This window comes from Metopolophium dirhodum, chromosome 7 (assembly GCF_019925205.1).
Source record: "Metopolophium dirhodum isolate CAU chromosome 7, ASM1992520v1, whole genome shotgun sequence".
Classification (NCBI taxonomy): Eukaryota; Metazoa; Arthropoda; class Insecta; order Hemiptera; family Aphididae; genus Metopolophium; species Metopolophium dirhodum.
Window position 1 is genome coordinate 34298884 of NC_083566.1, and position 72089 is coordinate 34370972.

Below are 72089 nucleotides of genomic sequence, written 5' to 3' on the forward strand. Positions count from 1 at the left end.
AAAAATTACGGAAATCGGACCAATCTACGAGATGTGAGAGTTTTCCCTGTAAAGTGTGTTTTTATCGATATAATACACCCTATCAACCCCCCTAAATAGGTATCGGGCAGTAGATTAGTGGAAAAGTATTATAAATGAGGTGGCAAGTAAAATATAAAATTAATTTTCAAATTGTATAGAATTGCGGAAAATTTGAAAAACTGGCACCACTTAATTAACGATGTAAAAGGGAGGCACTTCGTATAATATTTTGGGATGCAACTATAGCATGCGCCGGTATTGGCGGTATTGTATTATTGACAGTTTATGACAAGGAATATTTGGAGATATGGCTAAATATTAAAAAATCAGTGAAAAATTATATGGCTTTTTATAATAATATGAGATGTTTCAAAGCAAACTTTGAAAAAGTAGAAACGAAAACTTACACTTGACTTTTATGTAAAAAAACATGTTACAAATATGTTGCAAACAAAAATATCAAATTTATTTAATACGTAGCTAATAAATAAGAATATTATAATGATGAAAAATGAAAATACACTTTACTTTTTGATAATATAAATAATTCAAGTTAACATTTTGTGAAATAAAATGCTTTATGATAATTTCTTTTTAAAAACATTGTTTGACTGATGGCTTCTATGACCTACAGTTTCATGATTAATGATTATAAAATTTCGTACAAACAAATACACATTTCAATTATTTTCCAGAACATTTAGTCTCCACACCACCCTCTTTTTGATAAACAATAGTAGATACTAGATACCTACAATTGAGTATTGACTAGCATGTGTCAATAAATATTTTATAATTCAATATAAAATAAACGTCTTACGTACCTTCTTTATAAAGTTATGTTTGACGATAAAACTTGCATTTCAAAGTATATGGGTTTTACAATTGGAAATGTCTTATTCGACGGCCGGTGTGGTACCTACTAAAATGAAAATATTTTACTTGACATTAAGTTCATAGCACCTTTTTAAATGTATGTAATTATTAATTTCGCTAATAATCACCTAAACTTTTTGTACACTTGAAATTTACGATATTGAATAATTTCCTAAATTAATGGTCAAAAAATTAAAATATTAATAACTGTTTGTGGTATACGAAGTCTTACATAGAAACTCTATAAAACAAATTACCTATATATACGAAATAGTTAGAAAGAACAAAACGTAATAATTATCGTATAAATTATGCAAAATTATTTCGGTATTTTTTTGTGGATATTGGTAATTTCTTCAAGGTAAATATTGAGTTCTAATACACTTTACAGTCAAAATAACTATAATAATATGCAAGTACAAGGAACGAACCAAAAAAACAGAAGAAAATGTATATATCTATGACCTATACGTATAGTAAGTTTAGCCTAATGACGAAGAGTAAATATTATATTCTATATGAATTGTGTTTAAATTATATAAATGTATAATAAATATTGCATGTATGTACCTATATTATATTACACAATACACGTACAAATAAATTAAAATAATTTAATAAAATTAATATATTCATAGTAATTATTAATTAATAAATACTCATTGATGCTTTCTTGGATTTGTTTATTGCTAATATTTATTTTCGGTGATATCCTCGATAGTTATTAATCAACACGGCACTGAACAGGACTGAAGTCCCAACAGATTTATGTTGTGAACTTAAACAAATCAATTTTACCACCCAACCCATATGGAGTATGGACATTGGACCATACCAATATTGAATTATTTGAATATAAACATTTTTAATAGTACATATTATATGATACTATAATACCTACATACTATTTTTTTTCCGGGTCCTGTTAACAAAATGGGTTAAGTGCTTACCTACTGTATAATTTTTTATAAATATAAATTTATTTTTTGTTTTTTAAAATGAATTTACCTGCGGGCGCTTATGTCCTCCTTCCAAATTTTATTTTCATTAATTAAAATTTTGTTGATATTTTTATATAGATTTTTTAAACATTGGCAACCTGTTACCTGATGCCTTCTGAATTTTTCTTAAATTGGATTTCTACTTCTTGAAATGCGTTGGTCTATGGGTGCCCATCATGTCCCCCAGAACATTTTTTTTTATTTATTTAACTCTAGTTGATTAATTTGTATAAGCTGTTGAAACATTGACCACCAGGTGGCCTCTGAATGTACCTACCTACGATTTCACGGATTTAATTGGATCTAAGCAATCTGGATTTTTTATGACCTTTTTTGAATTGTGTGCAACCACTTTCTGTCGCAAACAGAGTATACTTGCAATGAGCTAAAATGTAGTTTTGGACAATATTGGACATTTTGGTTATTTACCTATTTTGCCTGTAGGTACAAACGCCGGGCAACACATTTAGATTATGTAAAAAAGTTAATACAATCAATAATATTACATTATTATAATAATAATATATATAATAGTATATATCCACTAGCTGCATTACCTGTCATTTATCGTTGAATAATAACGATGACTAATTTTTTAGCTCACAGTTTTAAATTAATTATTTAATTATCTGTTTTTACTTTTAACTGCTACCTCTAACCAATAATCTCTGATCATATTTCTATTACCTTTGCATTTAATTGTATTTAGTCTTTTTGGATTGTAATTCAAAATTTACTGCAGTCTCCAGCTTGAAAAACATTATAATTTTGTTTGCTTCATAAAATTAATTTATCTATGATAGCCTGTGCACCTCTGTACATTAAATTTTTTGCATCGTTAAAAAATGTCAATAATTTTTATATATTTATAATACATTGGAGAAATGGGAATACATGACTTGTGATCATATTTTTTCGTTTATTTTGATGTATACAATAATATTTGGTTTGTACAAATTAACTGCAGTCACTAGCTCCTATTTAAATTATTTTTTTTTTGTTTCTTAAAATAATTTTACCTGCAGGCCCCCATGTTCCCCTTTCATTTTTTTTTTTATAAATTTAAGTAGTTGATTTTGTAAAGTTTGACATTAAAGCTCTTTTAGGGAGATCTCTCTATAGTTAATTTAAATTTGAGTATCATAGAATGAGTTAACTAAATTTTAAACGAATCTGCAGATGTTATTGTTTTGAGATTCATAAAAATAATATGCGATGATTCTCATTACAATTTACAATCATTATTCATTATCAATAGTTTTTTTCTGAAATATATGAAGTACCGATGTACATTTTTATAGCAAGTTATGAGTATTTTAAAATTGTAAATTATTTGTGCATTTTAAAATACTCATAACTTGCTTTAAATTAAAATATTAAATTATAATATATATTATATAGGATTAATATATTATGTACTTATTATATCTAATTAAAATACATATATATTTTATATACAAAATACCTATTTCCGTTATGAACTTAGGACACTGTCATTAATCATTCTACATCATTAAATAGCTTTGCGTGAGGAACTGTTTACATAATATACATAGATGAACCTATATTATTAAAAATATATGGTATAATATCGAATATTACAGCCTGTTTATATTTCTATTGTAGGTTTATAGGTCAGATAAGATAGGTTGCCTATAATCAATGATATTTAAATTTTGTAATTTATAATTTATACATTTTAGTTTATTGTAAATTTTTTGCATTAGCATTGTTCTGTTTCATTATTATTCAATATTTTTATAGCAAAGATGGCTACAATAAGAAAAAATGTTGCTTCAATATTTATTAAACTTGATTGCATAATATCTACTAATAAATAACACCTTATGTGATGATTTTAGATTCTAAGTGGAGCAAAAGAATGTAGGTATTGATTTTACAACGATGTGTGTTTTTCTTCTGTCCGTCAGCAACATTTTGGCTAGGTATTAAAAATTATCCGATTTTCAAGATCAGCATCTTTTCTGATAGAAAAGTAAATCTAAGATTCTAAATATTGATTTTATTTTTGGTTTAGCTCAAAAGTTAATAACCGTAAACCCTTTTTCACTGAATATTCATATCAGCATTTCCCATAAATGGTAACATTTTTGAAATATTTTGACTCTTTTTGATCGAGTTATAGCCTTGAGAAATTTTTCAAATTCTGTGAATTTATTTTAAACTATTCTCGATAAAATCTTTTTCACTTAGTAAAACAGCTTCAAAATTTAATGCTAGGTTCCTTATAAATTTTATTAATGGAAGTTCAAAAATATTAGAGATACATAGGCTCAATAATTTTTTATATGCATTTAAAGTTTAAATTTTAACAGAATTCATCAAAATTTTGAAAATTTTCAAACTATTTTTCAGTCAGAAATTCATAAAAGTTTTTCATAGCTAACATTAGAAATTTTAATAGAATGTTTCGAACAAGTTTAACTACTTTTGCCAAAAAGAAAAAGTTCATCAGATAGTTACACTAATTACATTCATGATATATTTTCGATTTTTATTAATTTTTTTTAATTTTTAAATTTGATTATTTATACAAGTATGTTGATACAACGTCTTCGCTCGGAATCATTTTATCCATCATAACGACATGCTCGAAAACTACTGTACAGCAGAGCGGTACCCACTTGACCGCCTATTTTAAACATAAATTAGTACTTTTAGTTTTTTACACATTATGGATATTTTTTCGTATGAATAGTATAAACTATATCAATGTCAGCTGTAACTCCTTTCAATGATTTTATAACTTTAACTAATGAATGATAAGTAAATTATGACCATTGACAATAATCTAACGAAGAAATTTTTTTTTTATAAATATTACTAATTAATAACTAATATCTAATGTTGCCAAATAAAGATAATCAAATTATTGCTATAATAAAATAGGTTACAAATTTAAACAAAATTATGCTAAATAATCTAATAAATATTATAGTACTGTATGATGTCTTAGGTAATGTTTGATTATTTATTGTTGCAGCCATATCTTCTTAAACATGCAGCTTTCATTTATTCTAAAATTAATATTTTTTATTCGTTGTTTTCAGTATAAAGATTAAAGACGACAATATTGAAGATTGTAGTTATTACCTGAAATTAGATAAATATCAGGTTTTTAATGTATCCAATTGGATATAAATCAGTTACGTCAATAAATGATTGCATTTTAATGATGTTGGTCGGTGAAGCCTTCATTATCAATTTATTGACATTATTGATCTTCGTCGTTAATAATAATAATGTTTTAAATTTTAAATCCTTATTTTTCCAATCACAAGAGTATATTTCAAAGTTGACAGATTCTTTCTCTATTCAAACATATAATTTTTATTAATTAATATCAATAAACGAACTAAAAATGGTAAGAAATATAAATATTTTACTTTAATGATTAGAATGTCAATTAAATAACAATACAAAGTCAACTCAACTGCCAAAAATCAAAATGCCGAAAAAAGATTAAATATGCTAAACCTAATTGTTTTACATTTTATAGCTATACTGTTAATTTTATATAAAATATTATTAACATTATTTTTTATTGTAATTTAAATACCTATTTGAGTTTTTTAAGGTAAATTTCAATCCCAACAAAAACACTCAGACAAACTCCATGTAAAAAAAATTCTAAGCTTAAAATAAAAAAGACTCTAAAAGTTGTGATATAATTTTAAGTTTATGAACTACAGCTGATATAATTTTTGTTAAAATAGTCTGCTAAATAATTGAACTAAGCTTGGTGACTTTGGTGAAACACTTAATTAGTAATTGACTATTTATTTCAATGATAGTATACTATATTATAATGTACTCATTATTTTTAAATTTTTACTTCAGTCGCCAAGCTAAGTTAAATTATATTTAGCAGACCATTTAAACGTAAAATATATCTATAGCTCAAAGACTAATAATAATATCGCAACTTTTAGAGCCTTTTTTTTTGTACACGAACTTTGGCGGTGTGTTTTTGTTGGGATATCACTAATTGTTATTGATTTCAGCCTTAATCAGCCTTAACCAACATACTATTGGTTTTCAATGATATTTTTTAAATTATTTTATGAAATAAGTATCAGCTATATATTATTATATATTGATTTAATATTTATACAACAAATGTGATATAGGTACTTAACTAACAGATACATAGGTAGGTAAATCATTGTAATATAAAATATTTTCATTAAAAGTGTTTATTTTGTGACTATAAATAAACAATGATTTTTATTTTTAACAAATCAAAACAATTTTAAAAAGTGGATGTCGCTATGCTGTACAGTAGGTTAGAAGTGGGTCACTGTAATGGATGGTGTTAAATTTGAATTCAATGATATAATATCATTGTATAAGAAAAACGATTCTGAGCGAAAACGGTCAGTCAGCCTATGATTTTACCAAGTATATTTGATGATATTATTGTGAATAAAGTAATTTATATATAACCTATTTACTCGGAGCCTTGTTTTAAATTTTCAATCTTTAGCTATAAAAGTTAAACATTTTATACATTTTTAACCACAAAATAATTAATAAATTATAAATTTGATAAATGTTGTCAACATTTGAACTTTAAATGCTTATAAAAAAAAATTGTGCCTATGTATTTTTAATATTTTTCAACTGCTATTAGAACGATATATCAGGAGCCTTATATTAAATTTTCACGCTTTTTTACCCAACAAATAAAAATGTATTGATATTTATAGAAAAAAAAACTAAAAAAATTGAAAACTGACAATGTCCGTAAACAGCTCAAAAAAGAGTCAAAATATTTCCAAAATTGTATGGTGTATAGAAAATGCTAATATAAACATTCAGTGAAATTTTCAAGTATCTACAGTCATTCGTTTTTTAATTACAATAAAATAAGAAAATTGTTACATGAGAAATCGAGTAAATATCAAATGTTGTAAAAATATAAATTTCAGACGCTCATAAAAATTTAATTTAAGTTTCTTCTAGACATTTTTTTTTTGATAAAGGTAGACAAACTTATGAGTAATCTTATATTACATTTTCAAATCTTAGATTTAAAAAGAAATATTTTTATGAATTCTCAACTCAAAATGATTTGCTATTTTTCGTGATTTTTCCGTATTTTGTCAAAATTTGAACTTTAAATGCTTATAATTAAAAACTGTGACTAAGGATTTTTAATTTTTTTCATCTGCCTTTGAAACAATAACCTAGGAGCCTTCTATTAAATTTTCAAGCTTTTTTAATCAACAGATAAAATTTTATTAAATGCTTTTGAAAACAACTGGGAAATTTTTACTTTTGACCCCCCAAAGTACCAACTAGATTCACTTTCCTATCAGAAAAGTTACTATTGAAGAAAATCCAAGCACTTTTACTGTCCTAAAAGGTGATGACAGACACAAAAATAAAAAAAAAATATAAAAATAAATAAAAAATAAAATAAAAAAAAAAACACACATCATTGTAGAATCAATACATTCATCGGTTCGCTCAGAATCTAAAATATGACAGAATTCTTGATTACGATAAATTTTAAAAACAATCGGCTTTGGATAACTGTGGTTTCTTATGAAGGTATAATTTTACAATTTATAGAACAAAACATGATTTTCTAATCAATTTTTCCATTACTATAACGTATATGTCTATTTACCCCCCTCCCTCCCCTCTACAATTTTAATGCATAAACGAAGTTATTATAGACTTCGCGAAAAAATTTACATACTTATATGAATTACTATTACTGAATTAGACCCGAGAGAGTTTACTTTTGCCCCAACACTTAGTTGACTATATCTATGATTGTTATAGTGCATAATGACCAGATCAACATGCCGTACATGTTTTTGCCCAAAATCGACCTTTTGGTTTTCGCCCAAATAAACATTATTCATAGTTAACAAAAAAAATATTTTGTGCACTCGTTACTATTCCTTTAGTAGTTTATAATGACATAATCTTAAAATCTTTGTTGAACAAATATGTTTAATACAGCGCCATAACAAATTGAGCATTTGAGCCAGTTGTAATATTTTCCGAACCAAAATTATACTGTAGGTCTTCAAAGCAATAATTTTTTCCCCTCTTTTACTTTATAAAAACACCACGGCCATTTTAAGTTTTTAGTAAAATCTATTTAAATAAATTGTAGTTTGATTATACTTGACTTACTTGTCTTGTATATTATATCAGCACGATCGAACGACTGTATGGTACGTAATTTTATCTCGAATCGTATCCGTATTCCGTACTTTCAGCTGAATTATCGATTATAACTTATCTGGTTTATCGGCAAGATTACGATGTATAGTTTAATTTAAAATCTGGAATTTCCTCCTTTAACTGGAATACATTTTGTTGTTTTAGATTCTGAGCGAAGCGATGAATGTATTGATTTTACAATGATGTGTGTTTTTTTTTTTATTTTTTTATTATTTTTATTTTTATTTTTGTGTCTGTCATCACCTTTTAGGACAGTAAAAGTGCTTGAATTTTCTTCAATAGTAAGTTTTCTGATAGGAAAGTGAATCTAGTTGGTACTTTGGGGGGTCAAAAGTAAAAATTTCCCAGTTGTTTTCAAAAGCGACGTGAAAAACAAAAGAAAAATTAAGGAAAAACCGGAATTTTTACGCAAAATATGTTTTTGAGAAAATCGTTTTTGGTTTTTGGTGTAACTCTAAAACAAATGACCGTAGGGACATGAAATGTTGACTGAATGTTTATAATTGCATTTCCTATACACAATAACATTTTCCAAATATTTTGACTTATTTTGAGCTGTTTACGGACATTGTCAATTTCCATTTTTTTGTAAAAAAAATTGCTTTTGTGAAAAAGCTTGAAAATTTAATAGAAGGCTCCTAGGTTATTGTTTCAAAGGCAGATGAAAAAAATTAAAAATCCTTAGTCACAGTTTTTAATTATAAGCATTTAAAGTTCAAATTTTGACAAAATACGGAAAAATCACGAAAAATCGCAAATCATTTTGAGTTGAGAATTCATAAAAATATTTCTTTTTAAATCTAAGATTTGAAAATGTAATATAAGATTACTCATAAGTTTGTCTACCTTTATCAAAAAAAAAATGTCTAGAAGAAACTTAAATTAAATTTTTATGAGCGTCTGAAATTTATATTTTTACAACATTTGATATTTACTCGATTTCTCATGTAACAATTTTCTTATTTTATTGTAATTAAAAAACGAATGACTGTAGATACTTGAAAATTTCACTGAATGTTTATATTAGCATTTTCTATACACCATACAATTTTGGAAATATTTTGACTCTTTTTTGAGCTGTTTACGGACATTGTCAGTTTTCAATTTTTTTAGTTTTTTTTTCTATAAATATCAATACATTTTTATTTGTTGGGTAAAAAAGCGTGAAAATTTAATATAAGGCTCCTGATATATCGTTCTAATAGCAGTTGAAAAATATTAAAAATACATAGGCACAATTTTTTTTTATAAGCATTTAAAGTTCAAATGTTGACAACATTTATCAAATTTATAATTTATTAATTATTTTGTGGTTAAAAATGTATAAAATGTTTAACTTTTATGGCTAAAGATTGAAAATTTAAAACAAGGCTCCACCTAAATAGGTTATATATAAATTACTTTATTCACAATAATATCATCAAATATACTTGGTAAAATCATAGGCTGACTGACCGTTTTCGCTCAGAATCGTTTTTCTTATACAATGATATTATATCATTGAATTCAAATTTAACACCTTCCATTACAGTGACCCACTTGTAACCTACTGTACAGCAGAGCGACATCCACTTATCCACCTTTTTTTAAATATTATTGTTATTGTCAATTCATGGCCATTAAGCCATGGTACAATTTTTTTTGTATGTTATCTAAATTGAATAAGGTGAATACGGCTATAAGATAGTACTATTTTGTACTATCATTAATGCTATAATATCTTTAATCGTTGTGGTGAACGATCATTATATTTATCCACAGCTGACTTCTATACTAAGCTGTAGTATAGAAATGTGTGCACTTAGCAATTAGCATGGCCATTTGGTAATCAGTATGTATATTAGAGAAACACCATAATGCTGGTTTCGGCTTCCCGACATTTTTATGTTTGGTCAACGTGTTATCATATATGAGTGATACAAGTTCAGTTGTATGTTATCAATATTTGCGCGACCGATCGAGGGGGGGGGGGGGTAAAAACCGGAAATTACTTTTCAGGAAAATTAATATGAGAATGATATTTTTTAAGAACCATATTGTCATGAACATTATTCAACAAAACTTTTGTTTAACGTAATTATTTTTTAAAGAATGTTTTTTTTTTTTGGAACAATATACCTAACCATTGAATATTTTTATCAGGGAATTACTTCCTTGAAAACCATTTATAAAGGATTAGTATATTAATATAATATAGCACGATTAATATAATTATACGACACAGAATCGTACGAATCGGGACAATATTTTTAAGTACGGTGGTTTATACCACGATTAATACCGGTGATCCAGCAGGGTGCACTCTGCAGTCTGCAGTGACCTCTAAATAGTAAATACACGTGTTAAATCCATAGATATATAATATTAATATTACAATATATTCTCGGTTAAAATATCGTACCGTTCGTACATTATCTTAAATCGTGTTTGTAAATAAGACTGGATATACAGAGTACCTACTACCTACAGTGAAATCTATAAAAATATAACGAACGACATACTACTCATACTACACAGTACACACTCTGTAGTCTGTAGTCTGTTTAACATTAATTATTCCTACTAATATACTCAAATATTATTAAATTCAGGTTCAGAATGAACCGCTCGGTCGACCAAAACTCGTCGCATCCGCGCATCCCCACCGCCAGACGCCCCCCCCCCCCCCCCCCCCACCCAACTTCGAGCGTTAGTATCGGCCGCCACGAAACTGCAGCTGTGTATAGTGTATATCGATGTATACCTACTACTACAACTATGGTATCGGTATGAATGCAACTGCCAGGCGCCAGCCAGCAGCTGTGCTGTGTGTAGTCGTATTGTAGTGTATTCTCGCACGTTCCCACCGTGCGTCGCCGCGTTCTGTGTGAGACAGCTGCCACTGTGTTCATTCGTGCAACCGCGTGTACGTTCGGTTTTGCGATTACCGTTTTGTTTACAATCCACGTTGTATACTATATTTCGTTCAGTTTTTATAATATTCCATTGCAAATTTTTAATATTATTCGTGAATATGTCTTGTAATTGTTCGATTATCATGAAACAACTACAAAAACAAGCTGCTGTAGACTCTAGCCAGTCTAGCCGCTCCAGGTCTCCAATAAAAAAAAATCCAAAGGGAAAGGTCAGTAAAAAATTAATTTTGTAATTTATTTAATAATACCATCGAATATACATATTATATTGTATAGAGAAACAATTTGGATTTTCATTTTATTTCGTCATTGAGACCATATACTTTGGATAGAGCTACTGCTATATAAACGCGTACTACGTGTTGAAGACATCATAAAGACGAGTCGCAAGGTGACTGATCTCTGCACATGCGTGTGGCGTCGCATATTTATCATATATATGACTAAACTAGCGGTGATATAAATTGCGCGTGATCCTTGGATCATATACAATGGATGGAGGCATGGAGCTACTTTAATCATTTGCTGTGTCCAACATAACCCCCCACTTATTAGTTATTTTATAGTGATTGTTGGCGAAACGCATGCGTAATAACTCGTTGTTCCTTGAAATTAAATGGGTGGTGGGGATGGAATGTAAAGCGGCATATGCGCAACGCATGCTCAATAACTCGTTGTTCCTTGACATTTTTCCAAAATGTGTATTTTAGGGTGCTTTATTAGAATGTAAAAAAAAAAGCCCGGACAAACTTCGTTTTGAAATTATTGTTGAAAAAATTCATTTTTTTCGTAATGCACATATTTTTTTTTAAAAATACTTAGAATTGAATATTTTTAAAAAATTTTAATATGCTGTATTTATAATAAAACATTGTTTCAATTTCAGCGAGTTGATTCTGGTAAAAGACTATTAATAATTAATGCGTACAAATCAAAATTGGAAGCAGATCCAGAAAAGTCGATAAGAACACTCCGGCAAGAGATATCTAAAGAATTAGGCATTGGAGCAACTACAATTTCCAAAACAATCATGGTATACAACCGTTCGAAAATTGTGATATCTCCAAATAGAACACGGGTTAAGGTATCCGCCCGCATTAAATTTGATGAGTTCCAAAGAAATGTGGTTCGTAGGCACGTGCACAGTTTTTGGTTTAAACGTGAAATCCCGACTGTAGACAAAATATATCAAGTGGTTTCTAACGATGAGTCTTTACCACCGATCTCACGAACCAGCCTTTTTCGTATTTTAAAAGATATGGGTTTTAAGTACAATAAACGAAGTGGAAATGGCGCACTGACGGAAAAAACTGAAATTGTTTTGTGGCGTAGACGGTTTCTTGAAGATTTAAAAAAATACCGTGAAGAGGGTCGACATATTTACTACTTGGATGAAACCTCTGTAAATTCTGGTGAATGCACAGTAAAATCACCACAGGACGAATTTTTACCAGGTCAAACAACCGGAGTTGTAAATTCGTCGGGAAAAGATAAACACCTTATAGTCCTCAATATAGGTTCGGAAGACGGCTTTGTACCAGAAGCATTATTATGTTTTGAGTCGAAAAAAAATGCAAGGAATTCTCACGATGAAATTAATGGTGAAACATTTAACGAATGGATAGAGAGTATATTGCCTCGATTAAAAGAGAAATGTGTGATAATTATGGACAATGCCTCATACCATTCAATAAAGATTGATAAAGCACCTACGTCGAAAACCGAGAAGGCTAATATTATTAAGTGGTTGAAAGATAAGAATGAAATCATAGACAGACCTATGGTTATTCCACAACTCCTTGAAATAGTGAAAAGGGTAAAGCATGATAAATATGTAGTTGACGAATTAGCAAAACAATATGATTCTATTATACTAAGACTGCCGCCATATCATTGCGAGCTTAATCCAATGGAATTGGCTTGGTCATCGGTTAAAAATTATGTTACAACGAACAATACAACTAATAAATTAACCGATGTCGAACAATTATTAATTGAGGGCGTCGAACGTGTGAAGCCAAACATATGGAAGGATTTTATCAGTCAGACGAAAAAAGAAGAAGACAAATTTTGGAAAATTGACTTCATTGTAGATGACTTATTATCTGCAGAGGTAGAAACTCTAACGACGACAATCGGAGATACATCATCAGACGAATCCAGCATTACTGACTAATTTTTTATTTTATTATTTTGAATACATTTTTAAAAAAAATTATTGTACCTTATATATTTTTAATTTTTTTTTTTATTGTTCGTATATTGTATAATATGAATATTTATACTCTCTATTTGATATATACTTAACCAATAAAAAAACCTAATTTATAATATATTTATTGTTATTCAGTCTCATGTAAGGTTCTACCTACCTACTATTCTCTGTATACACGACGGCGAGTACCGATGATCAAAGACTGCCGCCGATAATTGTCAACCAATGACGGAACGCAAAGCGTCCGCCTGGAGGGTCAGACGGCGAACGACGCCGATGCAGAATACGCCGTGTAAGTGCCCTGGCCTAAGTGCGCGAAAGCGGTTCAATCTTAACCTGAATACAGGATAATAACATTAATATTAATGTATCACACTTGAATGACTGTGTAGGTATATTATGTATATTGCGTGATACTGGTTCCACATACACTTTGCTACAGTATAAAAAAAAACTAGTTTTGAACATGGTTACATGTTTATTATTATTAATTATTATTTATTAATTATTTTTATTATTAATATTGTAAAGATCTCATCTGCTCGATAGAAGTACCTATACTATAGGTACCTAATTAATTTTTAGTAATAATTATAATATTAATTAAATCGCTATATAAATTAATTTTTCAAAATATCGTTAAGAGGACGCTACACCCGCATGTGTTGTCTCCGTATTACAAATGTACAACATAGCAAAAACTGTTTTGCAGCGCGGGAAAGAACCGAGAAGACTACAGTCATAATTAAGAAACGAGATTTGCACCACACAAAAAGGAAAACTTTGGCTGTGCAACGTTGTTTTTATTTTTTTGATATAACTTATATGAAAAAAGTTCTTACTGTTTCAAAAACCATTATTTTTTGTGTTTTTCAAACTTGAAAAACTTTTTTTACATAAATGATATCAAAAAAATAAAAACAACGTTGCACAGCCTAAGCTTTCCTTTTTATGTGGTGAAAATCTCGTTTCTTAGTTATGACTGTAACCTTCTCGGTTCTTTCCCGCGCAAAACAGTTTTTTGCTATTTTGTACATTTGTAGGACGTTAAGAGGACGCTATACCCGCTGCGTTGTCTCCGTCTTACAAATGGGGCGTCACCGTTTTCGGCCAAAACATACTGTTCTTTTTACAATTATAACAACTGAAACTTAATAATTTTTATATTTAATTATATATGATTGTATCCAAAAATGTGATTTGTTGATAAACATTCTGAGTGAAAAAATAATAAAATAAAACAATTGGCAATAAAATGGTTTAACATATTATTAGCTTAAATTCAAATAAACTAACAATACATTTTTGTTTGAAAAATGTTACTATTTTTATTGTATACCTTTACTCTTCAATATAAGTTGAATGTCGTTCATAGTTGGTTATATTTTACTATCATAATTATTATTATATACCTTCTTATTACCTATATGTATTATATAACTATATTATTTTTTATTCGATTAATGTAAGTAATAACATTGATTATAAATACTAATATAATATAATCAATTGTAACAATAATAATATGTTATAACAGTTTATTGCCAATTGTTTTATTTTTTCAGTTTTTTTAGTTGTAGGTAATAATGTTTAAAAAAAAATCACATTTTTGGATACAATCATATTATTTAATTATATATAAAAATTGTTATATTCAGTTGTTATAATTGTAAATTTTAAAGAAAACTGTAAGTTTTGGCCGAAAAGGGGGCCGCCCCACAAATGTACAACATAGCAAAAAACTGTTTTGCGCGGGAAAGAACCTCGGTAGTATTTATAGTAGAATTACCAAAATTCCACAACGCATAGGGAACAACTTTATCTTTGTCGTAGAGTTTTTATTACTTGGATAACATAAATAAAATTAAAGTTATCAGTTTGAGAACATTAGGATTTTTTTTGTTTTTTTCATTAAATTATTAAAAAATATTGGTAAGACGACAGAAAAAGATAAAGTTGTAAATTATAATCAACGATATGTGAAGTTGTCAGAAATGTTTTCCACCGTTATGATGACTAAAATGGAATGTAGATGTTAGCCGGTAGTATAGTAATTCACGATGACTAGCAACCACGGTTTTATTAAGACAACTGTTTATTAGGTGCGTTACCCCAGCACCCGTACTTTCAAAATCATGAATTTCAATCACGCAGTATTATGTACTTTATTTTGTACAATTTTGTACAACCAAAATTAAATTTTGTACAACACTCAAACACCCCCAAAATCCAAATTCATCTTACGGGTGCTGCGGTAACGTTACCCCAGCACCCGGATCAGTTAATTTTCACGAATTTCAACTTTGAACCGTACAGTATTATGTACTTTATTTTGTATAATTTTGTACAACCAAAATTAAATTTCGTACAACACTCAAACCCCCCCAAAATCCAAATTCATCTTACGGGTGCTGCGGTAACGTTACCCCAGCACCCGGATCAGTTAATTTTCACGAATTTCAACTTTGAACCGAACAGTATTATGTACTTTATTTTGTACACTTTGTGCTGTGGTAACTATCTAAGATTAGCCCCCCCCCACAAAAAAAAAAAATACTATTTCATCTAACGGGTGTTATCGAGTATCTTGTATCAATATTGTATCTAAGATACTGCACAACCTTGTAGGTAGAAATAGTTGTTGTTGATTAATTTATAATTCTATAATTATTATAATTTTATCTTACTAGGTAGTAGGTAGATTCTAGAACTTATTTTTTAAACTTTGACTTTTTCTTTTCTCTTGAATATCATTCTCTACTTAAGCACAGAACTGTTTATTTTATATTTTTCCTTTTGTTTATTGCTCTCCAGATAATTATTATCTTCTTAATTTCCGTCTTACCTCTTATGCTATTAACACTATTGTCAATTTTAATCTAGTTCTGTCTTTTAGATTTAATGTATTGATTTTACTATGTTTTTTTTTTTTTGTGTGTCTGTGTACACGAGAACTTGTCGAAATAATGCTTCGATTTTTAACTTCATTAGCTTTTCCGGTTCGAGAGTGAATCTAGTTGGTGCAACGGGGAGCTCATTTTTTTTAAATTCCCAATATTTTTCAAAAGCACCGTGAAAAACCAAAACAAAATTAACGAAAAACGGGATTTTTTACGCAAAATCAAATTGTGAAAAAATCGATTTTAGATATTAGTGTAACTCTAAAACTAATTACCGTAGAAACATGAAATTTTCACAGAATGTTTATACTGGCAGTTTCTATACGTAAATAAAATTTTCAAATGTTTTCAAGTTATTCATAGACATTTGAAATTTTCAATATTTTTTAGTTTTTATTTTATAAATGACGATAAAATTTTATTCGTAGGGTAAAAAAGCTTCAAAATTTGATACAAGACTTCTAATATATTTTTGGAAAAGTAGTTAAAAAATATTAAAAATACATAGTCACAATTTTTTTTTAATAAGCATTGAAAGTTAGAATTTCTATAAAATATCTAAAAATCACAAAAATTTGCAATTTATTTTGAGTTAGAAATTCATAAAAAATTTTCTTTTCAAATCTAAGGTTTGAAAATTCTATACAAGATTCTTCACGAGTTTGTCTACTTTTATAAAAAAAAAATGTCTACCGGAAAGTCAAATTAAATTTTTATGAGCATTTGAATTACAATATTAGATATTCACTCAATTTCTGTTGTACCGATATTCTTATTTTGTTGTTAAATAAAAACGAATAATATTGTAGAAACTTGAAATACGAGTATACACCAAATATTTATTTTATCAATTCCTATACTTGATAAAATTTTCAAAATATTTCAACAATTTTTAAGTTATTTATAGACGTTTGAAATTTTCCGTTTCTTTAGTTTTTTATTCTATAAAGGTCAATAAAATTTTATTCAAAAAACTTGAAAATTTAATATGAGGTTCCCCATAAGATAAAAATATTAAGGCACTTTTTTTTTTTATAGCCATTTAAAGTTCAAATGTTGACAAAATTTTTTTAATTGAAAATTTACAAATTCTTTAGTTAAAAATTTATAAAATGATTAACTTTTATAGCTAAGGATTGAAAATTTGAAACAAGGTTCCACGTAACATAATGAATTTCTTTTATAGGTACCTACATTTAAAAAATAAATAATTTAATTAATATTCTATAAAATATCCAAGACTGAAAGCTCGTCTCCGATCAGAATCGTTTTTCGTATACAATGATGTTATATCATTGAATTCAAATTTAATACCATCCATTACAGTAACTCACTTGTAAACTACTATACAGCAGAGCGACATCCACTTACTTACCCTCTTTTTGATATCAAATTTGTGCTACAATATTTTAAGTAGGTAATAAAGTTATAAAAAAATAAATAATATTCATAAAAAACTTTATATTGTGTATATTAAAAATTCTACATTTTGTTTTTTTCCATGGGGATTTGTAGCTGTTTCTTTAAGGTCATCATACACTTCCCACCGCTCATTGTCTCGCCATACTATTGACTTATAATGTCCAGTGGATACTCTTAGACCAGAGCGATCCCCACTTACAAATACGATTGCACTTCTTAAATAGTATTCTTTGGTTCTTATTACTAATATTTTCGGTATTTCCTCCAAGTCCCATAAAACTGGTTTTGCATAATTTTGTGGAACATTACAGATTTCTGTAATGTCTGCATAACTTGTCGATTCTTCAAGTTCTACAAAATACAAGTTAGTCAATCAATTTTTATTTAAGAATTTTGGTAATATATAATAATTGTAAAGTATGAAAGTAATTTATTTTACCTTTTGGAAGTGACATAAGCTCAATCAATATATGGGATTTTGCATTGAATGTATTTTTCCTTCTTGACGGACATTCAATACAGTCTATTTCTTCAGTTGAAAAGTATTTTTCAATTTCTTCTTGTACATTTATGTAATCATCAAAAGCACATAACGAAATAACTGGGTATTTTTGTACAGTCATATAATTAGGACATAACATATTTTTACAACAATTCACGTTTGTATATGATGGCAATTTGTTGAATAGTTTTTTTGCTGTAGATTTTAATGTTCCCATAACATCAATTAGTTGTATATTACCTACTAGAGTATGCTCTTCATCATTATATGGGTAATGCAGTGCCAATAATTCTATTCGTTCTTTATACAAACTAGTTATTTTTACATTTTTTTTACTTAACATTCTAGTTATAAATTTTGCTGTTCTATCAGATTTTTCATGTTTTACCAAGAATGAAAGATAGTTACTACTGTCTGCAGCTGCATAGGCCAATGATGTTAATATAGAATCAACAGAACAAGTATTTCTCAATATAACTTTTCCTATGTTTTTTATTGTCTGAGGCTTGTTGTTAAAAGTATTTCCATTTTTTAAAAATACAATTTGTTTTTCTGATCCTTTTTTGTTGAGATCGAGGTTCTTAAATCCTGCTTGTGGATTAAGGTAAGATTTTTTAGATCAACTATTTTTAAATGTTGTTGACTTCCCTTTTTTTGCCATTGTTCTTCTGCATTTGTTTCTGTGTTACATTCTACACAGGTCAAACAAATCCGTGTCTCACCATATCCCTCATCACTATCTATAAAAATAAAATGTTGTGAAGTAATAAAACCACTAATAAATGAATTAAATTTAAATATTTGTAATGTGTATACAAATACATTTAATTATGCAAAGGAACCATTCTACAGCTGTACTCTTTTTTAAGAATTTGTAAAACAATTAGAACATGTTTTTGGACCACATAACTAATTTTATTTCATATTTCAGATGTTTAAGTGTACAACTATTTATTAGTTATGAATGTGTTCTATTATTACTCAATATGATAAGTACTTACAAATTACTAAAAACATTGTAAGAATCATAATTTTTTTGGCACTTATTCTGCAAACTATGTCTTATTCTTTGGAAGGTTATAACAAAGTTATCTAGTTTAATAAGAAAATAATTTATCACATTAACAATACAAGGTAAACTATTGATTTATAATGTATTTGATAAGGTTAAAACTCAAATTTGGTCAAATTTAAAACAAAAAAGTCCTTCCTTGTCTGGGAAATATAATATTGTACTCTGAACCTTCGGTGACTATTATTAAATTACCTGACAATTTTTTTTTAGTTTTTTCCAGTAATTCATATTAAACTGAATAAATTGGTAATTTTCAAATTGAATAATTACCTATATTTTTTGACTTATCTACATATTATAATACCTATAGGACTTTTTAAATTATAATCATTAATAATAAAATAATTAGTTATATTAAATTTTATCCAGTAAAGAAGTCATAATTATGATTCGTAAAATAATTGTATGATAAAAAATGTTTATGTATAAACCAGTTTAAATTTAAAATTTTAACTCTTAAATTATCACTTTTGTTGAACATTTTAATGCTATGGAAAAAAAAAACAATAAAAAGTCTGAATGTATCAATACATTACATAATTCAATTAATAGCTACCAAATCAAATAAAACTCCAGGTTAGGTACGCTTTATTTTATATTTTACATTTCTTATTAGTTATTTCTAAGTTATAAATATTGAATAGTTTCTATTATAATTATATGTATACTATATATCATTATTTATATTGTATAAATTGTATATTTTTATTTATTATTTTTTTTTAAACATTATTCTCATCTATTGGATAGGTTTTAATTCAATCACATAATATATTAATTTATTATTTTTATCAATAAAGTTATTTTTGACAATAGGTACCTACTACTATAATAATAATTGTCGTTGATAAATGATTTTCCATGTACTATGGTGGTAAGTAGTTAATAGTTTGTAATATTATTTTATTTAAATGTAATTAAACATTTTTTCAGGTAGGTATATTATAAATATTATATAGGTTTGAAGTGATAGGTACCTATATAGTATATACTATATAGTTGAGATGTTATGTGAAGATAAATATTATTTACTCACTTTACTCTTAGGTGTTTAATTAACAATAATATTATTGATAAAATTTGGGAAAAAATAAATCTAAAATCTAAAATCAAAAATCTAAAATAAACATATTATATTTTTTGGGAATTACAAATTATACCTAATAAAAGGTAATACTATCATAGATACCTACAACGGCTACAACTATATACTAGATATAACTATATATATTTAATTTTATATTGTTATTTTCTACAAGTCATTTATTGACTATTTTTTAATCAATAGAATAAATCTTTTCCTTGTGTACATAAAATTAATATAATTAATTTAATTGTAGTACCTATTATAGGTAATTGATAAGTTTAAAATGTAGAGCCTACACATTTAAAATGGTTGAATAGGTAATTGAATGTACCTATTAAAGCTGTATGTATGTTGAATCATACATTGCATTGTTTATATTATTTAGATACCTATACTAATACAATAATACTTACTATAGCCATCAAAAATAATTTGATCTTTCAAATTGAAAATTTCATCATCAATATTTTTAATTAAATTATTTGGTTTTCTTCCTCTATTATTGTTTGCCATCACTTATTACTTATTAGAGTAATGTACAAACGTTCTAACTTCTACTTATATTTTAATATAAAACAAAATAAATTCAAGTAAATAATTATACCTAATACACGTCACACGACATAAATGTAACTTACTTACACAATGATCACAATTTTGAAAAACAGAAATAGGTACATAAAGACATTTATAACTATTTTTAGATAAACAATATTATATTTTTAACAATAACAATCTCGTTATCGCGACCGCGGCCCGTAGCCGTTATCACACGTCGTTTTTTTTTCAAAACATTTTAATAAAAATCGGTTTTTTTCTCACTTTTTCCAATTTTCTTTGGTTTTTTTACGCTTTTTCGACCCCGTTCTGGTACCGGACGCTCGGGAAGAGGCATACGCTTCCGGTTTTCGTTTGCGTTCAGTTCTCGGTGGTCCGCGTCTCGCCCGATTCGATGGCAAATAGTGCCGCCTCGAGTCGTTTCGTCGCTATTATTTCTCTCTTTTTACCGTCGTTCTCGATCCGTTCCGTCTTTTTAATCGCCGTCTGTGTACTATTCGCTCGGCAGACGTCTTTTCAAAGCCACCGGTATGCGGTTCGTACGCCAATTCGGTCCGTAACCTATGCGTTCGCGTTTACAAAATTACAAACCGAGGTAGCACAAATGTAAACATATTATATACGTATTATAATATATTTTTTTTTATTCATTCAAAATAAATTATATTTACCTATTATAAGTTCAGAGTTTTTTTTCTCCACCTAATATTTTTAAACTCAGGTCAAAGTTGCGGTAACGTTTAAAAGTTTGATATAAAAAGGGTGTATGAGTCGAGTTTGTTCCGCAGCACCCGTAAGATGAATTTGGATTTTGGGGGGGTTTGAGTGTTGTACGAAATTTAATTTTGGTTGTACAAAATTGTACAAAATAAAGTACATAATACTGTACGGTTCAAAGTTGAAATTCGTGAAAATTAACTGATCCGGGTGCTGGGGTAACGTTACCGCAGCACCCGTAAGATGAATTTGGATTTTGGGGGTGTTTGAATGTTGTACAAAATTTAATTTTGGTTGTACAAAATTGTACAAAATAAAGTACATAATACTGCGTGATTGAAATTCATGATTTTGAAAGTACGGGTGCTGGGGTAACGCACCTCTGTTTATTATCTATACTAATCGATCATTTTAACAATACAATAGATAGATAACTCAATACATCAAAAAGGATACCTATTAGTTGATTTGAAAATAATTTGAATGTAAGCAATATATTAGAATTTAGCATTTTATATACATATTTCAGTATAGTATCTAATAAGTGCTCGACAAACTAAATTGTACATAATATATTTTATGTTATATGTATAATATTATTCTATATAAAGTTTTATTACTCAGAAACTACTCGTTCAAATTTTGATTTTGACATCAACATTTTCAAGAAAATTTGATAAATAGCTTACAGTAAAAAAGGGGCGGTTCTCATTAGATAAACAAAAGTTTGTATCGTCACAGAACACTCTTTAAGTGATACAACAATCCCAAGAATTTGAAAATATGGTTTTTTTAAAATTGGCACCTGCCGGCTACATTTCCTCACTGAAAGAAATAATATATACTGAAGCTTGAACTCGGCCGTAAAAACAAGCCGTCGAATTTGGCGTTACCCCCAACATCGAAGGGAAAAACATTTCATTTTTGCATATGAATATACGACGGACGTATAATAATGTTTTATTTTGATTATTTAATTAATTTTTTTACACATTAAACGTATAGTATACTAGTATAGTAGTATCATTATTTCAAGTTATAATAATAACATATATAGAGGTACATAGGTATTTTCAATCAATTACAATTAAAAATTTGGAAGGTACATTACACTAGCACCACAACCTAAACTATTTTCTTCGAATTTGGTTCCATACTTTAGTAACCGATTAGTAACCATTCATAACCAACAATTTGGAATTCGTAACCTAAACCAAGTACCAGGAAAACAGTTTTTCCCAACCGGGTGCTGACGTAACGTTACACCAGCACCCGCAGATTGAAATATCCTACTTAGGAAGTTCAAAACCAAACTAGGTTTTAGTAACTGATAAATTATTTATTTTTATTTTTTACCCTTGGAGAAGATAATGGAGCTCACTGAACATGTTCGTGTGGGGCCCATGTGTTTACAATTTTAAATATAAATTAATTAAATAGTTCATATAAATTAAATAATTACAATTTGCATTTCGCAATACTCATTTATCGAATAGACATAGGTTATAGGTACCTAATGGCTAATTCCTATAACTAGAATATCAATATATTATAGTCTATGTCTCTATATCAAATACCGATCATTAATAAGTAATGCAATAGTCCTATATATTTATTATGAGTATGTCTATATTTTGTTCTTGTAATAGCCAAAGTGTATTTTTTTTTTTTAAGAATCTTAAAAGAGTTGCTTTGTTTAATTTACAATGGTACCTTAATATATTGTAAATTTTCGGATCAATATATGAATAAAATAAAAGAATAAATAATAATTTTATAGTACAATATTGAAGTTGTTTATTTTGTTCCCTGGGTCGCATCCAAAAAATGTAGATTTAGGAGCATCTACTGGTGATACTGCCACCTAGGGCCTAGGCTACCTAACCATGAATATGTATTATCTAAAATGTATTAAATAAATAAGTAAAACATTTATTAAATAAGAATGCGTCATTACCAGGGATAATACAATTTGCGAGAGGTAGGCATAAAAAAATGGTATTTTTGAAAGAAACTCTCCAAAATAACTACACGCCCATCGTATGTAAAAATGAAATGTTTTGCTCTTCGGCGGTGAGGGAAGCGGAATTCGGACGACTCGTTTTTTGTATCATTGGGAGAATGGCGAGCCGCGCTACAGCATATATTATTATCTATCTCGGTAGCCTTCCTTAAACGTTTCTAACGTACGTCAAGTTAGGAAATGACGTGGGAGAATTTCTCAATGACTTAGCCACACATATCTTTACACACGTCGTGAGGTTAGGGGTGATAAGTTAGACCACGGAATATTTTAATACTTTGAAGTTTGAGGACACCCGAGAGATGGCGTGGATTCAGATCGTTTGTCAGTGAATTCGCGATCTGCAGTGTTTCGTCGACGATTCGATTTTACGCGATCGGTTATACGATACCGGAAACATTTTGCTAACTACGCGTGAGTAAATAGGTACGACTTTGCGATATAACGACTTCTTGTGGCAACAACCGTGGTATTTATACAGAAACGTGAGTATAAAAGTGACAATATTGCGTGTCGTATCGGTAGTAATACACCACCCTTCGACCACCAGTATGCGTTATCGAGCATCGTTTTAAATTTATAAAAAAATATCCAAAACATACCCAATACTCATCGACGACATTTAAAATTTTAAATATTAAGTAACAAATTTATTACTTACTATTTCACTACTGGTCTGTGGAACGGTATCGCATAATCTGGGCTGTGGTTCACACATTTCTTCAGTCTGCTAAAAGAAATAAAACATATTAAATACAGAACAATAACAATGCATATAAAATAGTAAATTTGTTTAAAAATTTTAAATATTAAGTAACAATAATTATTACTTACTATTTCGCTACTAGTCTGTGGAACGGTATCGCATAATCTGGGCTGTGGTTCACACATTTCTTCAGTCTGCTAAAAAAATAAATCATATTAAATACAGAACAATAACAATGCATATAAAATAGTACATTTGTTTAAAAATAAAAATACTTACCAATTGCTAATTTTTTTTTGATGATTTCGATGCTGCAAACGGGTTGCTCGGAGCACCAAAGTGTTGTATTTTAACTTTTTTCCCCTTATGCACATCACGCTCGTGTTTTAATTTGTAGTCGTTTTTAAAAACACTACCACAATCGAGACATACAGTTTTAATACGCTTGCGTTTAGATTCCATGTTTAAACAAAAATTGTCGCACAAATAAATTTAAAATATTTAAGTTAAATTGGAATCGAAGCAAATGCAGAACTTTGATAACCACTATTAATAATAATAATAACAATAAAAATATAAAATATTATTATAAATCGTGTCGTCACTCGTCGTGTCTAAATCGAATAAGAACATGTAATGCATACAATTTAAAATTTTAGGGGATATTGGAATTGGTTTAGTTTGAACCTTGAATTGATAAACAGCCGACTGCTTCGGACAGCGGAATGTTGCGTACCGACCGCGATATCGGTATTTTCCATTTCTATTTTTAGACATTAATATTTAATATTAGTGAAAACAATTTAATTACAAGAACACAATAATCTTAGCTCTTCTGGGTACTTAATCTTTAGACTGCCTTAAATAACGTAGCATATTTATTACGAGTAAATCAGTAAACCATATTATGTTGATACTTCATGCTTAATGTGTATTAGTTTTACTTATTAATAATACGGAAGTTTCAATGATCTCTTTACATATTACATTTAGCGAATTCTGAAAATTGCCGACTAGTACTTACAGTTGCCGACATTCGAGGGGTGTCAAACCCCCCCACATCCCCCGTAAAATCGCCACTGCTCATCGTCATACGGTTACGCGTTTCGATTATTATTATTATTATTCTTACCAGTCGTTATGTTTTGTTGTGATTACAACGATTTCATTGGAATTTGAAAAAAAAACGCTCTCGTTTGTTAGTCTCGCGCACAGTTTTAACCGGTCGCGACAGTAAAAATTTCTATTATTTTTTATTTTGTTAATGTGCCAGTATCGTGTCGTCTATAATTTAACAAGTCGTTGTTAAAATTACAGTGTTTTGATTGGCTGAATATTGTGGTAATCTAATTAATATACCATGTTACCAAGCGTTACCAGAATGTTGAAAAATATTCAACTTGTCGTCGAGCGGTAACAGTGGTTCAATTGTTATCAACTACCTTCTGTCAAAATAACCCGCCCTTAAGCCAAGCTCATATTATGATAAGGTTACATGATACGCGGTTACATTGGTTGACCTAATAGATACCATTCTACCGAGAACCAAAAACGTGATACAAAAATACAACATAATATGGACAACACGATACAGTAAATTACGTGTAAACTGTAAAGGCGCCTTTTGCTAATATGGCTTCATGCTCGTGCTTCATTCGATATTCTCGAATTAATAATATTTGTCTTCGTCATCACGGATCTTTCAAAATAATCATTCATTTAACATTTTCCAAGTAGGTACGTACCCGTGATATAATATTATAATACAATAATATATTCTACTGGAGGACGGAGTGGCCGAGCTAATTAAGGCGTCGGTTCGATGCCGGCCGCAGGTGGCATTTTTCTTCGGGCAAGTCACAGTGTCCGGAGAGAAGTGCCGCCATCCCCGGCATGGCAGATACCTACGGGTGTCCGCTAAAAAATCTGCCAAACCAAAACACACGTGCTTAAGCTTACAGTGCCCTCCCCCACAGTAAAAAAAACACCCAATGGCCTAAGTTTCCGCGGGTTAATTAATGAAAAAAAAAATAATAATATATGCGTATAATATTATAATCACATTATAATATTATGTGCCTTAATAACCGAACTATTTAAATTTGAAAAACTATACTGTAGGCGGTTTTCGTATAGTGAAAATAATATTTATTCGAGTGTTTTTGTTGGAATTTATAATATATAGGTACGCAAACGAAGTATTGACTTCTCCGCAGGGTATACGAAAAATGCTGTATGACGGCTACGGCGTCGACGTTTCTTATTCGTAATTTTCGCCACCTTTGCATGCAAAACACCGTGTATCGTGAATTCGAAACCACTACAATGATAACATAATAATGTACTAATGTAAATATATACTATAGACCTGCAAGGGCCGTACATTTTCGGCCCGGTCCGGTCCAAAACATTTTGTGCAAAAAAAAGTCCAGGCTCAGCCCGAAAATACTGTTAAGCTCATAAAAAGCCGGTCTGCAGGTCCAACAACTGTTTCCTTTATGCCGGTCCAAAATACTGTGAAAAAAAAAGCCCGGGCCCTGCCCGACATATTTTATTTTAAGGCTGGTGCATAACATTTTGTTAAAAAAGGCCCAGTCTAGTCTTAAGTTTTTTTGTAGGACTGGTTTAAAAATGTTATAAAAAATTCCACACGACATATTTTAATGATAACAATATAATAACTGGCGTTGATGTATTACATTTACCTGTAGTTTGATGGAAACTAGCTAGATCTAGCACTATGACCCATGCTCTACTATGCATTATGCAGGTTCCATGTGTGTGTATTTTGCAAGTTTCGCAGTATTTTTAACACAACATTTGCAAATAAAATTTGTATTACATAAAGTTAAAAAAAAATTATATACTAAATACTATACATATTTTCTTCTCTCTAGTAAATAATTACATATCAAATACCTATTGGAGAGTTGAATTAATGATAAGTATATATTCCTCAATATTGTTAAAAGTAGAGTAGAACAAATTTCAATTTTAAAAATTTTCTTGGATTTATCCCAGTTAAGATAACTACATGACTATCCTATATTATTATTATAAATAACGAAAAGTACATTACAACCTACTTATTATAGTACCTACTATACTGCGGTAATAGTTATAACTGCAATATACAGCGTGTATATAACTGTACCTTCTAATTTTAGTGAGTATTTAAATAATTTATCTAAACCTGTAGAAAATGATTATGAAATATTGTGTGAACACGTAGGTAGGTATTAAAAAAACGCATTATAATTATTTATTAATTGTGATTTTTAATTTTTATTATTTCACAGTATTAGGTATTATACCTGTAAGCGCGTGGAGTTTCATGTTCCGTATATATTTAAAGCTGAAAACATGACAAGTGGAACAATATAATTACTATTACAGTTCTACGTTTTTCGATTAGTGTAAACTACCTAGTACCTACCTATTCGAATGTTTAAACAAAAAATATATTAAGATTTTTTTTATGTTAATCAATGTTTATTAAAGAAAATGTCAATATAATATAATAAATAAATAACAGATATGATTATGTAAATAGCCCATGATAGGTACGCGTATTTAATATTCTATCGAAATTGCGCATAAGTCTGTCGTTATATTTCGACGATGGATGAGGTGTTTTAATATTTCTAATAAGTAATTAAATACAAATACAAATACATTAAAAATATTTTTAAATACTTACCTATATGTTACTTGTCGACGAGAGCTCTTCAGGACCAAAACTATTTGTTTAATGGTGAGTTTTGATGTATACTTAACCATAACTCATAAGTATTATATGAATCATTTTATGTGATGAATATAACTTTATATAAGTATAAATGTTTTATTATCCAATGGACCGGAGTGGCAAAGTCAACTAACACAATATACTCATAGAATTTATCATAAAACTATATTTTAAATTATTTTAGCACTCATTTAATATTAATACAAAAAAACCTTTCAAATGTAGGTACTATAGGCTATAACAAGTACCTATGGTTATAGTCTTACATAGCGATAGGTTTGTATAATGTTGTCGCCTTGTTAGCCCGCTGCGAACAACGTCGGCTGATTATGTATTATAAGCACCGAATGCCAATGCCGTATAATATCATATTATCATCGACACATTATATTATTATATGGTGCGAGTTTCATCATAATATCGAAACCGCCATTGCCACCACCGTAATAATTAGTTTTAAGATTATTATTACTATTATTATTTTATACATGTATACTTTAAAATATTATGTACTTGCTCTCTGGCCCCGGCCGCAATCTATAATTTCCCTTTCCATTATAATGCTTAATGCATTCTGCATTATGGTATGTTTTTCCTTCCGCCCGACTGTTGCTGCAGTAACGCTCTCTCTCGCCTTCTCTCGCGCTCTCTCGCTCTATCTCTCTCCGTTTTCTTTCTTATGGTTTAGCCGCAGAAACAGGCGCATTCTGGAAAGTGTTTCCGTTATTTATTTTCATCTCGTTTACACTGTTCACGCGTGTCACACTTCCAGGTGCCACCTAAAATTTTTACTGCCAAGTTGTACAGTCTCGTAAAGATGGAGTAGAACGCCGTCTTCTACACCCGTGGCGTGTGGCAGCGCTGGCGGGCCATTTCGTGAGGTAATATAACATTTTAAATTAAATAAAAAAAATATAAAAACATATTTCAAGTCATATCAAATGGCCATTAAGTGCGTCCCGAGTCCGTTTTATAGAAATATTATATAAGTGAGGTGAACAGAAATTTGTGTTACAAAAATGGTGGAGATATACCGTACGATTCTTTTTCTTACTACGACAATGTCTCACCCCAATTTTGTTACGCAAGTTTCTGATCAGCCCCTACATCGTATATTCGTGTGTGCTGTTCATTTGTTCTCCATTACCTACTTTTTTCTTCATACCTTTGTCTAATACATGATAATTTATTATTATTATTATTATTATTTGGATATTATTAACTGTCTATAAGATGACTATTGACTATTCAGTACACCTATAACTAATAATTAATAACATGCTGTTTAAATTCCACCTTTATTTAACCAGAGACCAGAGTGACCTATGTATCTGAAGTTATGTACCTTAAGTTATTATATTGATGATGACGATGATCTTGACATACCTATATGAGTAAAATAGTGTTTGTGTAGCTATATTTAGCCATCGTATATGACGAAGTCCACTGTGTTTTTTTTTTACACTTATAACAATAGTTTTATTTTTAATTTGCTAATTGCATTGTGTTTGGATTTAGAGTTGTACACCTGCCAAACTTTAGTCCAGAGAATAACTCGAATTCGAGTAACATAGGTATAAAATATACCTTTGTATATCAAGAACCCACATATTAATTTTTTTCTTTGTCCAACCACGAATGCGAATTATTATGATTTATGTTTATTCCCTAATTTGAGTAATTTCCCTTCACCTTTCACTTAAGTATTAGGTAAAAACCCCATGAGGCTCCAATCCACCAAGGTCTCGTGGTTTGTTAATCTGCCTGTTTTGGCGGGTTGTCCACAAGACTTGCGTGCTTGAAGGTAACGTAGTGGCTCAAGGAATGTTAGAGATCAGTACCTACTGTCAGAAATATTGGAAGCTTGGTGGTAATAGGAGAAAAAGCAGCGGACATAGAACCTATAGTTAGATTTGTGAATATAAGGTACGTACATGTGTATCGTGTACGATAATATAGCTGACAAGAAATTAAGCAAGGCGGAAGAGTAAGTATGATACGCAAATACTTACAATTCAAAATATATGTTCAAGTTAATTTATAATTCTTGGTAGGTATAGAATTTTAGCTCAGTACAATCTTAACTCATGTGTAATATTTTTACTTTTACATTTTATATTCTCAGTTTAGCAAAAAAAAATATTTAGGTCTTACTGAATTTTTGTTTGTATGTATAAACGGTGAAAAACGAATTAAGTTCAAGCAGTTCAACTGCTTAACACTTTGTCAATATATTCGTCGATATAATATATATGTCGATATATTCGTTGTGCACTCGTGCAGTCTAGAAAATTTGGAAAATCGAGTTTGTAAAGTGATCAAAATAAAAAATTAATTAAACCATTAAAAATTAATTTAGTTTTTGGGGTATGATGGTATACGAATGCCACACCGTATTTAAGGTGTTAATTAGAGACTATATATCCCACGTGAGTGCGTGTGCGTCAGTTTATCTATTATAAATTATTATTAGTGTGTGCAGCTTCAAGCGAGGCGGAGTAATCTGCGTGTTTATTTCATGTTCCCGCCTTTTACACGCACATGTATAAACTCAGAGTCATGCCACTAAACAGGTGTTATTTTTCATCAAATTTTGTAATTGTTTATTATTGTTTCGATCGACTTAATGATTCAATAAGAAATTGTAATAGAAGTTTAAATTCGTTATTACATACTTGAAATTTAATGTATTCCGATGTGGTTGTTATATGAGGGAGACTGGAAAGTAGGAAATTTATGGATGTTTGATAGAATTTGGAATGTGGTGAATTGGTTTTCTATTGATGTTTTATTAGCATTATAGCCTACTCATGTGATTCTCAAAACTTCCACAAGTCTAAATTGTTTATCCAATTAATTTAGTACTAATGATTAATAACATAATATATAATGTATGATTTTTGTATGTTGTTATCATTAAATCATTTACATTTTCTTTGTTATTAATAAATAATTTAAACAGCTCCAGTTTACTATCATCGTCCATTAAAAATAAAATGCTTAGTGTTATTCTATATAAAATACAACATAGGTACACAATATAAATGTTAAATGTACCTATATAATATAATTAAACATTGTTGTCATACAGAAATATAATTTTTTTTCAGTACCTACCTATACAGTAGTTATATAAACTACATGTATCGATGCGAATTATAAAGTGACAAACTAAAACTTAATATATGTATACATACTATACTTAGTATGGTCAACACTCACCACGACATTTTATTAAGATTTTTCAAATTTAACAAGCTCGAAATGAATCATGAAACCTTGTCATCTACACTAAGCCAATCATCTATCCTCAAGTTCCTCAACACAGCAAAACCTTCCAAAAACTTGTAAAAAAATCAAAACCGTTTAATTTTGTCGGTCTATCAATGTTTTGTATGCCTAAAAGATTTTACTTACGTCGTGTTTGATACGGCCAAAGATTGGCCTTTTTTCGTTGCTGCTGTCCAATTCAAAATTTTTATAGAAATATACATTGAAATACCACATAACGCGATAACGGCTTAACCAAAACTCGACCGAAAGGACAAGCAACGTTGATCAATATACTATACTGTTTAATCAAAGTTCATAGTCATGATAGACTTCAAGACCAAATATCCTGTTAACTTGTGGAAGGATCACGGATTGTACACCGATGATTATATTAAACTAATCAATAGCCATTGGTTAAAATTCATGCCTCCCAATCCAACGTCGCACTACGTTCTCGGACTTCTGTACACAATCATTATGGTGTTTGGATGCACCGGAAATTCTCTGGTGATTTTCATGTACTTTAAGTAAGTATATATTTTCGAAATTACAACAATATCATATTATTAAATGGGGTAGGTAATCAGTTGTCACATCTACGTATACCTACTTTAATTTGCACGATACCCACGTTGTATATACAACATACAATATACGTTCTTATAAGAACTATATTTTATTTTTACCAGATGAAATGTTTGAATTTCTATAGATAATATTGGTCTGTGCTTATTTTAATACACTTTTTCCATAGTAATTTAACTTGTGAAATTTATTCTGATTATTTCAATATATCTTATATGCTATAGAAAAAAATCAGATGAGAACTATCAAATATATATATATAATATATAATTCAAATAGATACTCAACAGAAAATAAACCTAATAATTTAATTATATTTTGGTATTTTACTAGGTAGTTAGTAGTTAATATACAGTAGATAAAATTTATGACTAGGTAATAATAAGTATTGATTATTTCATTAATATTTTGTATGTATCGTACTAAAATATAAATAGTACGATTGTTCACACTAAAAGTAATAATACATTCGATGATTCAACAACCATCTACCGCATGTAATAGCAAATGCACTAGCAAATATAAATAAATGTGATCAATATTTTAATATATATCAACTTTTTTTTCAGATGTAAATCTTTGCAAACACCGGCGAACATGTTGATAATTAACTTGGCTGTTAGCGATTTTATCATGTTAGCAAAAGCCTCGGTATTCATCTACAACAGTTATTACCTGGGACCTGCGCTAGGAAAATTGGGTACGACATTTGATATTATTATGGCATTTACAACGACTTAACGCTACTTTAATAATATATTTTGTATATCAAATTAGGATGCCAGGTATGTGGATTTCTTGGTGGCTTGACCGGGACCGTGTCAATTATGACGTTGGCGGCCATATCCTTGGACCGGTATTACGTTATAGTGTGCCCTCTGAAAGCAGCTGTGAAAACCACTAAACAAAGGGCCAGGATATGGATAGGACTGATATGGATTTACGGATTTTCGTTCTCCATCGTACCGGTACTAGATTTGGGGTACAGTCGGTACGTGTCGGAAGGATACCTGACAAGTTGCAGCTTCGATTACCTTTCGGACAACGACCAAGACAAGAGGTTTATCCTGGTATTCTTTACAGCGGCATGGTGCATACCGTTCACAATAATACTGTACTGTTACGTGAACATACTGATGGCAGTGTGGATGACCACCGAAATAGTCACCAGCAGGGTTGGCCAACAAGAAGAGAAGAGAAAAACGGATATACGACTGGGGTACATGGTGATCGGGGCTCTGGCGCTGTGGTTTGTGTCGTGGACGCCATACGCCGTGGTGGCACTGCTGGGTGTATTCGACCTGAAGGAGTACATCTCACCATTAAGCTCGATGATCCCGGCTTTGTTTTGCAAAGCTGCTAGCTGCACGGACCCGTGGTTTTATGCCATTACGCACCCGAGATTCAAAAAGGAACTGATGAAGTTGCTGGCGAAGAGTAAGAGCAGAAAGCTGGTCCGGAATTATGGCATGAAGAAGGGATGGGTTGGGTCGCATTTGAACAAAAACGGCAGTGTTAGCTCCGAGAACCGTTTGAAAACCGAATGCAAGGAAGAAAATACAACTATCTTCATGCTTGAACCCTATGACAACAACGTGCACTGGCATGAGTCCACTTCCGGTCACAAGACTGAATCAACTAAGGAGCCGGAAACCAAGTTCACTGCAAGTGCCAGCCAAGAGACTCTCAAGTATATGCTACCAAGCTGATACTAATATACAATAACAACTGCTGTATAAATAAATCGTTGAAGAACTAAATATTGGAAATTCTTCAAGCCGCTCTAGGCAAAAATAGCGAAAATAATAATAACAAAGTAAAAAGTACAAAATCCTATGCAAAAAAAGTTTCCTATAAAAATACTTATATGTCATAATTATTTACATTTAATAGCGGAAAAGGTGATGTATTATGACTAGAGTCGAAATTATTAATAGGTATTAATATTTTAATTATGATTTTAAAAATTAAATATTAAAAATTGTATAGGTACTTAAATAAATATTACTTAATTAGCCATTAAATATAGGTACTTATAGAATTAGGTTATACATGTTTGTAAATTGAGAGCTAATAGTTATGCCTTTGAGAAAATGTATATTATCATTTGAGTTATAATTATCATATAATATTTTAATTATCTTTGCAGTTTGCACACAATCTTTATACTTTTTTCCGTGGCTGCTCACCAGTAAAATATTTTTCACTTTTTGTTTCCTCCAAGTTGTATGTAAGTACGGCCATCAGTTCAACTGATGCTATCACGCATTACTTTTATTATTATTATTATTTACTATTTATACCTATCCATAATCTATATTATACTTTAATATTCCCCAATGAACTATTTCCTAATTTTGTAGACACTAGACATAATTATATTATCACAATATCACCTATGTATTTCACCTATTTAATTTTTTAACCACTGTAAATCATATTTGCTTTGATTTTAGCGACTATTAGTTTCACTATTTTAAACTACCATCAAAACCCGTATACCACTGTAAATATCGCTGTACCTCCTATACTGCACTAACACTTTTGGCAACTCTTTAAGTATGATAGCATTAAAAAGTGTATGTACTGGCAATCCTAAAAATATTGTTGGGTACCCCCAGTTTGAGAATCCCTGTCTTAAACCATGCACAATATTATCTTTTTTTTACTGATAAATAAATCGTATTTTGTTCCAAATGTACCTATTATTTTATTAAATTGTATAATAAAGACTTTAAAACAAATTCGAGTTCATCATTACAATATGTGTTGTACATAACTATTGTTCCACTTGTGTCAATTATTATTTTTCGGAACTCGTGTAAAATATCTAATGTTAAATTGTTATGATTTTTATATTCTATATATTCTAGAAATCAAAAATCTAGAGACAATTGTACCTATGAGACTTAAGTACCTATGTTAGTCACGAGAATAAAAACGATACAATGATTCTACCAATTTACTGTTAGTTGATTTGTTAAATTTATTTAAAAGACAACAGTTGGTACATACAAAACAAAAATTTGTCAATCAATAAAAACTAGATAATACCATACTTTAAATATTCTTTAAAGTGTCTATTACATTTTGAATTTGTATCGAGCCGAATTTACACTCAAACAAACTTGATCATGCAGTAATTACATAATCCAGTTTTTAAATCATCTACCACAGAAATTAAAATGTTGATAAAATTTAACAAATTAACACAGCTGCATAATATAATATGCATATTGAATAAATTATATTATTATAGACCAGGGTACCAGACAGTGATTTGAAAAAAAAAATATGTATACAATTTCTGAATCGTCTAACATCAATAAATCAAAAAAATTCATAAAACGGTCATCGGCGTGAAAACGAAACAGGTAATAATAACAGTTAAATATTATGGCACAGGTTATTCCAGAACGGCCCAGAAAGCACAGAATAATCGTCATGTTTAAGTGGTGGTTAAAATAAAAAAAATACATAAAAATAATTGAGCAATGACATAAAGACATTAACACTGCAGAGGCCCGCGGTTGTGAGCAAACCGGTCGTGCGGTGATCTGATATGGGAGGGGTGAAATCGTTGCCGTATGTAGCCTCGTGCTAAATTAAACCGAATGTCACATATTAGATAATATTTATTCGTTCAACACTATAGTTACACAATAGCCAGTGCGCAACAACGCTACTAGACAAAAAAAATTGAAAAAAAAATACAATTTTATATCAATAATGAAAGTATCTACTGCAGCTGCAGTGCTGTATATCCACGCAATTTATTATCATATTATCATATTATTCATACTTCAACGGATTTATTTTACAGTCCAGTATAGGGAATAAAAAATATAGTCAATTAACAATATCATATTGTTCGCCATCGGCGAAAGCGGTGTATATATTTCTAAATTTTTTTTTTCTAAAATGTGTGTCTTAGGGTGCTTTGTAAGAATGTAAAAAAAAAGACTGGGCAAACTTCGTTTTGAAGTTATTAATGAAAAACTTCAAAAACTACATTTTTTTCGTATAACGCGCATTTTTAAAAAAAAAATATTTATAATTGAATATTGCTCGGACAAAAAAAATCCCTCAATTTGCTAATCATATATGTAAAACAGGGCTTGAAATCGAAATAAAATTTTTCGATTTTAATTTCAATTTTGCTTATCGATTTTAGTTCTTTTTGATTTAAATTTAAAAATAATTTATCGATTTTAGTTTTTTTCGATTTCAATTTAAAAATAATATATCAATTTTAGTATTTTTTGATTTTGATTTAAAAATAATATATCGATTTCATTATATTATGATTTTGATTTTAAATATAATTTTCTTTTTTTCAATTTTAGATTACATTTTAAAATTTAAATATCAAATTTATACTATTATTATTTCAATGTCACTGAAATATTTTCAATTTATGAACTTTAACTATACATTTTTGATTATTCTTTATTACTTTTACATTTCAATCAATGTGAAATTTAGATTAGATTTTAGATTCTGATATTGATTAACTTTATCAATTAAATTTCTGTCGCAACCAGGCCCGTATTTAAGGGAGGGCTCGGAGGAGCAATTGCCCCTGGCGGCAGTATAAAAATTAGGTTTAGGGGCGGCAAAATATTGAAATGGTCAAAAATGTAAAATGAAGGTTAGCCCCTGGCGGCAATATTTGTTAATACGGGCCTGGTCGCAACCATTTAAAATTTAAATAATAATGCCCAAGATCTAACGTTTACCTAGTGTTTAGACTTTTTTAATAACAAAACACTTAAGAGCCACCAAAATTAAAGATATTACCCAATAGATTGTTATGCTTTTTCAATTTTACCTTCAATCTTACATACGGACTCATTTTTGTCAATCTTGTAAGAAAAAAATAATTTTTTCACGGGATTAGTTTGAGGTCTACCCATTTAAAATTATATAATATGACAATTTTACAACGTGATAACTAATAACCGGGCATGAGCGGCATACACGGCAAGCTTCAGCAAACTGAACAGTCAAATCGACAAAATGTAATGATTGAGATTGACGACGCGTAGCAAATTAAATTATTAAAACTATTTTAGTATTTTAGGTTATTGGTTTAAACTTAACAACATACGCGCCACGCACTAAGATATTATTATCTTACCTCCATAATACAAAATATCTATATACGGAATAAATAATGTACGATAATGGAAAAATTATTTTTCCAAGCATTTTACTTAATAATAAGTTAAATGTGTGTATGGAAATAAAACTTGCAATAACAACAACTATCGCCTGTCGAACGCTGATTCCTTTTATCCTATAATATGTAGGTACACTATATTGTAAAGATTCTATTTAAACTTTCAAGAAAACAAAATATTAGACACAAGTTATTAATTATTACTAGTAATTAGTTATTACTATTGTGCATAATACGCAATATGGTCATTATGTAAGTATATAATAGTCAATGCTATAACTTATAACTAGGGTTCGGATTTGAAGGCAAATGCCTTTCTTTTATTAATCATAATAGAAAAATAATTTTTATACAAAAATGTGTTTCATTTAATTTCTTAGACGATGGAACCTTTTTTTTTTGCCTTTTTTTGCCTTTTTACTTATAAATGCCTTTTTGCCTTTTTTTACCTTTTGTACTTATAAATGCCTATTTTTTGTTTAATTTTTCAGTTGATTTTATAATTTTATACACAGCTTGCGTATATAGCTACAAATGGGTTTTATTATTCGCAATATTTATCGATATCGTCTTATCGAGTATATTTAGGTATTTACTGAGGACAGCCTATCAAAATACATGGTAGTCAATTTTTTTTTAATACCAACTAGTTTATTTTGCATGCAGTTTTAATTTTTAATTTGTATTTGTCTCAAAATGTGTGCAATTGAAAGTGTTTAAAAAATGTTCTTTTTTTTATTTTGTAGTATATTTATGAATTGCCTTTTTATATAAATTAAATGCCTTTTTTTGCCTTTTTTTACATTTTAAATGCTTTTTTTATTGATTATATTGCCTTCAAATCCGAACCCTACTTATAACCCAATATATCAATGCGTGTGCCTATTAACAATATAAAATATAAATAGACCTGATGGCTGTATGCCTGTATACTTTTTAATTTTAAATTAAATGTTTTTTGTAATTTCTTTAAAATCGATATTATTATGATATGATTTCGATATTGATATAAATTATCGATTTCAACTTTTTTCAATTTTAATATAAATTTTGGAAATCATTAACCAGCATTAATGGTTTCGATATTACTTTTGATTTTTTAAAAATTTTTTAACGATTTTTATCGATATTTAAAATCGATTTTGAAATCGATTTCAAGCCCTGATGTAAAACCACCTTGGGCAGGCCTCGGAATTAAACAAAGTTGTTAAAAAGCACATAATTTGCTAGCGTTGCCCCTAGCTCGCTGCACTGCGCTCGGACGAAAAAATCGAAAAAACACCGGAACTTTCTCCGAGCAGCATTAAAGTAGTGTTGCGCACATGCGTATAAACGTAAAATCGCAAACTTTCAAAATAATGGTTCCGCAAAAAAAATTCAAACAGTTTCGAAATCAGCGTTAAAAACCACACATGTTGAAAAAAAATAATTTAAAAAACTATAAAAGCTACCACCGCATTGGTACATTATATAGTAAAGCTATAATCTACCGATATTAAATACGGTTTTCTATAACTCTAATTTAAAAATAAATCTCAATATTCCCAATGATACGGCCGATACGGGGAACAAAAATAAAATATATTGTTTATAGCTAAATGATTATAGTATTTTTCTTGTAGAGTGCTTAAAAATATTAAATTAGTCAATTTGCATCTTCATTAAGATTATTTTCAATCTTCATCACACAAGGTTCAGTATTTGATAAATGGTCCTAGGTCCCCCTCAGGGACGCCCCTGGCCAAGTGACTTAGACACATATTTTATTCCTGAGCGCACAATGCTTAAAATACACTAGCCCAATACAATCAGATAAGCCGCGGCCATCACATAGAATAGATAACGATAATTATTTATCGTCCTTATTTCCAATAGTTAAAATGCTAACTGCAGTGTGACGTGGAACTGTGGAGCATATATTTTTATTCCCAAAGCGACAATGTATAATAAATACGCGAGCCCGAACAATCCAAACGCCATCTCAATTTCACCAACGCACCAAGCAAAGTATAATGCAGGGCTTGAAACCGGTTACCGGTTTTTAACGGAAACCGGTTACCATGACCAATTTTGGGACTGGTAACTGCTTCCCGGTTTGTAAGTTTAAATTTTGAAAAGCGATTAACAATTATACCGGTAACCACCAAGCTCAATTAAGGGGTAACTATAGAGGACTTGAAGCCGGCAGCGTAGTCCTACCCTCCCCCCAGATGAAGACACCTAGACAAGACGGCGGTGACGGAGGAGTGGTACGCGAAAGAGTACTTTACGGTGTCCGGCGGTAAGTCGCCCTATACGTTTTCCGGCCACCCGCAGAAAGACGAGATCGCAGTTGCCGACACGCGAGACCATCAAGACGACTCGGCTGATTCGGTCAATGGCAGAGTGCATGGACACGGCTCGCAAAGGCGGAGGCGGCGGAGACTGCAAAACACGACGGGTGAGCGATATACAGCAGAGCTAGGAGGAACAAGGACGTCAGCATCGCCGGACTCGTGGAAACGGATAACGTTTCAGTATGCGGCGATGCGCGACTCCAGGACGGCCACCGGATGGTGACTCGGTCGAGTCAGGGCGAAAATCACGCGGAGAGGATCAGGACCTTTGCAGCGTGGTCCGACGATCCCCTCTCATTTTTGCCCAGTGGCAATCGGTCGAGTCACGTCTCCGGTCGCCGGCGGTTCCGTAGCACCAACAGCTGCCTTTGCTCGCTCAGTGTTTTAGGTCGCCGTCGTCACGCATCAGTCGTCTTCAGCACCTGCAAATCGTCGGTGCGCACATCATCGCGCACTAGCCGCTCGCCGTCAAAATCGTCTCATCGCTCCCGCGGCCGTCGCGGTCGGGACTTCGCCCGCCGTCACGATGGTCGTCACCCGCGAGCAAACGCGCTGGCGATTGCACTAGTCCGTCTGCGGGATGTGCCGCGAGAACGTATGGAGGTGACCTTATTATTGCTTTATGCAAGCACCTCGCCATCACGTCCCCCTGCTTATTGTGTCTTGTCTGGTGTTTCCCCCCCCCTTATTTTAGGCCGCTTTGAGCCGTTTGTTATATTAAAAAAATTATGAAAAATGATAAAAATGTAAAAAAAAAAGGCCACTTTGAGCCATTTATAAATTAAATATTGTTCAAAATTAGGCCACTTTGAGCCGTCAATCTATTTACTCTTTTGATTGTACCTAATATAATGAATGTATTCCAAAATTACATATTTTGTTGTTTGTTAATATACACAATAAAATTGTCTTAACTAAAACAAACTATTGTTTCTTTTTTACGAATTAGAGTGTATTTGTATATTTATTTATTTCAACAGAATAATGGGCTCCACTGAACATGCCCCTGTGAAGGCGCATGCAAATTATTAACTACCTACCAGCAATGTTTTTGTCACGCATCAAATATATTAATAAAATATTATAATAATGATAGGTATTTTTGGTCAGGTGAATGTATAATAATAATTAATATAAGACCGACTTTCAGGCTATAATATTACTAAGTAGGTATATATTTTATGATATTATTGTGATTAATTTTAGTATTAGACGTTAGTAGATATCTACTATAAAGTAGGTTAAATTTATTTTTGCCAAAAAGTCACATTTGAAAATGTCATTGTGTAGACTTATAAAATATTAAATTATACTCTAAAAGTTTCATATACCCACAAATAATATTTTTAAATCACAACAAAATAAGTAAAACGTTATTTTTGGTTTTAATACCTATGAAATTTACTAAAAGAATGAATGTACGATGTCAACGACGACAATCGTTACAACTGCTTATGAGAATATTTGTTTTAACCTTTAAATCCTTAGCTATAAGAATTGAACATTTTATAATTGTTTAATTACAATAATTGATAATTTTTGAGATTTTGATAAATTTAGTCAAAATATGAACTTTAAATACTTATCAAAACAATTTTACCTACGGATCTTTAATATTTATCAACTGCTATTATAACAACTTTTAAGGGACCTTGTTTCAATTTTCAAAATTTTTTAACCCAACGAATAAAATTGTATCTACATTTATAGAATAAAAAAAGAGAGACACAATAGAGCTACACTAAAAAACAAAATCGAGTTTTTTCTAAAACCTTGCGTAAAAATCTCAGTTTTTCCTTAACTTTTTGTTTGTTTTTCCTGACGATTTTGAAAACTTTTGGGAACTTTTGTCCCCCCCCCCCCCCCCCCCAAAGTACTAACTTTCTTGCCAGAAAAATTGATGTTGAAGAAAATTTAAGTATTATTTTCACCGTCCCAAAAGGTGATGCAGACACAAATATTAAAAAAAAAAAACATTGTAAAATCAGTACATTCGTTGCTTCGCTCAAAATCTAAAATTCTGATGTTCTCATAAACAAAATAGTGTTTCTTTTTTTTCGTATTAAGTATTAAGAGTGTATTTTTGTTTTTATTTATTTCAATGGAACGACTTGGGTGCGACTGAACATGTTAGGGCCTACATTGCAGGTACAATGGTACATGTTACGGTAAAAGTAAGAATACCGATGAAACCTAGGTTTTAACAGTAAATGACTGCTGCTCCACAGGTTCCTATTGTTGGGATGGATATTATAGTTATTAAAAGCGATTTAGGCAATGGCCATTATTGTGATTATAGGCTCGATTTAGAATATCAATAGATATATTAATTGTAAAATAAAATTTCAACCTTGGTAATGTCGGCGTCCGTTAAATGTATTTGCCCTTGGAACGCAGTTTTTAAATCGTTGGATTGAGCTCCTCTAGTTAATTTTTCCCAATTCGAGCACTGTTCATTGGTTCGTAGACATATTATAGAACGTACCTATTAAATGATTATTATTAATTTTATTTTATTGTGATTGTCGCCGTTGATTCACTCTGCCGTGAACTATTTTTCAATTGATGGTTAAGGGTAATTTACTAATTCAATTTAAATTTATGTTTATCCATATTATCTTCAAATGATAAAATACAGCCATATATAGGTATTTATTTTTAATTCAGCTTGTCCTGAACCATTTTATAAAGTGGATATTTGTTTTGTGTAAATTATAGTAAAACTAAAATTTTCCAAAAAAAATGTAAATGGAAAAAACCGTTTCCGAAGTGGTTGCTGGTAATCTTGAAGAATTAAAACCGCTAACCACATTTTTAGAGATAATTTTAGTAACCGGTAATCAATTACTACTAATTCTTAAAACCCCTAAAACCGGTAACCACTTACGAAAAATGTATTGACCCGGTAAGGCGGTTAGTAACCGAATTTTTCATAAGCGGTTTCATGCTCTGGTATAATGTGTACTTTTTTTGCATATACTATACGCCGGGTAATACCATAGGTTTGCGCGAAGTATTTAAAACAATATATTATTTAAATTTATACTTTATATACATTATATATTTTACAGTGAAATTATATATATTGCTATAACTATAATTATTGATTAATTTTGATCAAGACTCACTGTCTAAAAACGTACCTACGTACTATTTTCTGGAAGTTTTCGAACAAGATAATTATGATAAAAAAAAAAATTGCATCCTAGTTCATCAGCCGTATCAATTGCTAGATCAACCCATTTCACAAATTATAATGGGAATTATTCATTTTTATTTTTTACGTTTTTTGGAAAAACATATGCAATATATTTAACGATGAATTGTAAAATTAAGCGTTCATAGTTCACTACACATATAATATACAGAGGTAACTTTGTGATAATTGCCAAAAGCATAAATCTAAATTAAATTAAGAATAATAAAAAAACAATTTGTGAGAGGAACACGATTACTGCTAATATTAAAGTCTCATTATTAACAAATAAATTCAAATAATGGATATTTTAATAGGTTTTAACTATTAACATTTATTGTAAATGGTTTTTGATCGAATTATAATATGTACTGTACTACCTATAACGTTAAATTTTATTTCTGAAAAAAACCCTAACAATTTAATACAAGGATTCTAAAAAATTGATCTTACAGCAGCCTAAAAATACCAAAAAACATTTGTACAACATTTATTAAGCCTACACCTACTAAATTAAAATGTTGACTAAAATGGTTAATTCAACGAGACAGAAGAATTTTAGTTCCCTATTATAGTGTATGTAATACAAATATTAAATTATCATACAAAAACATAATTTTGTATATTATTACTTACTCAATACAATGAAACCAAAAAATAAAAAAAAATAAATATGATTCCATACTGAGTATAAGGTGTACGGGAGTATGGATTTATCATATTATAATATATCGCTATCATCTATATTCTATGACAGAGCATCACGTTGGATCCTCACACAATTTATTAGCAGTTATTGGTAATGTCGACAACGGGTTTTATAAATTATATAATTAAAATAAAATACAAAATTGAAATTTATAGGTATTTATGACGTATTTACATTTTAGGTAGTACTAATTAGGTACCGAAAATGGTGTTCTTAAACAAAAGTATATGAGATCTCAACTTGCGCCCTGCAAAAAAATTTTGCTTGATCTTAAAACTCTGATTGAATCATCTGGAGAAAAAGAGATAACACTTCAAGAAGCAGCAGGATGTAAAAGCCTAATGGGCGCACAAGGAGGTAGGAATGGACATAAGCAAAGTAACAGCAACAGCAATGAGATTCAGATGTGTTAATTTATTAAATTTGTTTTACTTTAGTTACATACAATAATTGATTTAAAGAAAAGTAGTATGTTAACTCATTATTGTAAAATCACTTACAGAAGTAATTTGTACATTGTATACTTTATTAGTCTTACAATTTTCAAAAAAATAATTTTATGATCAAACACTAATGTAAAACACAATTGGACAGTGATCACTACCTAGTACTTCGTTTCTTATAGTACTGTCACATACATTATCCATGAATCTTTTTGATGATATAAAATAGTCCAGTCTCCTAAAAAAAAAAAATAATTTATTAAATTTCATTGTATACTGTGCATTTTTCAAATACACAATATATTATGGTCATATAAAATGTATTAATAAAATAACCCTACAGAAGTACAGACTATAGTATCTCTAACAGGTATTTAATATTAGTATAATTACACAAAATAATAATAAAAAAAAAATAGAACAAAAAAAAATAACCATTAAGTTTTTGAATATCAAAAAAGTTAAAGGAAGCAACAAGATTCAGATATTTACAAAACATTGTAATTTGTGACTTAAAAAGTGCCAATTTTCAAAACAGTTTCAAGGGAAAAATCATATTCAATTTTTATACTCATTTTCTTATAAGAATTCTAAACATATAAACTTTAAACTGACAGTTACCTACCTTTGAAAAATAGCATGGCAATATATAAGGTTATTTAATATTGTGTTATAAGCACTTTATTTAGTTTATTTTTACAACATGTTAACTGCCATATTGTCATTGAACCACTTAATTGTAAAAACTTATCATAACACAGTTTAATTAAAACAACCGACTATATTTTTATACAGCTTAACAATTGTATTACTTACCATCCAACATTTTTAGCTCTTGAGTTATGAAAATAAGTCCAAAAAGTATAGGCTCCAGTTTTCTCAGGGTTTAATGTTCTAAATGTATCAATGAATCCTTGTTCAAGAAGCAATGACATATTGTCTCTTTCTTCTTTAGTAAAACCTGCACTCTTTGTATTAGTTTTTGGATTTGCGATATCTAAAAATATATTTTATCATGTAATTGGGCACTTAGGCGGTAGTTCAAAATAAATATTGAAACAAAAATTAATAAAATAATACCAATTTCTTCATGAGCAACATTCAAATCACCAGTTAACACAACTGGTTTTTTGGTATCTAACTCTTTTAAATATTTACGAAATGCCTCATCCCATTTCATTCTTTTTGGCAATGTTTTTAACCCTGCGCCAGCATTTGGAATATCTAAAACATTAAATAGTTAGTAACTACTAAAATGACTGAAAAGTTTAATGGTTTGAAGTATTACAAGTAGAAACCAGGAAAAATTGTTCATATTCTGCTTCAATCACACGACCTTCATTATCATCCAATTCTTTTATTTCTTTTCCCATTCTCACACTAATAGGCTTTGTCTTAGAATATAAAGCAACCCCTGAGTAACCAGCCTTGTCACCTATAAACAAAATAATTATATACTTCAGTTTTATCGTAGATTGTCTTAAATTAGTTATAAACTATTTAAAATTAATTTTAATTTTAATGTACTTTACAACACATATTTTGAGTTCTAACCTGAATTAATATAAATTTTATATCCAGGTAACTTTGCTTCATCCGGCATTTGTTTTTCGGTGCATTTGATTTCTTGTAAGCAAATAATATCTGGATCCTCCTTTTTAAGATATTCTACAACATCTTTCTAAAATATTTAAATAAAATATATAAATGCAAATACAAATATAGCTAAAATTGTGTTTATAATTCTATATAATTATTAAACAAATAAATAATCTTGATATTAGTTGTTTCATTACCTTAAGCCATGCTCTAAGACCGGCAACATTCCATGAAATAATTTTCAGATTCCAAGTAAGGCCTTTAGCACTTTTTTTCTCACAATCAAAATTTATTTTGTTCAAATCAACTTGTGTCGATTTGGGCTTTTTAGATTCTGAATCATCTCCATCATTGTTTCGAACTCTTTTTTTTGAGTTATCTGTGGTTGTTGTTGTGATATACTCGGCCATTTTTTTTTGTTTTGTTTTAGCACTCATTGTATTAAATATAATTTTGAATCTGAAAATACAAACAATATTTTACTTTTTAATTGTGGTGAATTAATCTTTTAAAACATGTTTACAAATCCAATTAAATGCATTACAAAAACAACTGCTGTATTTTATAAGCAATTGTAAAATCAATTTTTCCTTGTTCTTATTATAAGAGATTGAAGCTTAGAAATATCATTGATATGTTCTACATAATATGAAGTTAAATTGCCCATTATTTTTCATAAACGCTAGATACTAGATAGTTAAAAATTGTTAAGATGGTACACATATCATATTTTCCACTTTAACCCCTAACTAGTAACTACACATCGGTAGTCAGAAAAAAATCTGACAAATTAAACAAATAAATATAATTTAAGGTGTTTCAATTTAAAGTGTTTTAAATTTTTCAATATTTGTGTAAATGGTCCCTGGACATTTGAGCACTTTACTACAATGTAAAACTTTTAGCGGTATTTTTTAGAACGTATATAATACAAATAACCCTCAAAACATAATTTATTAGAATTGACTATTTTCATTGTTACAATTAGTAGACACCGAAAAATAAGATAAATTCTAATCCTGGAGATAGATCTATCAATCTAATCATCAAATTTCATTTGTATAGTATTCTCTAACTTGGAATAATTTGTCTGTCACTGATATACTGTAGCACAAATAGACAACATTATATAGTTACCACTGTAGCAAATAATATTAAGACAGACATCACCAAATAACAAATATTACATTATTCTATACATACATTTTTAACATCATAAGATGATAAAAATAATTAAAAATATTGTTTCTAACATTAGATACCACATTTAAAACAGTTGTATTTCCAGAAAAAAAAACTAAATTAATATTGCAGTATTACCAGTATTATAAATACATAAAAATTGAAATTCAGTGTAATTTGGTACCTATCTACTTTAGAGTTTAGATTCTATTTTTAACATTGATTCAGATATTTTATTTTAGGACCTTGGGTCCTATTTTGAATATAAGATAACTCAAAATAATACACAATAGTAATAGATAAAATCAAATGTCAAGGCATTTCTACTAACGCTGAAGTTGTTGATATAAATATACCTGTCAGAAAAAGTAAATTCTAAATTTTCAAAAGATCAGTAAAATAAATTACATAAGAAATTGATAAATAGTAACAGTCATGACTAAATAAACGTTTATTAGTCATGGCAATGGAACGCTAAGTAAAATGTTTGATGTGTATCAAATAAAAAAACAATACAAATATTGAAATGATAAAATTTGTACAAAAAAAAAATTTAAACCAATTATTATTTATATAGAAAAATGTACAATCTGCATTCATTTAATATACATTATAATCAATATGTAATAAATAATAATATTATAATATAGTAAGCTAAATTTTACATTCAATTTTATTACACAATGTATTAATAAAAACTGTGTTTCAGTAAAGGACTATAATATTATGTGTTTGACACATCAGCATTGAAACAGACAAATTCTTGAAAAAATAACGATAGTAATGTATCTACCTAAAGTGTCAATAAAGTTAATTATAAGTTATCTTAAAATGTAATATTACTTCAAATAATTTTCAACAAATTGATTCTGAAATAAAATCACCTATATTTTCATTTAATCTGTGGTAATGTTATTGTTATCAATAATGAATTGTTTTAATTGCACCGTGTGATTTATTATGAACACTTTAAATATTATTTTGATTCTAAATAGGTAAAGTATCTAATATTACTATTGACAGATAATTTATTTAATGGAAATAATATAATTAATTGTTTACTATCATCATAAACCTACTTAATATTATACAATTTAAAAGTATAGATAAATAAATAAATATAATTTATAGACATACTCAATAATCAATATTTATCAGTGACAAGTATCAACTGCCGTCTGTTTATAACTAATACTATAAAAACGTTGACCAATATAAATAAGCCTACCTAAATGCACACTTTTATTTTCTCCCTCTGGCTCACACGTACACAGACAAAACACATTCGTGCAAAATCTCTTTTTTTTATTTTGAGTAAAATCTCTAGTCACAAAAATTATAGAGAATAACATTTTTAAAGGTTTGAAGGTTTTTTCAATATTTTTTCACAGCTAAAATTAGCTAATTATAGAGTATTTTCTTTAAAGTTATAAATTCAAATAACAATAAAATATAAAACCTTAAAAATATTATTCATTGTAATTTATGTAATAGAGACCTAGGTGATTTCACTCTAAAATTACTCGGAAATGATAAAAACGATTTCACTTGAATGCGTTTTGTCTGTTACGAGTGGGTCGGAGAGAGAAAATATACATAATATATAGCACTGATAATATTTTAACTATAACACTTATGTTTACTTCCAAAATCTCGTTGTGGGCACATTATAATAATATGATAAAAGTGGTCCTAAAGTATAAAACCATGACATTTAAATTTCCAACGGAAAATATATTTGTACCTACACAATAAATGCACATCGTTGCCGTTTTATAAATAATGAAAATAATGCTTACACAAATGTCCTGGAACAAATTATAACTGCAATGAACTATACAAAGTATTGTTTGTTGGTTGTGTAGTGTGGCCTACCGGCGCTCACGATTAACAAGAATTTTATTCGAGTCTGGCGCCACTAGCCACTTGAAAGTTGTTAAAAAATAATTGATCGCAACAATAATCGCGCTCGGCCGCCGATAAAGTTTATTACGAAAAACACTCGAATTGATTATGGCGATTTGCGATTTTCATTACGTCTGCGTCGCGAATTTCCTCGTGAATTTCCGATAATGCCGTACAGGTATAAATTCAAAATCCGTTGCGGAATCCCAACACTCTGGTATAGGCGGTTGCTGGTAGGTCGATAGCGCTCGGCGGGACAGTACGGGCCACGGGGTTATAGAATTACCTTATTTTGATAAGCATTTGTTGTTATCACACACAATAAATATTATAGATATTATTCTATACGCTCCTTAGCTGCTTGCTCGACGTATTATTGTTATTTATTTGATTATATTTTCTATTCGTTTCCAACACTCACGATGCATACCGCGGAAAAATTCAATTGATTATATTTATGGCTATTGTACATTTAATTGTAAATAGTTGATAAGGCAAACATAATAATTCGTGAAAAATACTTTGTAGGTAAATGTTAATTAAAATTTGTAATCTTTCGCAATTAAATTTTTTTATTATTCTTTCCTTCGTATAGATTCCGTTTTATAGTACCCGCTGAAGTCTTGAAATATAATACGCGTATGGCCAACTAGCCTCTCCCCACAAACATTTTACTGCTTTCAATGTTTTAGATCATATTTGAAAAGATTGTTCGAATTTTGACGTCAATAATGAAGAGGATAGTTAACTGATGGCTGACCGAGCAAGTGTCGATTCTGGTGAATCCGTTAGCACCAGTGAGGATTACGAAATTATTCCACCGAATACATTAAATGTAAAATTCTTATCTCATCTAATACAAATTGATTCGGTAATACAAGTATCTATATGTTTTTTAATAGAAATGTGACGTTAAACCTGAGTTGAATATTGGCGGTGACGGTAATTTGGAACACATGCAGAAATGTCTTGGTGAATTATTGGATGAAGAGAATGAACGTGAATCTATAAAAACAATCATGTCCGACAAAGATATTAAAAGTGATATACCATTGACAAAAATATCAGAGCCTTTATCTGATGATCTAGGTAAATACATTTGAAATCATGTGAGGAATTAATGTTTGTTATTACATAAAAGACTTTTGAATATAGATTCAAAAACATTATACATTTATTTGATCACTATATTTTGATCACAGTTTATAAATATTAGGCATTATGCCTGTATTATGTAAATAATAATTTAGGTCAAATTGAAAAAGGTACAATGTTTGATGGAATTTCGTATCTGGGCTCAGCTAGTATTACATATCCTAAAGAAAAAACCGAAATACTAAGGATTATGGCTATATTAAATGGAGAACATGTTGCTGATCATGATATGAAAATATCAGTGTCCATCCCAATTTCATCGGATGGAGCTGTTATGTATGTAGTTCAAATATAAAGATAGTAGTAGTCGGAAAAAAGAAAAAAAATCATATACCTACTATATATTTATTTAAAGTAATACAAATAATTTGTTGTATAGTTTATTTGATGGAACAAGCAATACAATAATTGCCCGTTATGAGATCGAAAGAATAATGTTTTATGCTAATGGTGTTAACGGAACAAAAGAAGCATCATGTTTTGCATTCAGCTGGGCACATGGTGACACTAAAGAAAATGCACTATTTCAATGTCATGTTTTTCGTTGCTCAATTCCAGAAGCTGTAAGTCTCGTAGTTTTATGTACCTATATTTTATTTTAACTGATTATACTAATGGTTGATAAATACTTCTATATTCAACGTTTTAAAACACATTAGTAAATTTTATGGTTATAAAGCTTTTTTTTTCATTTTAAACAACTTGCACTGCACAATAACATTAAATTACACAGTTAAAATATTTTTATTTTATATGAAGCTTGGGTGCCATAAATACAATATTCATTTATCTGGTATAACAGTTGTTCAAACAATTTGTTTTGTTATCATAAAGCTTATATAGTTATATGTGACAGGTGAACCGTGTATCCAACTGTTTTGTGAAGGCCTTCCAAAAAGAATCAAAATTTACTTCAAGTTCTACATCACCAGAGTTAAGTTCTAATATAACTTTAGATATGCAAAGTAAAAATGGAACAACCGAGATTTTTATTTTTGAAGTGAGTTTGGAGATCAAAGAAGATGATGGAAAGGTAAAATGCTTACAATAATTGATAAAAAGAAAAATATTATGAGTAATGGTTAATCTACTATGTATATAGGGAGGATTTATATCAGTACCAAGAGATAAAAATTTCCTTAAACTTCGGGCAAATGTGGAAAAACAAGTGTGTTTAACTATTAATCAAGTAGTATCCGGAACTCAGCAAAGGATATTACATTTAGAACGATGTTTTGGAGTTCTTGTTTGCCCTGGTCGTAATGTAAAGCAAAGTGATATGCAGCTTTTAGATATGGTAAGTTGTTATAGCTTATGTTTATTTAGAATATTATTGTTTATAAATTTTAATTGACCAAACATTAGGTATCCATGGGAACCGATCTTTCAGACACCGACGGATGTAATACTACTTATTTGATTACTGGTCACTGGGATCCTTCGGATAAGGTGTTTGAACCCTTAAACAGTGAAACTCAATGTTCCTATATTACTGTAGCAGTAGATTTAGTTATGCGAAAGATTAAAGAACCCGTACGATTATCAATAGAAACTCCTATCAAAGTATACGCTGCCAATGAAAGATTTTGGGTGTTTGGACGAAGACAAGTTACTCATCAGTTTTACTTAAATTTGCAACAAGTATGTTAATTTAAATTAACTTGAGGTGGTTTTAAACTACAATTTTAATTTTTAGATTAATTCAGGAAATTCTGATATTGATTATAAACTTTTAAATATTGATTCTTCTGGAGAAATGGATAAAAGTCGTTTGAATATGACTTTAAATAATTTGGCTAATTTCATTAAAACTCAGAGTATTAACCCAATTGAACTGTCTTCTCCTAAAGATGAAGATTTGTCTGGTAATTTTACAATAGTTTGATTTACTATTTAATTTAATTAGGTATTTAATTTATAAAACTAAAAAGCGTATAAATCATTAATATTATTATTCACTGATTTTTTGTATAGTATATTTTATTTTAATTATTCATTTATAATGAATTAAAACATATTTTAATTTATTGATATTAATATATACATATTTTTATCCATTTTAAAGATAATGATGAACCTTTGGTAAGTGGTACTGGAGATGTTTCTAAAGAATGTAATGAAGTGGAATTAGAATCATGGAAAGATGTTTTATTAAAATGGGCAACATGTAAATCTCCTCCTGCACGACAATTAGCTATACTTGTTAAAGAAGGTATACCTGAAGCTTTACGTGGAGAAGTATGGTTACGTTTAGCCAAAGCTGATTTAGACCCAAAACTCATGGATACATACAGAATACTTATTACTAAGGTATTAATATAGTAACAGTCAATTTATATACTTATAAACTTATTAAACATTATTATTGTTACTGTTGTCACAATATTTATTACAGGACTGTGAATGTGGAGGAACCATTCAACGTGATATCCATCGGACATTTCCAGCTCACAATTTCTTTAAGGAAGCTGGAGGTATTGGTCAAGATAATTTATTCCATTTAACCAAAGCATATGCTGTATACGACACCGAGGTGGGGTATTGCCAAGGTCTAACGTTCTTAGCTGCTACTTTACTGTTACATGTAAGATATTTTCATTTTTTTTTAATATAGATTATATTTGTAATTATTTTTATTTGTTAATATTATAATTATTAATTTAACTTAGATGCCCGAAGAACAAGCTTTCTGTGTCCTATTAAAATTAATGTATGATTATGGCCTACGAGAATTTTACAAAGATGGTTTTGAAACAGTTTACTTAAAACTTTATCAACTAAATAAGCTCATGGAAGTTAGTTGTTTATTAGCTTAGCTTATTTTTCTTATCACATTAATTTTTTTTTTTTATTTAGGAACAAATTCCTCATCTTTTTAACCACTTCAATGCTAATGGAATTGAAGCACATATGTATGCCTCTCAATGGTTTCTTACACTTTTTACAGCTAGATTCCCATTGTTTTTTGTATTTCGCATAATGGATGTAGTACTTCTCCAAGGGCTGGATACATTATTCCAAATCGCCATTGCCTTATTACAGGTATGTGATGAACAGTTAAAAACTTAAAAATAATATCACAAATATATTTATACTAGTATTAATCATTTTTTAGTTTTGCAAAAAAGACTTGCTACAATTAGATTTCGAAAATATTCTCAAATATTTTAGAGTGACAATGCCAAAAAAAGTGCGTAATGAAGAAGTTGCTAGGCATTTAATAAAAAATGCGTGCGCTGTAAAACTAAAAAAAATTAAAAAATATGAACAACAGTTTTTAGCTCTGAAAGGTAAACAATGTTACGAACAATTAGAATTTATTAATTGTTTTTAAAAACTTAATGGTATTTAGAAGCTCAAGAGAGTGCTGAAAATTTTACTAGTGAATTAGATCAAGTAAAAATGACATTAAAGCAGACCGAAGAAGAAAAAAATCGACTTGAAGAAGAACTTACTAGGGTAAATATTAGTTGAATAATATTGTTATACATAAAAGATTGATATTATATTATTATAATATTGTTCTTCTTAGGTGAAAAATATATTAAAAAAAGAAATTACAAAAGCTGATACAGAAATTAATAGAGATCAAACAATTATTAAAGAATACAAACAAGTAAGTAGCTATAAAATAAATTTCGATAATATTAAAAGATTAGAGGCAGATAGATCCAATGACATAATTATTGACAAATGCTATTTATTTTTTTTCTCTGCTTATATTATTATTGTTTTTTTTATTGATCCGTAAGCCCGGCATCTATGGCCATTAGCTGTTTGTAGGGTTGTATTGTGGTGGTATTAGGGTTTGGAACGGTGAGTTTTTACATGTGGGTGTTTATGTTTGGCGGAATTTATAAGTGGGCACCCGTAATTATCCGCCATATTCGGGTGGGGAATGGCGGCCTTTCTCTCCGGACACTGTGACTGCCAAAAGGAAAATGCCGCTTGTAGCCGGAATTAAAACGGCGTCGGTGCGCGTCGCATCCGACGCCTTAGTCTGCTCGGCCACTCCATCCCCTGATATATTATTTTTATGTAAGTATCTAAAGACCATAGACGGAAATCCAAAATTTCAGGGGTGCAAACATTATTAACATCAATGTGAGTGGGGGATTGATCCTACTTAACTAAAAAATGAGAAGTTTTGACGGACTTTTTTTTTTTTGGGGGGGGGGGGGGGAGGCTAAGCTATCGCAGCCCTCCGATTCCGCCTATGCTAAAGACTATATTTATGTTGTTCTGGTAAAAATAAATTCATTGTAATATCACAATATTATTGTAATTATTCCTGTCACTATAAGTCTATAAATTGTTCTATTGGTCTCTGATTATATTTTATTATAATTTTTTCTATTTAAATGATGGAATAAAAAAAAAAATTCTAGATATGTCAAAGATTAGATGCCGAACAAGCATCTATGAGGGCTGTTATACAATTACTTAAAGTTAGTATATGACAACCATTTCTTTACAAATTATTTTTTTTATTTAAAAGCTAATAATATTATGTTATAGAATACATTAGGTGAATGTACTAGGTGCAGATCATTTATTGAAACACCGTTATTAAGTAATGATGTGTTATCTCAAAGTGGTGACACCTCAGGTTCTGTAATGGAAGAAAATAAACTTTCAAAACGAATTACCGAGCTTGAAATTGAACTTGCTCAAACCAAATTGGCCTTAGTAGAATCAGAGTGTAGAAATCAGGTATGAAACAGTTTCTTTCCAATGTGTTAATACAAATCACATATGATAAGCTGCCATGTTAACAGGATTTGGGGCATAGGTTGGGTGTAAAGTTTTCGGAACTCCAAGCATCCAAAAACACATTACCTCCATGGTTGCAGAAAACACTGACATCAATCAAAGAAGTAACCACCAACAAGACAAATGATCAACTACGTATGATTGTTGGCAGAAGAGATTCTGCACCTAATACTCAGTCTTTTGATCTGTAAAGAATAACCATTATACTACATAGACAACAATATCACTCACTTGAACAAATACTTAATAATTATTATACAGTATAGTATGTACTATAGTATACTAAAAATAATTTTAAATTAAATAATCAATAATTAGAAATGAGCTTATATACTAAAATAAGTTAATATTATAAAAGTGTATGATTTAACTATACATTTTGTTATAGGCTGCTAGATAATTAATTCATTTTTAATATTTATTTTCATTTATTTATTGTAACCATTCCACACAACTTCTTGTTAATATTATGTTATCAGTTATTCTAAAGATATTATTCTCTTGTGGGTAATTATTTTCTGATTGAAGAACAATTTTCACGTTCCAATATCAAATTTCTTAAAATATTAGTTATTTTGTATGTTTTTTTTTTAATTTATATAGATTTAGTAAACTGTTTTTCATAAAAAAAAAGAGATGTTAAAATTTTTTTCCTAAAAAAACAGATAAAATATTACGTTTTCAGATTTAATGAATTGTAAGGTTATTAATTAGATATTACAAATACACCAAATATTATGTTTAGTATTATCTTATATTGTTATGTATGATAATATAACATATGACTATATTATGAGTGTAAAACTGTGCAAGCCCGGATTAAGGATCAATTGGGCCCTGGTACACCATACACTTAGTGGGCCCCCTTTCAACGTTAAGTTCAAAATAATTGTATCACTACATATTGACGACTTTATAATATTATTGTGTAATTTTTTACATAATATGTCTTCTGGGGCGGATCCAGAGTTAGGAAACTGTGGGTCAGGACATTTCAAGGGGCCACTTATTAAAACCAGATTAGTAATTCTTTACTTGTGTACTAGGTATATAAAACAAAAAAAAAAAAAATTTGTACTGTATGTGTGTTTATTCGAGGGTCCAAGTGTCCCAACTACCCAATATCTGATAATAGGCCAATTTAATCAGCAAATATTAACTGTGGGTCAGCTGACTTCCTGAACCCCCCCCCCCCCCCCCCCCCCTAGATCCGCCTCTGTATGTCATTGTAAACGGGTTTTTTTTTTAACAATTATGGATCGATGATATGGAATTTCGATAAAACAAAAAACGACGTGTTACTTTATTTTTAAACACGCAGTTGTATACCAATAATAAAATTGACTTTATTTTTTCAAATGGTAACCATTATATTTTGATGGATTCTGGTAAAGTCTTTTTCCTGAACGTTTTGACAGTCAAATGATCAATTTTGGTTCGCTAGGTTATTAACTATGGTTCTCCAAAGTTTAGTATAATATGCATTAATACTTTTAACTGAAATATCTAATTTTCAAAAGCTAAATAATTTTTTCTTATGATTACCTTTTTGGCTTTTTATACACTTAAATAGTTAAATCAGTAATCTAAAATGCTCAAAAAAAAAAAAAAACAAACAAAATTGTTGGCAAACACAGTTGATTATTTATGGTAATTTTTCGTGTTATAAAATTGAGAACAATTTTATTTTATAATTATTAATCATAATTTACCTACTATACCTATACCTACTTGAATAATTTTCTTTTTTGAAAACTGTATTGGACGCATTAAAAAAAATATATTTTGGGGATAAATATGGGCTCTGGGACCGTGCCACAAGATCCGGGCTTGTTCAACTGTGTCATTATCTATATGATATTGATGCAGTCGTCGCCAGATAACTATAAGCACAAGTGCAGCACAACGACGAATACAACCTGTAATAACCACATTTTATACCTATACAACACCTAAAATAGTAAAATGTGATATTATAATATTATATTGTGAACATTTCGCGTTATTTAATGAACCCATAAATTATTATTCAATAATTAATAAAGCTACACTCAGCTAACACGTGCAAAGAACTGCGCTACAACACGATATGCTAACCTAAATAGGTAGCAATATTTATTTATTTCATAAATCGTCTTAAAAATGTTATTATTTTGGCTTGGAATAGTCTATAGTGTGTGTTGCCGTTTAATCGGATCACCCCGTGTATAGAAGAAGTTCGGCGCAGGGGCGATATAATGGGTTGACGGGGGGTGGTTCAAGGGAAAACCGAGCCGGGCGAGGAGAAACGAAAAAAAAAAAAAAAACAGAAAAGAATAAGCCGTAAAAATCGGGAATTGCTCGCAAGGGGTTGAGCGCCGGAAAAAAAGTGTTACGATCTGAGAGTGTAAATATACATATATATATATATATATATGCTCGCCAACTACAATACTGTACGCAGCGTGTTTTCATTACGACGCCGACTACGGTATCGCACGCCGAGGAGGATCCTCCGCCGCTTCGTGTCTCTTGTTAATCATAAAACCGTCGTCGTCGCTGCCTCTCCAACACTCTGCGTAAATAATATTTTATGCGGTCCTTAATTTTTTAGCCGGGTCTTGCCGCGGGAGGATTTTTCATCGGCCTCCGGGGGCCAGTTTTCCACACGGTTTTTTGCGGAGACGGCGGCGTCGCTATATATACCGTGGCTCTTTTTCCGAAGAAAATTAATTAGGTACGACGAACCGCCGCCGCCGCCACCGCCACCACCCTTTTTCGATCCTATATTCCCTGACGCCTGGGCACCTACTGATTCTGTGAGCAGTTGTGACTGTCATCGTAGGTCTACCGAGCATAATATAATTATTCGCGTCGTAAATTATTCGATGTGAGATTAAGAATAATATTATACTTACCTATAGTATAGTAACCTAATACCCATATGCTTATTAATTATATTCCGTTGTTGTTGCCGCGTCAATGTATAGGATCTCTAAGAGTTTATAAAACTGTTTTCCACGTACTATTTAGATTTAGATTATATTATTTTATTCTGTGTAAGGTAAATGTGCATCGTTATAGTAGCCAGTAGGTATTAATAATAGCCAATGGGTAATTACAATATCATCTTAGACCACTCATCGTCTCCAGAGGTTTCAGCCGATAAGTCCATTTGTCTTATAGTAAAATTTCAATATAATTTAATACGCGAACATTTGATTTATACATTAATTGTCAAGGACAGTTAATTTTAAGAAAAAATATTACGAAATTTTACCTATAAAAAGATGATAATAATGATATTTTTTTTTCATAATTTATAACAATTATTTTAAAATATGTGTAGGTAGATATCTGGTTGTTATGCTTATAACCTATAACTTAAAATAAAACTGTTCGGTACCTATCTATGATTAATTTTTTACTCATATTAAAATATTAATACCAATATAGATTATTGATACAGATGTTATCACCAGGTCTCGAAAGTTATAGGAGCTTAAATATGGAAAAATATGCATGAAAAAATGCCAAATTTGCATTCATAGAATTAATGGAAAATATGGAAAAATAAATTTATAATACCTTATACCTATTTAAAATATGACGGAGAACTGTTTGCCATTATGATATTTTATTTAACTGATAAAAATGGTTAAAAAAATAGACAAATAGTCGTTTAATTAATAGTCGACTGCGGTCAGCAACCATAGCAATAAATCAGTGGCGTATTTACGGGGGGTGGTTAATCTCCCCACTTCACCTTTTTTTTCAGCTTATATTTAATGTATAAAATTACATTTATTAGATATGTACTGTCATTATAGATATTCTGAACTTAGATAATAATTTGTTATCATATTATAACTTTACGAGATCTCGTCACCGTAAATTGTTTAACTACTTGAGAAAAATCCAATGATCTAAGTATGTCACTTTCGATACTTAACAGTGCAAAGCCTGATAGTCGAATTTGTGTCATCGAAGTTCATAGTCGGTTTTTTATTTACTTCATTCTTGAAAATGTTCGTTCCCTATTACAGTTGGACACCATAAAAACCAAATATATACTACTTATTCTATACTAGCTGATCCCGTGCACTTCGTTGCCCGTTAAATGTACCAACTCTATATGACTCAAACTTTGTTCAATTCGTTATTTAATATTCGGTGTATGGTGTTCGAAATGTATCTTATCTTTCTGTTTCCTGGAATAAAAATTCTGATTCGCAGCAGTATATTGTCAGGTAGGCAATTTACCTGTGGTAGGTCGCGGACCCAGTGCTGTTTGTACGTAAGTGTAGGATTTAACTCTAAATTATCGAAGTTATACAGTACTCCCTCGTTAACACGAACACGACGGGACCACAAAATAACCTGTTCGTGTTAAAAAAATTTGTGTAAACCGATAGGTTTAACACGAATTTGTTCGTGTTATCAGAGAAGGTTAAATCTAATACGTTATTATACACTCAAATACATTTTTTTTATTAAGTAATCTTCAAAATAAAAATTTACATTTCTTTGGTACATACTACATATAAACAAATATTTGAAATATTTTTAATTAATTAATTACTACGCTACATTACATATTATATAAAGAAATATTTTTAATACATTTTTTCAAAAAAAAATTAATTTAAAACTCACGTCGGTTTAAAAAAGTCAGTGATAGGTTTCTGGGTGAATGTAACTTCATAGTTTTCTAAGCACTGTTTTCTGATGCTGTTCAACTGGTCATCAAATTTGCAATCTAACTCTGCACTGGTTTGGGAAAATTTTACGAGGGTATCAAAGGCTGCCAACACATTGTAGTGCACAGCCCTGTCACTGCTGTGACCAATGTTTCTTTTACGACGGTGCAGCTTCGTTATTTCCGACGTACGTTTATGATGAAGATAGGTCGTATAAATAAGATACTACAATACTTTTAATTTAGTTAAAATGTATAAAGATATTTTATTAGTACAGTTTAAGTATTTGATTAAACGTACGGATACGACGACAATAAATACTCAGTAAGAGCCCGCGTATCCGTAGTGAGTCCTTACAGTAATAACTTAAGTCTAAATTATATAGTATAAAAAAACTATATTTATATGTACATTCAATGTCATTTATTGGGCTACGTGATACATGAATGAGGAAAATAGTTGAAGGATTTACCAATACATTAAACTACGTGAGCATTTTAAATAGACGTTAACAACAGTCCGAACGCATAGAATACTAATTAGTACGTGTCACCTTCAGGTTTACTACATTCCTCCCCTTTAAGAAGGAAAATCCGTATGTTTTCCTAAAATATCGTCCTCAGTTTTGGGTATAGCGCGGGATTGTTGTCATCTGTTGTTTCTCCCATTGGTACGAGCTCTGACGATTCTATTGCTGGAGCTGTTGCTTGAAGCTGGATAGATTCCTCGCTGTTTTGTATCCTGTTCGTATTCCGTTTTTTTATGGTCTCATTGATTTTCTTGATCCAAAAAATTGAAATTGTGATAAGTATTATGATGGTAATTACGTATAATAAATACCCATTATTTTTTTGTATTTCGATATATTTTCTGTGGTTTTGATCCATTTCTTTTTTATTTTGAAAATACCCTACAGGTTTTGCTACTTCGTTTAGGTTGTATATCTGGTTACTTTTGACGTGTTTGTCCTGAAACATGGTTTCATCTATTTGTGATTTTAAATGCTCCTCCAAGTGTAGTATTCTGGACGTAGGAATAAAATCTGTGTATTCTTCCTGATGGTTAATTTCTCCAGGAATGAGTATGTCCCGTTCTGAAAACCCTTTACATGTTTCGTCGAGTGAAATTACTCCTACCCCGCTTAATTTGTGATTCACGGATTGCGTCTTTTTATTGCATGTTATAAAAATGTTTTCCCCCTTTGTAACGTATAGCCAACTATTTTTATACGTTAGTTTATGATAGATTGATGTGTCCAATTTAAATTGCATTAGTTCGCAATTACTAGGAACCTCTTGAGGATCTTGAATTAGTAAGATTTCGCAAATTGGTCTACTTAATTTAGGATGAAGTGGATTAATTTCTGGACATAACAGGAATTCATGAGCACGTTTACATTTTAGTGGTTCATGTTCATCATAAGTGGCGTAAAGCTCCTTTGATCTACTTACTGCTAGGAACTTATAACTAGTTTTTATATATATACAATTGTTTAAAATACATACAGGTTTAGGGATTAAATGATAGAGTGTTAGTATGTGTTGATACACTAATGGTATATTAATCTTAAATACTATTTTGTTATCTGAATAATATATGATTACATCCGATAGTCTGAGTAATTCGTATGGATCCCCCTTATCTATATCTATGGGTAAATCTGTACCACTTGGTATGCTAACTTTTATGTCTCTTAATTGATTTATTAGTTCTTGCTTAGTGAATAGACTTGGGTGTATTTGACCTATTTTGGCTAACTGAATTATTTCGTAAAGGGTGTTTGTCTCAAAAGTGTATTGATTTAATAATGCGTTAATTCGTACGAAATGTTGCAGAATTCGGTTTCTTATTTTCATTTCGTCGGTCCATGTTTTTAATTCGTATACTTCGGCTTCTATATTCGTTGCAATATTTTCTGATTCCCTTTCTTGATCTATTTCTAAAATTTTTACCTTACTTTCCAATATTTTGGTTTCTTTTAACCCTGTGCTTTGCATTTCATTTATTTTTTTGTTAGAATTTGTGAAACAATTAAAGTCACAAATACCAAATAGTATTTGTGCCGCTTTGGCTAGCGTTGACAAGACTTTTACTTGCCTCCTACTCCTATGTGGCAAACCTATTGATTCAAAAAGGAGTTTTTCCTTTAATTCTATTTTCTTTGCGAGACCCTTGAGAGTTATATAAAGTTCGTCGCAATGGCTCTTCGTTATATTAAGCCTACTAAAATTGTCGCAAAAACTTTGTGCTAATTCTACATAATTTTTTATACTTTCGTATTGAGTTTTAAAATACGTGATGTCCAAGAATGTGGTTAGTTCCCATCTTGTAGTTACTATTTTTATAGGCCCTTGATTTTCAAAGTAAATTCCCGATTGCTGTGGCAGTTGTTCATCGCTAAACTGTTGTATTTGTCCGGTTACACATACCAGTAGAACTATTGTGAGTAATCTATAATACAATTAATTTGTTGTTATTCATTATTTCGTTATTATTATATATATATATTTTTTTTTTTTTTTTAGTTATTATTATAATTTTAATCTGTTTCAAAATATTTCTTAACCATATTTTTGTGTATACGGTAATCTTTTCTTCCTTTTTTTATCGTTATGTTCTCGTTGTCGTGGGTCATCGTAATCTCATATGGACCTAACCAGTTTTGTCCCAGAGTATTTTTTTTATTTTGGTTTTTCATCAAGACTTTATCCCCTACATGTAAATCTTGTTCATTGCTTTTTTTATCGTAGTATTTTTTGTTGTCATTTTTCTTTTTGATTAAATTCTCGCGAGCTATTTTGTGCGCCTCCTGCATAACTCGCTTAAGGTCATAAATATAATTCTCATAATTATACTGTGCTTCTGGGTTTTGATGAAAACTAGATGGAATCTGTGGCTTCCTACCGAAAATTAGTTCATATGGCGTATAATCTGTAGACGTATGGGTTGTCGTGTTATAACAGAACATGGCATAGCATATTAATCGGTCCCAGTTGTTGTCTTTATCCACAAAGTTTCGTAGATATGTTTTTAAAGTTTTGTGTGATCTTTCTAAAAAACCGTTCGTTTGGGGGTGCCATGGGGTAGTTTTTGATTTATTTATCCCCAAAAGTTTGCACATTTTCTTAAAAATGTCCGATAAAAAATTTGTTCCGCAATCCGTTAGTACCGATGTAGGGATGCCATAATTGCATACAAAGCATTCGACAAACGCCTGAGCTACTGTTTCTGCGTCGGTAGTTCTTAAAGCTACCGCGATGGCATAACGTGTTAGTTCGTCCTGCATGGTAAGTATGTATACGTTGTCTGATGAAGTTTTTGGCAGTGGCCCTACAATGTCCAAACAGATCCGTTCAAAAGGTTTGGTGACCGTAGTTGTGATTAGCATTGGTTGCCTCATTGTCTTGTTTGTCTTATTTTTTTGACATAGCTCACAATTTTTTATGTAATTTTTTACATCTTTTTTTAAGTTTTTCCACTGATATTGTGAGTTCATTCTTTTGATTGTACGCGATACTCCCGAATGCCCTCCGATTGGTGTGTCGTGAAATTCATAAATAATTTTCTTTTTCTCTGTTTCCGAAAATTGTTGTTCCTTAAAAATTTTTACCGTAATTCCTGAATTTTTAAATTTGTATCTAAACATAGTTCGAACCCGTTGGAAACTGCTTACTGTCGTCAGTCCTTCCAATCGAGTCGTTGAAAAATTTTTTATTCCGTTTTCCTCACAGTTTTTTTGGAAATTGCAGACAATATGCTTTCAGGGGTTAGCTCGCTTAAGTGCGTTGGCTTAATTTTGAAAAATATTATGTTTCTTCCATCTTTATTATATTTAATAAATTTATCATTTATGTCGTTTCTTTCTGACAAGACTATTTGATTCTTATCAATAATGTCTCTAATGGCTGTTTGGGTAATAATTAGATTCTCTGGTATAGGTAATATTAAGTTATCCGTCGGATCTGCATTTTTAATACTTCCCTCAATTTCAAATATTTGCGAATAAAATATCGGTTTTTCTTCAGCTTTTATGAATAATTCGTAGTCATCGCTACTAGTGTTTGTATCTTTTATCACGTGTATACGAGACAGGCAGTCTGCGTTGGTGTTTAATGTCCCGGCGCGGTATTTTATTTCATAATCATATTCCTCTAACTGAAGTCGCCATCTCATTAATTGAGATGAGCAGTCTTTGAGATTGAACAAGTAAGTTAAAGGTCGATGGTCCGTTATAATTGTGAACCTTCGTCCATAAAGATATGGTCTAAAATGCTTAACGGCCCATACGATTGCCAACAATTCTTTCTGGATGACGCTATAGTTATTTTCGGCCTTATTCAGAGTCCTACTTGCGTATGCAATAGGTTTATCTTCGTTCGGTTCTCCTTGGGAGAGTATGGCCCCTATCGCATATTGACTGGCATCCGTTGTTAAATTGAATTGTCCTTGTTCCCATTTCGGATAAATCAATAACGGTGGGCTTGTTAGCGCTTTCTTGAGCTCTTCGAATGCATTCTCACATAGGTCATCCCATATAAATGGTGTATCCTTTTTTAATAGGTTTGTTAAAGGCTTCGCTATTTTTGCAAAATTTTTTACGAACCTCCTGTAGTAGTTTAATAATCCTAAAAAAGATTTTATGTTTTTCACATTTTTCAATTTAGGATAATTTTGGATGCATTTTATTTTGTTTGGGTCTGGTGATACTCCGTTTTCATTTATTATATGGCCTAAATAAAGTACTTCTTTCCTTAGGAATGCACATTTACTTGGTTGTAATTGTAGCTTGTGCATCCGTAGTCGATCGAAAACTTTTCCCAATTTATTTTGATGGTCGCGTAAACTTGACCCATGTACCACGATATCGTCCAGATATGCGGTGCATAATTCTTCCAACCCTGTTAAAACGGATTTCATTGCTCTTGAAAAGGTCGCGGGCGCTGAACTCAATCCAAACGGCATTCGTAGAAACTCGTAGTGTCCGGATTTGGTTGAGAACGCAGTCTTGTGTGTGTCGTCACTGTTTATACTTATTTGATGGTAACCACTAGCTAAATCCAACGTGGAAAAATATTTAGATGATCCAAGTGACTCTAATATTTCCACTAAGTTAGGTAACCCGTATGCTTCATTTTCGGTTACCTCGTTTAACTTCCTAAAGTCGACGCATACCCGTAATTTTTGTTGTCCGTCGGTACCTGGTTTCTTTTTAACTACCACTAGTGGGAAATTAAAAGGCGAGATTGAATTTTTTATAATGTTGCTTTTTTTCATATCACTGATCTGTTTCTCGATTTCCTCTTGATATGCCCACGGGAGCCTGTACGGTCGAATGTTAATAGGTTTTACGCAGCGCGGCGTGTTTATATAATGCTTAACGACGTCTGTTGTGTTTAGACAATCACCTTCTAAAAAAAAAACATCCGAATACTTATTGCATAAATCTATAATACTGTCACGTTCTTCGATGTTTAAGTCATCAGTGCTAATAGCTTTATTTAATAATTGAATACGATTTGTTGTGTCCTTGACATGTTTTGTGTCCTGTGTTTGTTCGTCACGGTCGCTATTAATGAAATATACGTGATCGGAGTACGGTTCCCATTGTAAATTTTCGGTGGACAACTCATCGATCACGAACGGTTGTTCCGAAATATTGATTATATTACTTACGATTTTATTTCCGTGCACGGGACTGAGGCTATTGGCAATTATCACGTCTTCATTTATTTCTTGTTTTTGAATGGTAATTAAGTCGTGACCTACTGCTTCTTCTGCGTTTATTGTTACAATGCAGTTGCTCCGTGGTGGTATTACAATACTTTGGTCACTTTTGATCGAGTAAGGAATCCTCAGTAACTTATTTTCAAAATCTATGTGCATTGATTCACGTTCCAAAAATTCATAACCGAGTAACCCGTCTTGGTTTATTGGAAAATCGTCGAATACTATATCGAATCGAATCAAAAATTCTCGTCCTTCGATGCTAATAATCATATCAACAGTTCCTATGGTTTCTACTGGAAGTGAATTTATGCCTTTTAGATCCCCTTTGTTTTGTTCATTTATTATTAATTGTCCTTGTAACTTTGATATCTTTATAAGATTTTTGTTAGCACCCGTATCTATTAGAAAAGTTTGTTGATTATCGGTAAAATGGTTGGAGGCACAGCTAATGGTTGGACCATTCAGTGGACATAACGTTTCCCCCCTTTCCAATTTTCCTAAGTTATGGTTTCGTCCTGGTGGAACTATTTCCGAATCCCCTGCGATCACCCGAATATTATTGTTACTTTTGTATTCGTCTATGGACCGGTTCCCTTGTGCTTCATTAGAAATATTCCCTTGTTTCTTCTTTTGTTCGTTGTAAATTCGTTTTCTACATTCGCTTATGTCGTGGTTTGGTTTTTTACAATATTTGCATACCTTAATGTTCCCGGAATTTTCTTGTTTAACCTCAGGTTTAGAATCACGATCATAAGTTGGGTTACGGTAATTTGGTATTTTATACGCGCTTGTACGGCATTCATTCGCGTAGTGCCCTATTTTTTCACAACGATTGCATTTAATATTCTTTTTCTTCGTATCCCTATAGTTATTGGCTGACGGTGGTTGTTCCGAATAAAAAGATTTTTCCTCTTCGATGGCTATAAAAACTGCCTCCTCAAGGCGAGTTACTTGTCGAGCTTTTAGGATAATTCGGATGGAATATGATACTCCTGAGATAAATACATTTAATGCGTGCCCCTGTATTGTTTTAGCAATAATAGCTGCTTCCTCTGCAGTTCTATTCAAAGTTGAGACATGCGTAAGCTCATTGTAAGCTTTTTCTATTCTCCCGGCAAAACTAGTAATAGATTCATTTCTATTCTGTCTTATAGAATTTAATTGATTTTGCAGAAATGTCGCTGAATGTGATGCACCAAAAATAGTTCGAAAATGTCTCTTAAGTTCCTCCCATGAGGTTATTTCTCTATATCTAACGGCGTCAAAAGCTCTCCCTTTTAATTCGGATAAAATTCCTTTTAATATTTTTGGTTTATTAACGTCTGCTACGTTCTCTAATAAAAATTCACATTTTTGTTCAAATGATTTTAGGTCAGATTCGGTACCCCCTTCAAAACTTGGGATGGATTTTACAGCACTACCCAGGCTGATTGTTTCTGCGTTTGTCATTTTTATTTTAAAATTATCTGGGTTATAACTAACTATTCTCCAATCTACACTCGGACTTGACGTCATGCAATCAATATATAATTCAAGTAACTTACAATTGTTGCGTGTTCATCTGTACTGGCGTGATGGCTGGAGACCTCTGGAATTTCGCCACGATAGCTTAGAACTCGTTCGTGTGACCAAGTTCACCTGGAATTTGGGTTTGATGATGATTGATGTTGGTCGAAAATTCGGTAGCTGGTCCGTCGGTGGGTCTCAAGTCGTTGAAAATTGACCTGATGGTTGAAACAATACCCCACACCTGACACCAAATTTGTAGTGCACAGCCCTGTCACTGCTGTGACCAATGTTTCTTTTACGACGGTGCAGCTTCGTTATTTCCGACGTACGTTTATGATGAAGATAGGTCGTATAAATAAGATACTACAATACTTTTAATTTAGTTAAAATGTATAAAGATATTTTATTAGTACAGTTTAAGTATTTGATTAAACGTACGGATACGACGACAATAAATACTCAGTAAGAGCCCGCGTATCCGTAGTGAGTCCTTACAGTAATAACTTAAGTCTAAATTATATAGTATAAAAAAACTATATTTATATGTACATTCAATGTCATTTATTGGGCTACGTGATACATGAATGAGGAAAATAGTTGAAGGATTTACCAATACATTAAACTACGTGAGCATTTTAAATAGACGTTAACAACAGTCCGAACGCATAGAATACTAATTAGTACGTGTCACCTTCAGGTTTACTACAACATCAGCCCGAGAGGGTTTATCTACTGGAGGTTCAGTAGGTTCAATTTCTTGATCTGAGATTTCGGGGTTTTCATCTTCTCCATCTTCTCCAGCATTTTCATCGCAGATATCGAGATCATTATCCATTTGTATAAAACTTGAAAAAGTTTGAGCATTTTCATCAGAAGTTACAGCTAACAATTTATTCCAATCGTCCTCAATTACATCCTCAATGTGTATTTCGGGGGTTAAGTTGGCGTCGTTTTCAATGTTCCAGGCTTTCTTAAAACAATTACTAAGATATCGATAAAACTGTGTTATAAAGATTAAATTACTAAGGACTAGTATACGAGTAATAAAACGAAATTAGATACATATGTACAGATTGACATTTTTCTGTTCGTGTTAATCAACAAAACGACAATATGGTACCTAAAATTTGTTCGAGTTTCGTGTTAACCGAAATAATTCGTATAAACCGAGGAAATAAAAAAACCCCTATCTTATAGTATAGAGCCTTTCTCTGGACTGAAAAACCGGTTCGCGTTATACAATAATTTGTGTTAACCGAGTTCGTGTTAACGAGGGAGTACTGTACCAAGTTAATTTTGATATTATAATATAATTCGAATTGATGCCAGCTTGTACCTGATCCGCCCGAATAACCAATGGCAACCAATAATAAATAATTACTAATTTCTACTGTAGAGTGTAACCAATGGCAACTATTAATAAATAAAAATAAGATTTCCAATTTCCATCTTGAACCTCAATCTCCCTGTTTGAGCAGCTATTTAAAATGCGAATTTCGAAAAATCCTTTCTTAGTGCGCCTATACATAGTAATAAGTACATTTACTGAAAATGTCATATCCATAGCTTCAGCAGTTCCGGCTAGGCGATGATGAATCACCCAGGACAAGTCTTTTTATATATATAGATTATGAAATGTAAACTGCAAATTATTTTCCTTGATGATATTCTGTATAAAAACATTTCCCATTGATCATTATCTTTATGCATTTGAGCATTTCTACATACATTTTGCAAATAAACTGAACTGTACGAATTCATTACCAAGTGAAGATTCTAAATCATTGGGGTAAGTGCTAACAAGATAATTTGCAGCAGGTTGTAGCTCAGAAGTTTCTAATTTTTCAAATTTGTTAAAAAAAATGTCGACAGTGCAAAAATCTCCCATTAGGCGGAGGCCTTCATTTTGCGGAGGCCCGGGTCCGCCCCCTAAATCTGGTCCTGGTGGTTATATATAGTTATGTTTTTCCATCCAGTAGGTAATAAAAATTTTAGGGGCTATTGTAATTCCCACTTCCAGGACTTTATCATACATACAGCCGACAGCCCGATGACCTAAATTTTTGTGTTTTCTGGTCTACCCTATGATGGCCGCGAAGTAACGATCACGTCACCGTTTATCAGATTGCCCAGTTTAAAAGAGTATCCGACAATTTCATCGGATAAGTACGCCATAAATCGTGGCATAGCGCTGGGCCAGCATAATTTTGTCCGGATCAATATCTACAAAAATGACATCCCAATTATTAGAAGCTAATAATATAGGTACTTAATATTTATTATAATATAATATAATATTAAACTCATTATACCCAGTTATTACGATTAAGTAGAAATAATATTTTTCAAATAATATTACAGTGTCTTTGTCGAACAGTCAGCTGTACGAAGTTTCCGCTGCGCCACAAAACGGGCCGACGCCGGTCGCTGAACATGGGAAGTCTTCAAGTCCACCCAGAATCGTATTGATGAATCAACAATACATCTTACATCTTACATCTATCATTGCAATCTTATAATTATTCACCTGAATGCATGTAATCCTGAATGTACAGTTAATTTATTGCTATTTGCTACCCATCTACAAAGTCAACACAGTATTAATAAAAGTATTTATTGTTAAAATAAAATTGAGTTCTGCATTATTTGTAGGTACTTAATAATTATTTGGGTATAAAGGAAACATATTTTAATCATACAAAATTAGATAAACTAAAAGACAAAAATAATAAGTAAATATACGTCGTGTTAAAAATAGTTTTTAATTAATATAGGCAGGATAGGTACCTATTATGTGGGTAGGTACTTATCCAAAACTCGTTTATCAGGAATTAAATAAAAAGGGAGGTCAATAAAAAAAAAAAATTGGAAGTGACTCTGCTGAACAGTAGGTTACAAGTGGGTGACTGTTATGGATAGTGTTAAATTTGAATTCAATGATATAATATCATTGTATACGAAAAACAATTTTAAGTGGAGACGATTTGTCAGCCTAGGATATTGTATACTATACTTATATTGGTATTATTAAATATTATTAATACCGTAGCCGGTTAAGGTGAATTATTATTTATTTGTTTATTATCATATTTGTATATGATAATATATTTTAGACGTTTCAATTACCCACGAATAATATTTTTAAAATAGGTATATATATTACAAGTTACAACGAATTAAGAACGATATTGCAATAATTAATTGCCGGAAATCATTAGTTTTTAACTGAAAACGACAGGGAAGTCTGAACTTGGCGGTCAGTCTTATTTTTAAGTTATATGTATCATGGCCAATTGAAATTTTTGGTATTTTCATATGTACCCGGTGTGGTCACTCGCACACTGCGCTTGCTCGAACAATTATTAAAATCAAAAACATCCCTCGACTTGTTATGTAAAACCACCATGGGTGGGTGACAGAATTATTTTTGCATCATCAATTTTAAAACGTCGATTTACCTAGATTAAAAAAAAAATTAATTTGTAATACTTAAGCTCGGTAAACTTTAAGCGTAGTACGGGTGCGTAAAACACCGAACATCGTGAACTTCGTATAAGGCTATACCATAAAAGTCGAGTTTTGGACAAGTACCTACATAGGTAACTTATAATAATTCATATTGTAAATTAATTAGGTACCAAAAAAATATAACTTCTCAAACACTGTGTCTATTGGCACTGACGGGAGAATGTATTAGGATGTCTATAAACTTGCGGACCAGTTTGTATAGTCAAATTTGGAATGCGAACTATAATTGAAATAGAAAACCAGAATAGGTGCATTGCAGATCACAAAGATGTCTGTAAAAGAACATACGATTTATAAATATACCTAACCTAACCTATAGGTGTACTGAGTATAATACTATAATATATAAATTCTTTGGATTTATCATAGCCAATAATATATTTTATAAAATCTATGGCAATCGTCAACTGTCGAAATTCGTCGGCGACGGTTAAACAATTCTAATAATTTCAGCAAATACTATTGTATTATAAATATAATATATTGTATATTTTGATTTCAGTGAACAAAAAAATAATATAGGCCACAAATATAGACGGACAGTTCGTTAAACCGTATATATTATAATGTAAGTTTTAACACAAACTCGCAAATTTCGTTATGATCAGGTTATTTTCATAAAATATTTCGATACTTTCAAGTTTCAGCTCATCGGAGTGAGATGATTAGATGAAGATGGATGAAGATAGCAGTTTCTTCGGCGATGGCGGCACTCTATAGCTACGTTTCACCGGAAGAGTAGATGTTTACGAGTAAGTTTGTTTTCATATTATTACCTACTATTTTACATTTACTTTTTAGACTCAAATTAAATATTTATTGCCACGGACAATCTGTTAACTAGGTGACGTAGAAGCATTTATAAGTTTAATCCCAATAGCACAATGTATAAAATACGCGAGACCGTCTTCGTTTCACCACGCCAAGTTTAATACGCACCTTTTTGCATGTTATACTATACGCCGGATATCACCTTAGGTTTGCGCGAAGTATTTAAAACAGTATAATATTATTAATCTTTATATTTTATATTTTTACATATATAAATACATTATACACCTCATATATTTTATTAGCATACTTACACATTTTTTAGTGTAGTTTATACTTTATACCCTAGATGGCTATAGATACTAGGTATTAAATGTCTTACAATTATATATTTTACTATAATTATTAATTTCATTATAATATAATATAACAATACACTTTAAATTAAATTAGTTGTTATCAAGACTATCTGTCTTAAAACAAACTCTTTTCTGGACGTTTTCAAAACGTATTATGGCATTATGCTAAAAAAAGTTTCTATATCAACCCGTGTGACATCAAATAGGAATTATTCTTGTTTTTTTAAATAGTTTTTTCGAAAAATATATTTAACATGTATAGCTCATACAATTATGAATTTATAGTTAATGGAAATGCAGATGTTTATACTTCATAGATATTTTTTTGGTTAATAATCGTGTAAATAATTTGATTAAATAATCAGGTACCTACTCATCACTAGTATCAATTTTATTATATTACGTGTAAAATCACCGACACAAGGTGCTTATAAGTTTATAGGTAACTATTAATTTAGTGTCACAATTTAGTGTCACAAGTTAAGTAACTTCTATTGTTCACCTAATATCTATATTCTATATTCTATATCATAGGGATTAGAGATGTATAACCATGTACACATAAAAGTATATTCACGGAATGATCAACTGCCTATCCTGACGTGTGCAGTGCTTATGAATAACATACCTACTCATATACTCGTATAGGTATATAAATATACCTATATAAATAGTGTAATACACACACTATAATAATAGTGTAATTTACATACACGAATGTGTTACCTATTATGTCCCTAAAAGTTCAACAGTTATTATTATATTTATTAATTTTTTACATATAGGTAGGTACATTACAAGACTCTAATTAAAATCACATTTATTTTTATTTTTTAGAACACAATGTTTCAAAAATTATTAATTAATATATAATTTATTGGTATAGTACAAAATAAATTAATGAAATAAGACAAACACAACTACTATAATTATTAGTAATAATAATATATCCACGTATAAATTATTAAAATACAAAACGAACAAACAAAAAACGACTCTGAGCAAAGACATCGTTAATTAATAAATAATATTGAGACTAAAGTAATTTATTTTACTATTAGGCATTAGTACCTACAATAGTCGGTTAAAGTCATTTATGCCCAAAACATTACATTTGAAAGTATCATCGTGTACATAAATTATAATAATATACTCTAAAAGTTTCATAAATCCGCGAATACCTACTT

The 72089-nt window shown here is 30.3% G+C and overlaps 6 protein-coding genes across 13 annotated transcripts in view; 3 read left to right on the forward strand and 3 right to left on the reverse strand.

Annotated features, from left to right (window-relative positions):
* Nucleotides 1-931, reverse strand: part of LOC132949695 (uncharacterized) — a 7649-nt gene extending 6718 nt beyond the window's left edge. Inside the window, exon 1 of the mRNA XM_061020705.1 lies at nt 846-931. The gene's annotated coding sequence lies outside the window, so the exon portion shown is untranslated. The remainder of the gene's footprint in view (nt 1-845) is intronic.
* Nucleotides 932-10920: 9989 nt separating this feature from the next.
* On the forward strand, nt 10921-13362 carry LOC132948822 (uncharacterized). Its single transcript, XM_061019475.1, has 2 exons — nt 10921-11247; nt 11925-13362. The coding sequence occupies exons 1-2, from the start codon at nt 11137-11139 to the stop codon at nt 13212-13214; spliced, it is 1401 nt and encodes a 466-aa protein (XP_060875458.1). The 5' UTR covers nt 10921-11136; the 3' UTR covers nt 13215-13362.
* A 4250-nt stretch (nt 13363-17612) lies between these two features.
* On the reverse strand, nt 17613-18420 carry LOC132948458 (uncharacterized). The gene is made up of 2 exons (XM_061018910.1): nt 18015-18420; nt 17613-17926 (listed from the first exon to the last, which is right to left on the reverse strand). The coding sequence occupies exons 1-2, from the start codon at nt 18418-18420 to the stop codon at nt 17613-17615; spliced, it is 720 nt and encodes a 239-aa protein (XP_060874893.1).
* A 9438-nt stretch (nt 18421-27858) lies between these two features.
* LOC132948791 (opsin, ultraviolet-sensitive-like) lies at nt 27859-34539 on the forward strand. Of its 3 annotated transcripts, XM_061019437.1 has the most exons (5): nt 27859-27997; nt 28764-28872; nt 31102-31791; nt 32419-32549; nt 32627-34539. In XM_061019437.1, exons 3-5 carry the CDS (start codon nt 31586-31588, stop codon nt 33556-33558), a joined length of 1269 nt encoding a protein of 422 aa, XP_060875420.1. In that variant the 5' UTR covers nt 27859-27997; nt 28764-28872; nt 31102-31585; the 3' UTR covers nt 33559-34539. The 3 variants fall into 3 exon arrangements, with proteins under 3 accessions (XP_060875420.1, XP_060875421.1, XP_060875419.1); XM_061019438.1 differs by lacking the exon at nt 28764-28872 and having other exon boundaries at nt 27863-27997; XM_061019436.1 differs by lacking the exon at nt 27859-27997 and having other exon boundaries at nt 28654-28872.
* A 9127-nt stretch (nt 34540-43666) lies between these two features.
* Nucleotides 43667-48597, reverse strand: LOC132948686 (exodeoxyribonuclease). Its single transcript, XM_061019283.1, has 7 exons — nt 48296-48597; nt 45512-45773; nt 45270-45396; nt 45004-45150; nt 44796-44939; nt 44532-44712; nt 43667-43953 (listed from the first exon to the last, which is right to left on the reverse strand). The coding sequence occupies exons 2-7, from the start codon at nt 45749-45751 to the stop codon at nt 43836-43838; spliced, it is 957 nt and encodes a 318-aa protein (XP_060875266.1). The 5' UTR covers nt 45752-45773; nt 48296-48597; the 3' UTR covers nt 43667-43835.
* A 169-nt stretch (nt 48598-48766) lies between these two features.
* Nucleotides 48767-55512, forward strand: LOC132948685 (rab GTPase-activating protein 1-like). Of its 6 annotated transcripts, none has more exons than XM_061019280.1 (19): nt 48767-48925; nt 49094-49236; nt 49304-49490; nt 49652-49832; nt 49936-50119; nt 50413-50589; nt 50659-50853; nt 50922-51197; nt 51253-51421; nt 51622-51866; nt 51952-52140; nt 52226-52351; nt 52413-52598; nt 52672-52846; nt 52909-53015; nt 53089-53172; nt 53945-54004; nt 54075-54269; nt 54335-55511. In XM_061019280.1, exons 2-19 carry the CDS (start codon nt 49153-49155, stop codon nt 54518-54520), a joined length of 3006 nt encoding a protein of 1001 aa, XP_060875263.1. In that variant the 5' UTR covers nt 48767-48925; nt 49094-49152; the 3' UTR covers nt 54521-55511. The 6 variants fall into 6 exon arrangements, with proteins under 6 accessions (XP_060875263.1, XP_060875262.1, XP_060875265.1 ...); XM_061019279.1 differs by having other exon boundaries at nt 48771-48925; nt 48997-49236; XM_061019277.1 differs by having other exon boundaries at nt 48787-48929; nt 48997-49236.
* Nucleotides 55513-72089: the final 16577 nt, after the last annotated feature.

Coding starts and splice junctions, on each gene's coding strand:
- LOC132948822 (XM_061019475.1), top strand. CDS start 11,137: ATGTCTTGTAATTGTTCGATTATCATGAAACAACTACAAAAACAAGCT. Junction 11,248..11,924: donor AAAAAAATCCAAAGGGAAAG/GTCAGTAAAAAA, acceptor TTTCAATTTCAG/CGAGTTGATTCTGGTAAAAG.
- LOC132948458 (XM_061018910.1), bottom strand. CDS start 18,420: ATGTTAAGTAAAAAAAATGTAAAAATAACTAGTTTGTATAAAGAACGA. Junction 17,927..18,014: donor GCTTATGTCACTTCCAAAAG/GTAAAATAAATT, acceptor TGTATTTTGTAG/AACTTGAAGAATCGACAAGT.
- LOC132948791 (XM_061019437.1), top strand. CDS start 31,586: ATGATAGACTTCAAGACCAAATATCCTGTTAACTTGTGGAAGGATCAC. Junction 31,792..32,418: donor GTGATTTTCATGTACTTTAA/GTAAGTATATAT, acceptor CTTTTTTTTCAG/ATGTAAATCTTTGCAAACAC. Junction 32,550..32,626: donor ACCTGCGCTAGGAAAATTGG/GTACGACATTTG, acceptor ATATCAAATTAG/GATGCCAGGTATGTGGATTT.
- LOC132948686 (XM_061019283.1), bottom strand. CDS start 45,751: ATGAGTGCTAAAACAAAACAAAAAAAAATGGCCGAGTATATCACAACA. Junction 45,151..45,269: donor TAAAATTTATATTAATTCAG/GTTAGAACTCAA, acceptor TTTTGTTTATAG/GTGACAAGGCTGGTTACTCA. Junction 43,954..44,531: donor AGAGCTAAAAATGTTGGATG/GTAAGTAATACA, acceptor TTTTTTTTTTAG/GAGACTGGACTATTTTATAT.
- LOC132948685 (XM_061019280.1), top strand. CDS start 49,153: ATGGCTGACCGAGCAAGTGTCGATTCTGGTGAATCCGTTAGCACCAGT. Junction 52,847..52,908: donor ACAGTTTTTAGCTCTGAAAG/GTAAACAATGTT, acceptor AATGGTATTTAG/AAGCTCAAGAGAGTGCTGAA. Junction 54,005..54,074: donor CTGTTATACAATTACTTAAA/GTTAGTATATGA, acceptor ATTATGTTATAG/AATACATTAGGTGAATGTAC.